This window comes from Lolium rigidum, chromosome 5 (genome assembly GCF_022539505.1).
Source record: "Lolium rigidum isolate FL_2022 chromosome 5, APGP_CSIRO_Lrig_0.1, whole genome shotgun sequence".
Classification (NCBI taxonomy): Eukaryota; Viridiplantae; Streptophyta; class Magnoliopsida; order Poales; family Poaceae; genus Lolium; species Lolium rigidum.
In genome coordinates this window covers 177,100,100-177,172,188 of record NC_061512.1, presented here as the reverse complement: position 1 = coordinate 177,172,188, position 72,089 = coordinate 177,100,100, and the positions used below count along the sequence as shown (strand labels likewise).

The window sequence follows — 72,089 nt, the reverse complement described above, 5'->3', positions numbered from 1 at the left end:
TCGGCTAAGTCCACGATAGCGTCGCCGAGATGAAGAAACACCACCCCAACCTCCGAGCAATGACGCAGTGCATGTGAATCCTTCGCCAACTCCAAGAGGTGAAGAAGCTCGACTCGGCCATGTCTGCCTACTTCAACAAATCGAAAAGCAAGGATGATACACTTACCTCGATCGGTCAACCATTACACTCGGAGGAATTCATCCTCTTACATCCTGGCGGACCATGATGATGACTACAAAGCTCTTCTGTTGAGGTAATCTCCAATCAACCTACACCAATACCTACTCGTGATATGTTTGCACAACTTTTGAGCAAGGAGCAGAGGGTGGGGGGCCTCAAGAGGGTGGGGGGCCTCAAAAGGTTCTTCTTCGTGATCTATTTTTATGTTTGGAAGGTTAGACAAACATATCTAGCCTTATACCAGGGGATGTACCGATCTATACCCTACCATTACTTGCAGCTTGTCGTAAGATGGAATGTAGCGATATGTGTTTACTTCTAAATTTCTCGATAACTACCCTAGAAGTACGCGTAAATATTAATTGTATCTTGTCTCCAACTTTTTTTGTGAAAGAAAAAGGATTAACGATCTATTAATCATCATCCTCCTAGCCGTGGAGGTGAGGGGGTATACTAGGGTCGCTGGTAGATCTAGTGGCTAGAAGGGGGTTTCTTCCGCCCCCACGAGTTGGCGTGTCGTTGGGTGGTTGTCTTCAAGGATCTCTGACACGCTTGCATGGTGGAAAACGGTGAAGCTCGCTTTCAAGGTAGATACCCTCAATTAGCGCTACCATTGCCTCTCCGGTGGTCTTCATGTTGTCTCCTTTCTCATGGTCGGCCGTGGCGGTGATGGAGAGGAAGGCGATAGCCTCGCGGATCCTGCATCTTGGCGATGGAGCATGCGCTCCCTACAGTGGAGAGGAAGGCGACAACAACATGTGCCCCTGCTATCCTCGGCCAAAAGACCGGTCCCACCGTCCTCGACAGAAGCTGATGTTCTAATGTGTGCTTCTTCCTTCGAAGGATCTTCCCCAACCTCAATGTGGCCTTCCAAGCTTCGGCTCTACCAAGTAGTCTAGACCCCGGTGAAAGTTGCATTGGCGGCGTCTAGAGGTTGTTCATCGTCGGCGAGTTGCAAGGACTCGTATCACTTTTCTGTGATCTTTTTTAGGGTGTCCCATGCTTATCTACTAGACCATGTTATAATTTCTTTAGTTTGCGAGGTCCTTTCTGTAAATGTACACCAACCGTCGAAGAATGCAGATTCCAGATCCTTCGAGACCTTTCTACTTCAAAAAAAATAATACAAAGAACAATAAAGGTAATAAAAATTACAAATATGTCTTTGGACCACCTATTGAAGACTACGAGCAGTGGAGCGAGCCGAAGGCACATCGCCAACCCTTCCATCGCCGGAGCCAGGCAAAACTTGTCGAAGTAGGGCTTGTTGTAGTAGACTGTCGGGTTGTTGTCATGCTAAGACTCCAAAGAACCAACGCAGCAGAACAACAACTATCGTCAATGATAAGAACCTTAAATCAGAAGAGCCAAAGTTGTAACCACACTTACGAACACAAAAACGGACCAGGTCCCAGGAGATCCGTTGGACACAAACCTCCACGCGCCCTCCACCAGCGCTAACCGCACTATCAAAGTGAGGATAGGGCAGCGGCGGCGGCGGGGGGGGGGGGGCTTATTCTGACATCAGGATGCAGCCGCCTCCTCAGTGTGCCGATGAAGACACTGAAAAGAAAGGAACGAGAACACTCCCACCATCGAGAGGCTGTGGTCCGCCACACCTCCAAAACCCTATAAGGTCATGGGTTTCATGGTCGCCTTTCTCCTAGACTCTAGTAGGTACCGGTTTGTGTGTAACTAGCAAATGCAGGCACGGCGCGCCCTCAAAGTAACCTAGAGTTGAAGAAAAGAAGACATCCATGTTTACTATTATGCCGATGTTCAAGTTGATACAAAGAAGGAATAACGCGAAAAAACATTCAAAAATGAATCTACTATTGTTTTGCACGGCACGAAAGTATCACCCCTGGTACATTACATGGATCACCGAGAGGTAGACACTAATGGGATAGTGACCACAGACTACATAACACACATATATAAAGAATCCATAGATTAAGGCACACATGCAACAAACTAAACATTAACAACATAGCAGATCACTATGCCCAGGCAGTGCTCTGATTATTCCTCCCTCTTGCACAATTTTTTTTCGAGAAAACGCAAAGGAATATTTATATTTCATTTCATTGAAAAGATGGAGTTGTTACACGCCTCCTAAGAGGTTTACACCGAAGGAATGTTACATAAAATAAAATCAATGAACATCACAGGTTGTAGGCAAAACATCTATGAGCCCCTTCGCTCCTGCCGTGGCCCATGATCTTGCTTCTTCTTTGATCTTGGCACACAGGTCACGGATGGACGGCACCTCTCCTTCGAAGACACAGGCATTGCACTGTTTCCAGATCATCCAGGGCACCAACATCTTCGCGGATGCCAGTCCCTCCTGCACAATGGCAGACATTGACTTCATGGCTGATGTATGTTCTGCATCTTCTACCCAGGGTCAGCGGTTTCTTCTCCCAAAGGCTCTGGTTCTTCGTCAGTGGTGTCATCCAGGTCTGAGCAGTCGAGCTCCTTGAGCATTCAACCTCCTCCGTTTTGTTCCTCTGACTCGATTTAATCTTTGATTGCACGTTGATGTGCATCTCTTAATCTTCCTTGGCCTTAGGTTGCAATGCCTCTAGTTCAGTGGGAGCTACATGCTTGGTGCTTCCCTCTTCTTGCCCATAGGCACCATAATTTATGAACGGAAAATGTAAATCACAAATACAGTAGCAGGCTATGTAGATCCAATATATTTTTGAAGATGCAATTCGAGTTTTTTCTGTATTCTAGTATGAACAATATAAGACAGCGGATGAACAAATCCTATGAACCAAGGAGGAAACTTATATCAGCGGAGATGAATTAGCTCCAATCTTGTGGCATGCATATATAACTTCCTGAAGTTTGGAGAGCATAGTGTGCCCTCATGATTCAAATATAGAAAATTTGTAAGTGTGCCCTCATGATTCAAATATAGAAAATTTGTAAGTGTGCCCTCATGATTCAAATATAGAAAATTTGTAAGTGTGAAGGAATAATGAACAGACATGAGACATCTACAGAGGACCCTTCATAATTTACTTGCATTATGCTATAGGAAAATCTCATCATCGTCGGTTAATATTGAATTGAATTTGCACAAATTAGCAAGCTTTCCATCTTAAAAGCAAACCTAGAATTTTGAATGAGAATTAAAGCACATAAAACTATTTATTTAGCTTAGGCTGACCATTAGGCTATGCAAAACCGATGCATATTGACCAAAACAGGTACTCCCTCAAAGCAACATCCTACTAAATTATTTCTTTCAAACTTATGATAACACGCAGTTACAATAGAACTAAATTGTCACATTCCTGAAACTCCATCTATGTCACAGTGGCAGAGATATTAAACATATAATCTGAAAATATTTTTTTTAAGATTTGATAACACAAAGTTAGAGCGGAACTAAATAATTGTCATAATCCTGAAACTACATCTAGTCATACTGGCAGGGATATTAAATTGTTATGAACATATGCCTCAGTTAAACTGTCATAAACATATGGCTCAATTGAAACGTCAAAGCCCAGACAATTGCCCCATCAAACAACTTAAACCACTCGTTGTCATTACCTACTTAAACTCCAAGCCTGCCATGCATCCTTAAGAGTTAAGAGTAGTACTGTAAGATCTTTAAAACAAGTGGCACATGTAACCACCATAAGTAGCATTGGAAAAAACAGCTCACCACTCCGAGGATGAACATGATAAATCCTACTAATCTTATTACCAAGCTTCCTTGGACGCTTTCTCCTCCTCCACACCTTGACTATCTGGAGATGAAATTCAGATAACACTCACTCAACACTCTGTTATGTTAGACAAAAGAAGAGGAATTCAACGATTACAGAGGAGTGTCTCAGCCAAACCACGAATAGTGGCAACAAGGGATAAGCCCTAGTACATGAACGATAAGCAAACCCTAGGTAATCCTGGCCTATATAGCAAGAAGATAGACTACGGGACAAAGTACAGAATTGTTGAGGTGATAAGAACACTGTTGCAAAATAAAAAGTACGGAGAATACAAATAGCACTAATGGTTGCAGATCAATTGAAAAAAGAGAACAAAATTAAGCAATTGACAAAAAAAGAATAGGAGTTCCTTCAGTGAAAAGATATTACGCCTGCCTTTATTTCCCCAGACTCCTAAAAAATGTGAGATAAAGAAGTAGTGATGAATCGCAGAAACTTCGAGTAGCTACCGGCATGTGAACATAAGCTGCAGCATCTAATCTTACAAACCCTGCACTATCCATGCATGGCAACAAAAGTAACTTAGCTGCTACTTTGATCTAATTATCCTTTACCTCTCTTGTTATGTAGTCAGATCAAAGAATCTTTGCCATATAAATAACGTCAGTCACTTTTCTTTGCCATAAAAAAGGCATGCCTTCCTTAACTTAATGTACAACAAGAATCCAGAAACATCAACCTTCTTCGCATCAAGTAGTATCTTGCTTTCTTTGTGCTAGCAGTTTCGAAAGCATGACAGAACAAACCATGAGCCTCCTGCATATAACAATTTATTAATACTCTGAATGATTTTGAATGGATACAAAATGTGTTAACATGAAAGTTAAAATGTCAAAACATATGTGACTCGAATTACATACAATATAAACAATGATGAATCACTATTATTTTGCCTTTAGAAATGTCATAGACCGGGGATATTTCGTCAATTGTGGAACATCACCTGACAAATCTGTATATAGAAAAAAATATTTCAGTGTTTAGCTTAATTGATCAGACAGACCACACCAAAATGCCATGATACATGGAACACAAATGAAAATGGTAAAACAACATATACATTAGGGAAGTGATAACTTTTGTAAAAAGAGGACCTTAACTGAAACAAAGACTAAGATAGTTGAATGTACATGAAAATACATGAAAGATTAAAGAAACGGAGTGTGAAATCAATCTATGGCACAAACCATTAAAACTCAGTAAGGAATGCAGGGCGAGTAGAGCAGAGAGGCACTCAGGTGGGATGCGGCAAGCTGGATATGTGGTACAGTTTTCCTGTTGTACATATTGTGATAACTATGATTCAATATTATACCAAGAAATCCAAAATTACAGAAAACAACCATATGTAAGTAGAAAGAAATTCTATAAAGGGTGATGTTTCCTAATGCAGTCAAACACCTATTGCAATATAATTTGGTTAACCTATGTCTACACAACTTTGTTTGCTTGTACTTACCTATGATTGTTTTCTGTAGTCATAGAGATCACACAACATATATTCATGATCTCCAGAAAGTAAGATGAGACAGTCAACTTGATAAATATATAAAAATGGCAAAGTGCCTGTATCTTTTTCTAATACAGTAATACTCCGTATATAGTATTCTTGGAGGTACCAAACCTAGATGCAGTAAAATCAAACTTTGCTCGGGGGAACTGTTACCATAGAGCAATGCTAATTAATCTTAGGTTCAAACCATCAATGGAGCCATTGTGCCACTTTATAATTGACGCTGATGTGAATTATGCTCTAACCAACACTCGGAACATGAAAGGGTCAGGGTACCGTAAAAGTCCTCCTAAGTAAACCATGGACATTTATACTTATATGCTGGACCTGGTAACTACATAGGGCAGGTCCTAGTTCTAACTTCTAACCAGGCAATCCACGGCCCCTGAACCTGCACTTTTGGAGTCTCAGATCCTGACCAGTCATTCAATTGGTAAGAGTTGCGGGACACATCCTTCAGCTCCAGAAGTCTTCCTTTCATCGCCCCAATAGGAGCCTGCATGAAGTAATGAAAGATTGTCAACATACAAAGATGATATTTTATATCGATGCTTGATTCACAAAAAGAAAGTCTACCAAGTGCAAGACCATCAACATGGAAAGGAAAATCTGCTCTGCCTATGCTTGAGACGACCATCTCACTACGCCCTGTAGTTGGACAGCGGCAGCATCATAGATTGCCAGGAGGAGAGATGCAAGGAGTCGAACCGATGCATTCGGATTTCGGAGGTTGAAAAAATACCCCACCTCGCTGAGATTTTTTTGTTGGCATCTTTTACAGTACCTTTTACCACACCTGGTAAAGGGAGAGGTATGATTAGTCAACGGTCAGGATTAAACGGCCCGACAGCCCATCAACACGTACACCATGGGAAAAAATAGCTCTATTGAAACGGGCCCAACAATTGGCCCAGCACGAGAGAAGTCGCCAGCCTCACTCACGAGAGAAGTCGCCAGCCTCCGTCAACATCGCGTTCTCCCTGGAGCGTGACCGCCGCCGCCATCGCGGCATCCCGTCGGCGTCGTCCTGCGCGGAGCGCAACCGCCGCCTCCGTCGACACCCTCGCCAGCTTCCGTCAACACCCTCGCCAGCTTCCGTCAACACCCTCGCCAGCCTCCGTCACGTGACCGCCGCCGCCATCGCGGCATCCCGTCGGCATCGTCTTGCGCGGAGCGCAACCGCCGCCTCCGTCGACACCCTCGAGATCCCGTCGTCCCACGTGGAGACCGCTGCCGCCATCGACACCCCGTCCTCCTGCATCTAGGGCGACCGCCGCCATCGACTCCACGCCATCCTGCATCGTGGGCGGCCGCCGCCACCAGCGGATCGGCCCGGTCCTGCGTCGCCGGCACCAGGTAGCCTATTTCTAACGAACACCGTATTGTGGGTGATTGCCATGTCGCTATTTGAGCCATGAGTGTGCTGTTCATGTGCTGTGGGTATTGTCCAGATCATCAAGTAAATAGATGATATTCTGTTTTAGAGACATTATGTATGGTGATGTACCTCACATTGCTAGCTCCACATGTGCAGGTGTGCATGTTGTGGCTTGTGAAACTACAATTATCATGACATAGTAGTCTGATTATTGAGTCTAATGCCGTCCTTTGTACATGTTGGTTTTATTCAGTAATCAGTTTATCACATATAGAAAAAAAGGTGGAGGAAAAATGTTAAGAGATGTTCCAAAATGAAAGACATTGTTCTGTGATAAAGTTTGTTTTAGATTCAAATCCTTGTTGTACTGTAAAGGTTTTCTGAGTTTATCGAAATTTACTTAGATAGATACATGTATGATGTCTGGTTCTATTTAGTCAAACTTTAGGAGTTTGGAGGAAAGGTGTGGGATGAAGTTGTAATGGGCGCAAGTGATACTTGGTTTCATTTTTAATGAAATCGGGAGCGGGAAAGCCAAACTTTTACTGGGAAAGTTCTCGATGCAATTCCGATAAAGCCGAAAGGTGCTCCATCTAAGAAGAGGCCTAAGGCGTTCCATGAGAGATTCAGACCCGCGGGCTAGGGTAACTGTACCATAATAATAAATTGTGTGCTGCATGTAATGAACACCAAATGTTATCTTCATTGTATCTATATTTTCCCGCCAATATTATTTCTGGTATACTCTATGTATTATTTAGTGTTTCTTTTGTTTAAACATATACTAGGTGGTATGTGATTTGAAGCAAAAGGTGCTGCTGTGTCGTCTTCCGAAGGTGGTTGTCTTCCCAACGTGTGATGATTCTGGTACATGAATGTGGCGATGTTCTGATAAGGTTTTAGCCTTAGCTCTGAAACACGAAACACATTTGCTTATTTGCTTATTTGGAATGTCAGTTACATATGTGTTCAGTGTCAACTCTTCTCTGTAATATGATACCTAGAAACAAAAAAAGGTTTTTATCTGATGCAATGGTTGTCTGAAACTCTGAAGGTGGTGGTGCTTCTCTGATGCTATGCTACTTGCAGCAGACAGTTTTTATGACATACGCCAGTATAGATGAACTCTGCTCTGACTTTCCATTTTCTCATTTCCTGTGCAACTGGTTTAGTATTATAGCTTTACTTTGTGGGCTACTGGGTACAAAGTATCAGGGCTGAGAGTCTGAGAGTGTGTAGACAAAGGAGCAGCTTTAACCAGTGATAATGGCGTTCTAAGAGCATCTCCAGTCGCGTCCCCCAAAGCGATTTGGGGCGCGCCGGACAAAAAAAGCGTTCCAGCCGCGTCCCCCAAAGCCCTTTTTTGTCCGGCGCGGCCCGATACGGTGTCCGGCGCCCCGAGCCCGTCCCCGTCCCACAGGGGACGCTCCGGGGACGCCGGACACAACGACAGCGAGGCCAACCGACGCGGGCCCGACGCGTCGGCGGCACGGAAGGCTAAAACCCCGTCGCCTACCTTTGGTCAAGCGACGTTAATGGCGTCCCTGTTTTCCCGAGCGACGCGAGGGACGCGTCTCGTCGTGCATGGCCGCGTGGCCGTCCGCGCCGGAGTTATTGCGTGCAACCACCGCTGCCGCCGCTGTTTTAAGGCGCCCTGCGGTTAGCGCCGCTCATCCTTCTCGTCGCCGCCGCCTCCCTCCCGGATCCTCTCCTCGCCGCTCAAAAAAATGTCGTCCTCCCGCAAGATCGCCGCGGCGAACGGCTCGGACGCGGCGGCCTCACCGTGGCGGAGGCGTGGGCGCCGTACCGCGCCCGGTATCCGGTCCCGCCGGACATGCGGCGCCGCAGCGGCGGCGGCTAGAGGATGGCCGTGAACGGCATTGGCGATCCGCCGCCGCCGAAGCCGCGCACGGACCAATGGTGGGACGCCGTCATGGCCCGGCGGGCTCAACTCACCGCGGAGGAGCGGAGGGATCCGACGTGGGCGGTCGAGAACAACGACGCACAGTGGACGACGTACTTCAAGGCCAAGTACGACGTCGAGATGCACGGCACCGACGGGCTCGTCGGCGGCCCCAACAGACTGGAACAAGGACGGCCGCGCCCGTTCAGGGCGTTCGGGCGCACCCTCGAGAACGTCATCCGCGGCATCCGCAACGGCGCTCCGCGGGCTGGAGATGCCGTCGTCGCCGCCGCCGTCTCCTCAATGGCAGCCGAGGAGGACGACGTACTCGTCCTCCTCGCACTCTTCTTCCTCGGGACCGGCGCGATCGACGCCGTCCTCGTCGTACCGGTCGGCGCCCTACACCGTCCCCAAACGGGAGGTCAAGGAGGAGCCGGCGACGCCCGTCAACACAAGGCGTGGCGGCGGCGGCGGCGGGCGGCGGCAAGGGAGGCGCGGCGGCGCCCTCCTCATCCCGAAGCCGGAGGTGAAGGAGGAGCCGGAGGAAGCGTCGCGGCGGCGGCCGCCGGCGGAGTACGAGCGGCGCAGCGGCTCATCGCCGGCAGCCGACGACCCCGAGGACCGCCCGGGGCTGCGGGCGGCGTTCATGGCGTCCATGGACGACAAGGACGCTCGGAGGGGCGACCCGGACGCGGCGATCGCCATGTCCATCCTCGACTCCGGCAAGCCGGCTGGTGGACCTCACCGACGACGGCGAGGCAGGACCAAGCGGCTTGGTGAAGGACGAGCCCGTGGACGAGCCCGTCGACGAGCGCGGCAAGCAGGAGGTCGTCACCGACGAGATGTACAACTTCCAGCAGTACTACGACGCCTCCGGCCGCCTCCGGCCGCCGCAAGCGGTTCTAGATTAGGTTTAGTTTTAAAGTTAGTCAAATTTCGTTCGAATCTATGTAAATTTGGACGAATCTAATCGAATCTAGTTAAGTTTAAAATTTGCGAAATTTTGTTTGGGGGACGCGACTGGGAAGCGACGTCCCCCAAACGCGGCACGAACGAAACACGTCCCCCAAACGCTCAATCCGGCGCGGTTTGGGGGACGGTTTGGGGGACGCGACTGGAGATGCTCTAAGTTTGCTTGTTGTGGAGTATTCCTGTCAAGTTCTGTGAACATGGGAATCGGACATTTGTATCTAATACACATGCACAAATAGTACTGACATGAGAATTAAGCCTTGAACTGGCAGACAGATTTACATGTAACAATCAAAGGAACTTACTCCCACCGAAGGTGACCAACAAGCATCCAGTCGTCGTCCTTGTCTTCATAAGTAAGGACATACTCCTGGTCTTTGAGGCAATCAGCCTTGCCATTGATAAGCCTGTCCTTGGCTGATGGTTTACGCACTACGCTCCAATCCAAAAGAAAGATGTTGTGAACTTTGAATTATTTGGTAGTTCGCCTACTACTGGATACTCGTCTATAGTATTTGATGACCTAGTCTTCTTATTCAGGTCTGAAGAGGAATAGTACAAACAATCGAAGTCTTGCAACCACATGGAAATACAATATTTCTTATGTCATGTTTCTTCATGACTAATCAGACCCAAGCTGTGCAAATGATTCCACTCTTCCTCTATATTATAATAAGCATTGCTTTTCAGATGATTGAGAAAAATCTAACATGCGTTGAAAGCTAGAAGAAAACCTTCAACTAGAGCAACACTGTTCAACTGTATTTGCCTCAAAGGCTAAATCCATAAAATATGATAACTTCAGGAAGGGGTGTGTAACTTTATACGCATGATAGAGCAAAAATGCATACATCACATAAATAGGTGTAAAATGGATTTACAGATAAATTCAGAAACTGAAAGATCTCATAAGACATCAGAAATTCCGGTCGCAAAAATTGTAGATAACAGATGCACTAAGCATGATTTGTTGTCTTCTATAAAATGGATTTACCTCCCAGATTAGTGTAAACATAAACATATGAATAAATAGGTGAGCGCAAGCACACAACATGGCAGGAACAATCTTTGTTCTTTCATGCTTGACACAAAGGAAATGGCAGCAACAGTCTATTGCTGAATGTAGCCTAGGATCTCACTCCCTCCTCTCACCTCACGCGAGGTAGAAGAGGATATTCAGAGAAAGATTCAGTACCGGCATAGTGTTTGCCGTGGCGGGAGACGTGCAGGAGATAGCCCAGGTGCTGCGCCGGACGCCATATTCGTGGCTCCCGTCGCCGCCGGCCGGTAGCACCTCGCCGGGGTGCTAGGGCGTTGAACATGGCCGGCCGCGGTGGCCGTCGCCGGGAGACACCGTCGAGCAGCCTTGCTCCTCCCCAGAGGACAATAGGAGCACCCGTCGAGCTCTGGCCTTCCCTTACCTCGGAACGCTCACTCCGGTCTGTCGGCTCGGTCGCCACGGGTCGCTCTCCGTAGCAGGAAGAGGAGAAGGGCACCGGCAGTGGCCCGCGCCTTCCTCGTTGTCGAGGTGCTCCTGGACCCCGCCGCCCCCCCTCCGGTCAACGGCAGGGTGCAGCAGCAGTCGGCCACGTCCACGTCCATGTCGAGGATGACCCGGACGCCGACCGCGGCGCAGACGGCGGAGTCGGGATGGGAATGAGGATGGAGAGGCCGAGATCCTCCGCGGCGATGGTGAGGATGGAGGCCGAGGAGCCGTTGTCCACCATCGTGGCGCCGGAGTTGGGATGGACATAGCGGCGGCGGCGGCGGAACCTCTCTCGTCGTGGAAGAACGAACAGGAATGAGGAATCCCACCCACAGCTGCTCTGGTCGACAGCTAATGGGGCTGGACCAATCTACTAGGCTGGGCCCGTCAATTGGGCCGGCCCATCGATGTTTTTTTTTACTGAGGTGCGAAAATTGTGAGAGGTATGTAACATACCTCTCTAGTTTTTAACTGTGGTATGAATTTTTTTGGACCATTGGATGGACGAAAATTAATGGCTATTATTCATTTAGGGGTACCACAAAATAACCCTTTTTGTTCAGCCAAGGTGTACTACGAAGTGGCCGGTGGGACGCCCGTCATGAACGGCACCGACCCGGCGGCTGATTTGGTAGAATTTGAGCAGATCGCTGGGCTTAACACCGTGCACCACGGCGACACTTCTGTTCAGACTTTGAATCCCGCTTCCGCAAGCTCGAGTCCTTAGGCACGGCCACCACAGCAACCCGATGGCCCCGACTGCGGCCACCCCTGCTAGTTAGAACACGGAAGAACGTGTCTCCGTGCCGAGTGGTCCGTGTCGATCCAGGCAGCAGCACCATCACGCGCTCGCAGCTGCTCAGCACCCGCACGTTAGGAATATGCAGCAGCTTCGCCCCGCCTGCCGTGTCGCCCACCATCTTCTTGCCATAGCAAAAAAAAAGGAGCAAATCCACGAGGCCAGCCCCTCCAACTGCTCCAATAGCGCGTTGGCAACGGAGGAGGCGAAAGCAGGGGGAAGGGAACAGTGGCGGACCCAGAACAACAAAAACCCGGTGTCACTCTTTGAGACACACATATTTCTTACCTAGATTTAGGGGTGTCACACACTAGAAATAGACAAAATTTAACAAGAAAAACCAATTCAACCCGGTGTCATGTGACACCTGCTAGCATAACCTAGGTCCGCCCCTGGAAGGGAAGGTCCACACAGGACTTGTAGCGGCCGCGGCGGTGCACTGGCCGGTGGTGGAGTGGAGCACGTGGGAGGGCTACCATACTCCTTGGGAAGAAAAAGACGCCGAGCTCCTCGGTGCCTCTAGCGACCTCGGGAGGAACAGGAGGCCTTGTCACGCCGGTGAGGGAGAGGATGGGAGAGGTGGGAGTAGGGGAGATCAGACGGTTGGTTCCGAACCTGATGTAGTCCTGCGAGGGGGACACAGCGCCCTCGCGCACGGAGAAGGAAGCCATGGCACGTCGGCAGTACATGAGCTGCTCGTGCGGCAGCACCCATCCGCCATGGCCAGGCTCCAGGTTCGCAATTGAGGGGAGGGGAGAGGGCCTGGGCACCACCAGCAGGAGGAAGCACAGAACACGGAAGAAGAAGGGGGTAAAATAGAAGAGGAGTGCGATTGGGTCTTGTGCCACCGCTTTGACTGAGATGACCAAAATAAAGGAAAGGACAGGACGCTGCAAACCAGTATCCAGCTATAGGTACACCACCAAATGACCAAGACAATGAATGAAACAACGAAGTAAAAGAGAAGAGCATCCAAACTACACATGTGGCCCCATTGCATCAACCCCCACCTCCTCCAAAAATTACAGAGCGCACCCAAACTACACACAGAGAAAATTTAGCAAGAGTTTAACCACTCAAACTGTAGACGTGTAACCACCAGGTTAATCCAAAAAAAAGTTCAAAATTCTGAGAAAAATGATGTTTGTTAAGGTTTAATATAGTAGTTATATGCATCTCGTCTCCAGCTCACGAAGTGCAAAACCTAGACATATTGCAATGCCTCTTAGCTAAATTCGAACATGTGTAGAGTACATTTTTAGGTTCAGTATAGTTCAGAAATGTTAAATTTTGACCTCAAACAACCTTCGTATAATGGAGGGACTAATAAAAACATATTTGATCGGGATTTTAAAAGTCTGATCCTAAAGCATCCTAGGACAAAGGTTGTTAAGTATGCTGATAGAACTTGTTTATGCCATCCGTGCAAAAAAAATGTTTGACGGCTTCTCTAGGACTCTAGGTTCTCTGCCACAGACCCTGTAATTCCACACACTATTCACCTCCATGTGGAACCCACAAGAGCGGACCAATGGGAAACACGCGACTACCTCGGCTCAGATTCCCCAGGTTCACGGTGGATCCCACTGTCATCCAAATGAGCTTTCCCTCCCAACTGGCCCCGCACTGCAGTGGGACACACATGTCAGTGGCAGCAAACAGAAAGCCTCGATAAATATCCCGCATAACGAGGCGACAAGTCGTAATATAAAATTTCCCGCGAAGAGGAGAGGAGACCCCGGATCGCCGGCGCAGTAGCAGCACTATAGTAATGCCGGAGAGGGGAGACCGGAGAAGGCTGGTGAGCTGACCTTAGCAAGAGATAGGGGGCGAAGGGCGTGGCGGCATGATGGGGCCGCAGCGGGATCTCGAGCGGGACCGGCGGCGGACGCTGCTGCTGGTGAGCCTGGCGTCCATCATGGAGCGCGCCGACGAGGCGCTGCTGCCGGCGGTGTACCGCGAGATCGGCGCCGCCCTGCACGCCGACCCCACGTGGCTCGGCGCCCTCACGCTGTGCCGCTCCATCGTGCAGGCCGCGTGCTACCCGCTCGCCGCCTACGCCGCCGCGCGCCACAACCGCGCGCACGTCATCGCCGTGGGGGCCTTCCTCTGGGCCGCCGCCACCTTCCTCGTCGGCATCTCCGATACCTTCGCCCAGGTCTGATCCTTGCTTCGTGCACCCACCCACCATCCCTTCCCGCAGTTTGCTCTTTGATGCTGCTTCTGCAGTTCGATGCATGTGGAGTCAGTTGGGGATTTAATTTGCAGATCTGCTGTGCTTTTGAGAGGTTTAAATTACTGTCCAGATTCAGATTGCACTCCTTTAAACTGAATTTTGACAGAGAGATAATAATATATTTGAGTAGTTTGATCCTGCAAGCTTCAATATGTACTGTACTTGATTTTGTAATCCTCCAAGCTTATAATGTTTCTGATTTTCTGAGTATGACAACAACCACAAGTTCTGAAATAGCGACAGCAACCACAAGTTCGTCAGTTATGATCTTCACTGTTCGTCTTGCTAATTGTCTGATCTATTACCTCAAATATAAACTTTTTACAAAGAGTGTTCACACCTACACTTTGCATCCCAGGTAGCAATCTCGAGGGGACTGAATGGCATCGGCCTCGCGCTCGTAGTGCCATCGATCCAGTCACTGGTCGCCGACTCCAGCGACGACGGCACGCGCGGCTCGGCTTTCGGCTGGCTGCAGCTCGCCAGCTGCATTGGGCTCATCTCCGGCGGCTTCGTCGGCCTGCTGCTGGCGCAAACCACAGTCCTCGGGATCGCTGGCTGGCGCATCGCCTTCCACCTCGTGGCGGTCATCAGCGTCGCAGTGGGCGCCCTCAACTGGTTCTTCTCCGTGGACCCCCATTTCCACACGGACGACGCCGCGGCTGCCGGACCAGGCGGCGACGAGCAGCCCAGCGCACGGCGGGTGGTGGAGGAGATGATCGCGGAGGCCAAGTTCGTGGTGCGGATCCCGACGTTCCAGATCTTCGTGGCGCAGGGCGTCAGCGGCTCGTTCCCGTGGTCGGCGCTCTCCTTCGCGTCCATGTGGCTGGAGCTCATCGGGTTCAGCCACCGGGGCACCGCCGTGCTCATGACCATCTTCTGGGTCTCGAACTCCCTGGGCGGCCTCATCGGTGGCAATATGGGCGACGCCCTCGCCCGGCGGTACCCGGACGCCGGTAGGATTGTCCTGTCGCAGATCAGCGCAGGCTCGGCAGTGCCCCTGGCCGCCGTGCTGCTCCTGGGGCTCCCATACGATCCGTCTAGCGGCGTCATCCACGGCGTCGTCCTATTCGTCATGGGCGTTTGCATCTCCTGGAACGGCCCCGCTACAAACTTGTAAGCCTCGCCGGCCGCCGTACATCCATAAGCATTTCTTTCAACATAGGTATATCATGGAGAGTGAAAAAAACTGGAGCAATTTGCAGCCCAATCTTCGCGGAGATCGTGCCGGAGAAATCAAGGACGAGCATCTACGCGCTGGACAGGTCGTTCGAGACGGTGCTGTCGTCGTTCGCGCCTCCGATCGTCGGCATCCTGGCGCAGCGCGTGTACGGGTACAGGCCGGGCGACAAGGGGCTGGACCCCCGGCTGGACCGGGAGAACGCCGCGTCGCTGGCCAAGGCGCTATACACGGCCATCGCGATACCCTTCACGGTCTGCACCGCCATATACTCCTTCCTCTACTGCAGCTATCCCCGGGACAGAGACCGAGCCCGGATGCAGTCGCTGGCGGAGTCGGAGCTGCAGATGGAGCACGATGGTTTTCGCCTGGAGGACGGCCATGTAGACGGGGGATCCGTGGCTGACGACAGTTTCAAGGAGTCTGCGGAGGCTGAGAAGGATACCGCAAAACTGTTATCAGATGTTGAGAAAAGCTAGCAGATGATTTTGATTTTGATCAAATCCAAAATGTACTAGGGTAATTTAACTATTTGAGAAAGATGGAGTATGTCCTACTCTATGTATCTCGTTACAAAAACTGTACACCATATAGATGTATCAGTTAACAAATATGTCTTGATAAATTTTTCTGATTCCTGAATATAGATGTATCTAGTTAACAAACACATCTAGATATACATTAAACTAATTTGAATCTATGATTGTGTTGATAGTGTGTGCATCATGATGTAATATTGACAGTGTGTGCATCATGTAGTACTTGGTATAAGCTATGATTGTGATCTCTTGTAGATTATGAAGTTAACTATTACTATGATAGTACTGATGCGATCTATTCCCCCTTTCATAGCCTGACGGTGATAGTGTGCATGCTATGTTAGTACTCGGTATAATTGCAATGGTCTATTATGCACTCTAAGGTTACTTAAATATGAACACCGAATGTTGTGGAGCTTGTTAACTCCGGCTTGAGGGAGCTCTTGTAGCTCTACACAATGAATGGTGTTTGTCATCCAACAAGAGAGTGTAGAGAAAGTAGTATTTGTTTATTCAATTATGTGATCAATGTTGAGAGTGTCCACTAGTGAAAGTATGATCCCTAGGCCTTGTTTCTAAGCATTAAAACACCGTTTCCAACAAGTTCTGTTACATGTTTACTTGCTGCCATCTTTATTTCAGATTGCTATTACCACTCATATTCATCCATATCACTTGCATCTTACTATCTCTTCGCCGAACTAGTGCACCTATACATCTGACAAGTGTATTAGGTGTGTTGGGGACACAAGACACTTCTTGTATCGTAATTGCAGGGTTGCTTGAGAGGGATATCTTTGACCTCTACCTCCCTGAGTTCGATAAACCTTGGGTGATTCACTTAAGAAAAACTTGTTGTTGTTCTACAAACCTCTGCTCTTGGAGGCCCAACACTGTCTACAGGAATAGAAGCGTGCGTAGACATCAAGCTATTTTTTGGCGCCGTTGCCGGGGAGGTAAGGTAAAAGGTATTCACATCCTCCGACTACTAAGCTATTTCCTAGCATTGTTGCCGTTGTGTGAGTGCTCGAAGCTATTTCCTTTAGATCCTGCAATTGCATCTTTTTGTTTCTTGTTCACTTGTTAGGCATAATGGAAAATAACAGTGAGCTTTTTATTCTATTTCCTGAGTTAAGATATAAATTGTGTGATGCGAAAATTAAAATCCTATGGAACCTTATTTTCATGCTAGTAGTAATGTTATTAGTATGAACACCATTGTTGATAATGCTATGGAAGAATTTAAGCTTGGGGAAGCTGGTTTTGATGAGCATGATATTTTTAGTCCCCCAAGCATGGAGGAGAAAATTTACTTTGATGATACTTTACCTCCTATATATGATGATTACAATGATGACTATCACCCACCTACTATTGAGGAGAAAATTAATTATGATTATACTATGCCTCCTATATTTGATGATTATGGTGATAATGATAGCTACCTTGTTGAATTTGCTCCCACTACAATTAATAAAAATGACTATGCTTATGTGGAGAGTAATGATACTTTTATGCATGTGAATAAGAATGCTTTATGTGATAGTTATATTGTTGAGTTTGTTCATGATGCCATTGAAAGTTATTATGAGAGAGGGAAACATGGCTATATGCATCTTAATAATATTAAGTTTCCCCTCTTTATGTTAAGAATCTTGAAGTTACTCGTGTTTTATCTTCCTATGCTTGTCACTTTGCTCCTCATGAATTTATTTGTGTACAAGATTCCTATGCATAGGAAGTGGGTTAGGCTTAAATTTGTTTCACACTTGCTTTTCGATGCTCTCTTTGCTTCAACTCTTATTTTTGCGAGTGCATCATTAAAATTGTTGGGCCCATCTTAATGGCTATAAAGAAAGCACTTCTTGGGAGATAACCCATGTTTTTATTTTGCTACTGTTTTATTGTGTCTTGGAAGTTGTTACTACTGTAGCAACCTCTCCTTATCTTTATTTTATTGCATTATTGTGCCAAGTAAAGTCTTTGATAGTAATGTTGATACTAGATTTGGATTGCTGCGCAAAAACAGATTTCTTACTGTCACGAATTTGAGTAGGATTCTCTGTAGGTAACTCGGAAAAATCTGCCAATTTACGTGTGTGATCCTCAGATATGTACGCAATTTTCATTCAATTTGAGCATTTTCATCTGAGCAAGTTAAGTGCCCTAGAAAAAGTCATCTTTACGGACTGTTCGGTTTTGACAGATTCTGCCTTTTATCTCGCATTGTCTGTTTTGCTATGTTTGATGGACTTCTTTGTTCCATTAACTTTCAGTAGCTTTGTGCAATGTCCAGAAGTGTTAAGAATGATTATGTCACCTCTGAACATGTGAATTTTTGATTATGCACTAACCCTCTAATGAGTTTGTTTTGAGTTTGGTGTGGAGGAAGTTTTCAAGGATCAAGAGAGGAGGATGATACAATATGATCAAGAAGAGTGAAAAGTATAAGCTTGGGGATGCCCCCGTGGTTCATCCATGAATATTTCAAGAATACTCAAGCATCTAAGCTTGGGGATGCCCAAGGCATCCCCTTCTTCATCGACAACTTATCAGGTCACCTCTAGTGAAACTATATTTTTATTCCGTCACATCTATTGTACTTTATTTGGAGCGTCTATGTGCTTTTATTTTCGTTGTTATTTTCATTCTCTGAATAAATTCATGCTTGTGTGGGAGAGAGACACGCTCCGCTCGTTCATATGAACACTGGTGTTCTTAGCTTTACTTTTAATGTTCATGGCGAAGGTTGAAATCTGCTTCGTTCATTGTTATATGGTTGGAAACAGAAAATGCTTCATGTGGTAATTGGTATAATGTCTTGAATAATTTGATACTTGGCAATTGTTGTGCTCATATAGATCATGTTTAAGCTCTTGCATCATGTACTTTGCACCCATTAATGAAGAACTACATAGAGCTTGTTAAAATTTGGTTTGCATGATTGGTCTCTACAGTCTAGATATTTTCTGGTTAAGGTGTTTGAACAACAAGGAGACGATGTAAAGTCTTATAATGCTTGCAATATGTTCATATGTAAGCTTTGCTGCACCGTTTTATACTTGAGTTTGCTTCAAACAACCTTGGTAGCCTAACCTTGTATTGAGAGGAATTCTTCTCGTGCATCCAAATCCTTGAGCCAAAACCATTTATGTCCACCATACCTACCTACTACATGGTATTTCTCTGCCATTCCAAAGTACATTACTTGAGTGCTACCTTTAAAATTCTATTCTTTTCCTTTACAATATATAGCTCATGGGAAAATAGCCTTAAAAACTATTGTGGTGAATAATATGTAGCTATGTATCTTATTTCTTATAAGTTGCTTGTTAAGCGGTAACCATGTTTCTGGGGACGCCACCAACTATTACACCTTTGTTGAATATCATGTGAGTTGCTATGCATGTTCGTCTTGTCTGAAGTAAGGGTGATTTATCATGATCAAATGGTTTGAGTATGCATATTGTTAGAGAAGAACATTGGGCCGCTAACTAAAGCCATGAATCATGGTGGAAGTTTCGGTTTGGACAATCAATCCTCAATCTCTTATGAGAATATTATTCGTTGTTGAATGCTTATGCATTAAAGAGGAGTCCATTATCTCGTTGTCTATGTTGTCCCGGTATGGATGTCTAAGTTGAGAATAATCAAAAAGCGAGAAATCCAATGCGAACTTTCTCCTTAGACCTTTGTACGAGGCGGCATAGAGGTACCCCTTTGTGACACTTGGTTGAAACATATGTTATGCAATGATAATCCATGTTAATCCAAGCTAATTAGGACAAGGTGCGAGCACTATTGGTAATCTATGCATGAGGCTTGCAACTTATAAGATGTCTTATACATAACACATATGATTTATTACTACCGTTGACAAAATTGTTTCTATGTTTTAAAAATGAAAAGCTCTAGCACAAAAATAGTAATCCATGCTTCCCTCTGCGAAGGGCCTATCTTCTACTTTATTGTTGAGTCGGTTTACCTACTTCTTTCTATCTTAGAAGCAAACACTTGTGTGAACTGCGTGCATTGATTCTTACATGTTCACCTATTGCACTTGTTATAATACTTTGTGTTGACAATTATCCATGAGATAAACATGTTGAAGTTGAAAGCAACTGCTGAAACTTATATCTTCCTTTGTGTTGCTTCAATGCCTTTACTTTGAATTTATTGCTTTATGAGTTAACTCTTATGCAAGACTTATTGATGCTTGTCTTGAAAGTACTATTCATGAAAAGTCTTTGCTATATGATTCAGTTGTTTAAGTCATTGTCTTTACCATTGCTTTGAATCACTTCATTCATCTCATATGCTTTACAATAGTATTGATCAAGATTATGATAGCATGTCACTTAAGAAATTATCTTTGTTATCGTTTACCTACTCGAGGGCGAGTAGGAACTAAGCTTAGGGATGCTGATACGTCTCCAACGTATCTATAATTTCTTATGTTCCATGCTACTTTTATGATGATACACATATGTTTTATACACACTTTACATCATTTATATGCATTTTCCGGAACTAACCTATTGACGAGATGCCGAAGAGCCAGTTGCTGTTTTCTGCTGTTTTTGATTTCAGAAATCCTACACAGGAAATATTCTCGGAATCAGATGAAATCAACGCCCAATATCTTATTTTTCCCGGAAGCTTCCAGAGCCCCGAAGAGGAGCTAGAGAGGAGCCAGGGGGGCCCACCCCACAAGGCGGCGCGGCCAAGGGGGGCCCCCCCTATGGTGTGGCTGCACCAGGACTCCCCCGAGGCTGCCCTTCCACCTACTTAAAGCCTCCGTCGCGAAAACCCTAAAAGAATAAGCCACGATACGAGAAAAGTTCCAGAGCCGCCGCCATCGCGAAGCCAAGATTCGGGGGACAGAAGTCTCTTTTCCGGCGCGCCGCCGGGACGGGGAAGTGCCCCCGGAAGGCATCTCCATCGACACCACCGCCATCTTCATCACCGCTGATGTCTCCTATGATGAGGAGGGAGTAGTTCTCCCCCGAGGCTAAGGGCTGTACCATAGCTATGTGGTTCATCTCTCTCTCCCATGTGATCTTTATGTGATCATGAGCTTTGTGATCTAGTTGAATATCATCTATGTGCTAAAAGTAGTCTATTCCTCCTCCATGATGTAATGTTGACAGTGTGTGCATCATGTAGTACTTGGTATAAGCTATGATTGTGATCCCTTGTAGATTATGAAGTTAACTATTACTATGATAGTACTGATGCGATCTATTCCCCCTTTCATAGCCTGACGGTGACAGTGTGCATGCTATGTTAGTACTCGGTATAATTGCAATGGTCTATTATGCACTCTAATGTTACTTAAATATGAACACCGAATGTTGTGGAGCTTGATAACTCCGGCTTGAGGGAGCTCTTGTAGCCCTACACAATGAATGGTGTTTGTCATCCAACAAGAGAGTGTAGAGAGAGTAGTATTTGTTTATTCAGTTATGTGATCAATTGTAATATCCCAGGTAATGGGGTTACAAAAATAGAGGAATCAGATGTGTGCATTGCATTCATGCATAGAAAATCTGGGGAATTTTCGCGCTTTAAAGTAAAACAGATCACAAGATATCGAAGTTTCACTTGACCTTGGTGGAATTGAAGTAGCTCATCAAGTCAAGCGCTACAAACCTCAAGGTGACTTTGCTAAAACCTTGTTTTGGGTAGAGATAAGTTGATCTAAGGGGTTAGATCAAATGGAATTAAACTCAACACAAGAACTTGTTAATCAAGGATCAACTACTTGATCTTATTAAAGATCACAACATGATATTCCTTGCCATAACATATGAACATATATTCAATTGTAAATCAAGCAACAATAAAATGAAGAAACCATTCTTCACTTATCTTTTCCATGTCCTAAGACTAATCTATGATCCTACCATGAACCCATGGTAATCATTCCACTTCAACATTGGAATTATAACAAGGAGATCCACTCAAGAGGTATATATTCTTCTCTATTCCAAATAGCTTTACTTCAAACATAAAGGGGTGAGAGTCCTATTTTATTTAGGGAAGCAAGGATAAACATTGAGGCAAACTTTGGATATAAATATCCATTTGATCACAACATCATCTTCAAGAGGAACCCTAAGTAATATCTCAGGCTTTCTCCTGGGATATAAACTAATGAGGCAACCATAGTAGTCCCATGCAAGAAGGTAAATCAGAAGTATTGTACCTTAGTTGATCAAGACAATGCTTGATCATAGAAGTGAGAAACCCATTTAATGAGAGATACCTTAGGGAGCCAAACCTTAATCATTATAAATTGAGTAATGATCATAAACCTTAAGAACTTGAGGTAAAGATATTAAGAACAAGTTGATCATGCCTAAACCATGATCATGCTCTTGAGGTATGTGAGGATAAGTTAAACCCTAATAGGATCAGTAGATACCATTCACCACATGAAATCATAAGGAGGTAACCTGTAAGCAACCCTAGGCTTATATCCCAACCTTAACTTATGAATCACTTGGTGATTATAAGTAGAACTCTATCACATCTATATTCCATTCATTCCTCAACTAAGGACATAAGAAAACCTTGGAGTTAAACTCTATACTTTTTATGATGAGAAACTATTCATCATTAGAACCAAAGTTAACTATAAAAAGAACCATATCTACTTTAGTTACTTAATAATGGATTAAGGATAACAATAGTGGAATCAAATAGAACCAATTCTCAGATCTTTAGTAACTAGAGGAGAACATAAAATGTTAGGTAATCAACCACCTTATCAAGGTTAGGGGAGATTAAACCCTAGCACATGCAATATGGTGTCATCTCATCTCTACAGCCTAGAATTAAACCTCAACCCTAGTTTATGTATCACTATGGTGATCATAATATAAACCAGGCTATAATTGAGATTCCAAACCATATGCCATTAGGTAAATAACATTAGAACCCTAGTATTGCACATTAATCAAGTCTTATGCTTCAATTCTTGAACATAAAAAAAAACCTTGTGCTACATTCCATCATTAGAACCATATGTGTAGTAATCAATCATTTATAATTGTAACCAAGATAAACCATGATGGAAACAATACCTACCTAGATACCTTCAAATGTAGTGATAGTATTCACCTTAATAAGGGGGTTATACTAGAAATGATAAAACCCTAATAAATAGGTGCTCACATAAAAACCTATGTAAGTCATCCCCTCTCAAATAGAACCCAAGTCTTAATAGCAACCCTGAAATAAAATGAGTTGATATTATCAACTCAATTAATACCAAATAGATTTGATTCATAAGAAAAAGGAAATTAAATTAGTGCATCAAATCATGCTTCATGAAAGAATGCAACAAGGCTCACATATATTATATATGTACTCAAGAATAATTCAGAAATACCATGATATTTTATCCAATCCTAATAATATTCAAATTATAAAATACCTGCAAAATAGAAAATAGTTAAAATTTGAATTTAAAATAGAATGCAAAATAGAAAAGGAAAACAGGAAATAAAAAAAATAAAAAAAAGAGAAAGGACTTACCTGGACCTTACCAGACCTTACCTGATTGTGCAGGCCGCGGAGCAGCCCAGCAGCGGCCTACCAACGAAGCCCAACCCAACACCAAAGCCAACCCAACTCTCTGTACCGATTCAATAAGAAACAGAAAAAAACGGAAGACCATCGTCTTCGTTCTCCTCTGTGAGGCCGACACCGCGGTGAGCTCCATCATCGCCGCCGTTGCTGACTGCCAGGGAGGAGTTGACCATCATGCAGACGCCCTTATCCTCCACGCCACCATCCATATCTTGTTTTTGCCAAGATCCGCGCCAGCAGCCGGCCGACATCACGGTTTGCATCACGACCACTACCGCCGGTGAGGTGGTGAACCAAGCCTCCTCGTGCCGTATAAAGGCCGGGATAAGCTCCGCCGTAAACCCTAATGCCCCTCCTCTAAATCCATTGCTCGCTAGCCCTCCATATTTTTCGCCACCATCACACAGACGCCGCCGGGGTCGAGCTTGAGCTCGTCGGAGGAGGACACCCCAGGGACCCTGAGGTAGTCCACAAGAAGCGCATGAACATGAGGATTGTTCTGGTAGAAGGAATCAAGAAATGGCGTTCTCAATCAGATGAATTCGATCGATCCCTTTCGCTCGGGTTCGCCGGAAATCGCGACGCCATGCTCAACTCCGTCCATCCCCGTCTTCATCGTGCATCCTAACAACTTTGCGGTGAGTCTTCGCATCTTTTGCATCCCCTATTGCCCTAAATAGACGTCCCTAGCGTCCGATTGGAGTCCGCCGGACTCGCGCCGCCGCAGTAATGCTCGCTGGAGCTTTTTCCGGTGACCTTCTCGCGGGGGAGTCACCACCTTTAGGTTCTGAATCGTGTGGCGGTTCGTTTAGTACCATCTGTGCATCTGCGGGAGGGCCGGAACGTCGCCGCCGTAGCTCGCCGGCGTGTCCTCCGGCGAGATAACGTAGCTGGTCAACCACAGAGACAATTTGACCAGTCTTTGTCCGCGTGGCGTTCCACGTGGACCTTAGCCCCACCAGTTAGCGAGTAGATCTAGAAACGAATCGGTACAAATAGTATTTCCATTTAATTTAAATTACAGAAAATTACTACAACTTTAAATAATTATAGAAAATTCATTTTAACTCGGAAAAATATAAATAAGATATCAAAATTCTTAGAAAACTAAACTCTATCCAATAAAAATATAATATGAAATTTTTATTTTTAATAAAAAATCAATTATTAATACTTGTTAATTAAGTCTTGAATTTTAATTCCAAATTTAATTAAAATTCAATAATTAATAAAAACTTCTAAAATTAATAAAAACCAGTAAGCAAATGAGGAAAATATTAAAACTAATTTTCCTTTGCTTATAATTTATTAAATCCTTAATAGGAGGATTTAAACCCTAATTAATAATTGTCTTAATTATTAAATTCTTTAAAAATAGGAAAATGTCAAATCCAAGATTATTTTCATTTCAAAGTTATTAATAACTTCAACTTTACTAATGAAGTTATTAATTCCAGAATTATAGGGTAACTAGTAAACCCTAGTTCCATATGGTTGAAAAACAGGAATTCATCATTCATGTGACTCCTAAAACCCTAAATTAATTAGGAACCCTAGTTCCATTCTTATATGTGAACTCTAATTTACTTCTAACCTAAACCCAAGGTTAGAACAGGTGATCATGGTACTTTATTTCAAATCATAGAGCCATCATTAGCAACTAAAATACATACCTATGTCCACATAAAATGTAGAACCCTGTCACTAGCAGTTTTGTATTCCATGTATGCATACCACTAAACCTAGTTGATCAAGTAGGATCAACCAAGTTTAAACCCTAGCTTCTACTGTCAAAACCATCATCCTTATTTATCCATGCTTAGCATCACACCATTGTGATGAACCCCAATAGCATCTAGGCCCAATATTTATCATTACATAACCATAGTCCACTAAACCCTACAAATACTTCATAATTATGAACCATCCTATTTAGGAGTCAATCATTCCTTACTTAGTGGATCCAGTAGCAAAACCTAGACAACCTCAACCCTAACTGGCATACTTCTTATTAGGAAGTATGTTCTTCAAAAGTTATTCTTTTGAAGTAAATAAAGAATCATCATCAACCCTGCTTATAAGGACCTATAAACCCCAGTCAGCTATCACCAACAAGGTATACCACCTTGATAGCAACTATTGGTAATTAATATGTTTAGGCTTAATTAAACAATACAAGCCTAATAGCTAATGAATCCAACTAGGTTGTGATCCATTTACCACTTACTCCAGAAAACAATTAGAACCATAGAAAACCATAGAACCCCACAAATCTAATAATCATACTTGTTCTTTATTAAATAATATGTTCTTCAAAAGTTATTCTTTTAAAGAATATAACAAGTAATCATCAACCATGCCTTATAGGACTTAAAATTGACAACCGCTCTTTACTTATTATACAACTACTATTCCTGGGTATGTATGATTGTTACTATTCAGTTTACCACCTGCTTATGATCCTAAAACAACATCACCCTGAATAAGAACCTTGTTTGTGATTCACTCTAAAAGTGCAACAAACCCCGAACTAATCATTACCACTCACTAATCCTAAATCATCGGGGTTAGGTCACGCTTAGAGCGACTCGCATCTCATACTTATGCATTATTGCATCCTTGCCAATCTTTTAAACATCGTCCTTACCGGACGATGATGCAATTTCAGAATTTGGAGTTATTGCGTATCGAAGACCTTGCCTGCATAATCTTGCAGTCAAGAAAGGCAAGTTCATCACTTGCTCATGTCATTTGAGTATTTCTATCAAATTACTTGCAAAGTACTATGGTTATCACTATTGCATAAAAAACCAAAACCACTACTTTCGTAACTATGAATATGACTATGTGGTGGGCAATGGAACCATGGATTGTGTTGATATGGTGGAGGTTCCATTGCAAGGGTTTATATCCATCTTGGATTAAACAACAAATGTCGCCAGTGATTCTTGTGCCGTAATACCCGTGTTAACCATAAGATCCAGAGTGGGACGAAGTAGTCAAAAGTGTTTCCACCTCTCGTTCATCAACGGATGCGCTTTACCGTAGTACACTTGTAATCCAAGGGGGCAAGCGGTGAGGCCGGGGAGTCCTAAGTCCCCACGGCATAGTCCGTAGTACACTTGTCGCCCGAAGGAGCAAGCGGTGAGGCTGGGGAGTCCTAAGTCCCCACGGTATTGCGGTCTATGATGGGTTGCAGCTACCGGCGTAGGAGTGTATGGTAGAGCCCAGCACTGTCATCGTGGTCGGGGTCCACCTTGAAATCTACAGGAATAATGGGACCGGCGTGGACCCAGGGTTGGGGCATGCAACAAAGGGTGGGTGTTCGAGGTAGCGAAGGAACATGATTGGCTAGACCTTATACCGGGCCTCACACCATAGGAAGTGTGGACAGGAATGTACACCTGGTTGGCACCGAGGTTAAGATCTCTTATGGGTAAAGCAACACACCTCTGCAGAGTGTAATGAATCGTGACCTGTCACTCCTCGTTCCGGGATATGGAACTGCGAACGCTGCCGGAAAGGAGCTCCATGAAGTTCTAGTAAACCGGTGAAGGCCGACGGACATAGTTCTTCCGAATAAAAGCAACCTTTTGAAGAAATGGTTATGAAAACCTGCATTGGTATTAGACTTTCTGGTCTAATGCCATAGCTAGTGCATTAAACACCTCTTTCCTATAATGAACTTGTTGAGTACGCTCGTACTCATCCCACTCTTAAATCCCCTGCTTAGATATGGAAGCATCGAAGGAGGATTTACAGTGCAACTCGAAGGCCGAGGAGTCAACAACTACTTCAAGAGACAGGAACATGTCAGAAGAGTCAGATACCACATCCAACAAGGAGAAAACCTAGTTAGCCATAGAAGGGAACTAGCTTCCTAAACCTAGCTCCTATTTAGCTAGAATCGATTCATAGACTCTGTAGCTAGTTAAATATTCTTCAAATAGAGTTCGTGATAAGACTAGACTACGAGTCGTTCTTCTGGAGTTTATTGCAGTTTTACCTCATTGTAAAGTAGGAGGCTATGATGATCTTATGTAACAGAGTCAGTGTTGTAATTCTATAGACAAGCCTTGGACCCTCATATGTTTCTGTTGTACCACTCTGAGCGATATAATACTAGTGGAACGGTGTTTCATTGGTGTTATATCAGACTTGCATACTACACCATGCAGTGGTATGCCGGGTCACCACATCAATGTTGAGAGTGTCCACTAGTGAAAGTATGATCCCTAGGCCTTGTTTCTAAGCATTGAAACACCGTTTCCGACAAGTTCTGTTACATGTTTACTTGCTGCCATCTTTATTCAGATTGCTATTACCACTCATATTCATCCATATCACTTGCATCTTACTATCTCTTCGCCGAACTAGTGCACCTATACATCTGACAAGTGTATTAGGTGTGTTGGGGACACAAGAGACTTCTTGTATCGTAATTGCAGTGGTTGCTTGAGAGGGATATCTTTGACCTCTACCTCCCCGAGTTCGATAAACCTTGGGTGATTCACTTAAGGGAAACTTGCTGCTGTTCTACAAACCTCTGCTCTTGGAGGCCCAACACTGTCTACAGGAATAGAAGCGTGCGTAGACATCAACTGTTTAATAATCCAGATATAGAGACCAATACATGTCAGTATACACGCATGGTGTTCCAACTGGCGCAAACTCGTTGGTCCAGGAACCGGGAGCAAATAGACCCAGGAGCCAAATAGCATTTCCGCTTCAGCTTCTAAGTTCATGCACCATTAAGAGAACATAGTTGTCATTCTTAGTTTTATGTGCATGGTCCCAAAATTATTATTGATTGAATCATGAATCTGTTATTAATTACTTCTCCTTAAATTATTTGTATCTAGTCATCCTTTGAACTTTGAAGGTGCATGTCACTTCAAAAATTATTTGTTTGTTATCACATACCTACTCGAGGACGAGCAGGAGTTAAGCTTGGGGATGTTGATACATTGCAAACGTATTGATACGTCTCCGACGTATCGATAATTTCTTATGTTCCATGCCACATTATTGATGATATCTACATGTTTTATACACACTTTATGTCATATTTATGCGTTTTCTGGAACTAACCTATTAACAAGATGCCGAAGTGCCAGTCCCTGTTTTCTGCTGTTTTTGGTTTCAGAAATCCTAGTAAGGAAATATTCTCGGAATCGGACGAAATCAAGACCCAGGTTCCTATTTTTCCCGGAACCATCCAGAACACCCGAGAGCCGCCAGAGGGAAGCCCTGGGGGCCCCACACCACACCCTGGCGCGGCCGAGGGGGGCCGCGCCGCCCTATGGTGTGGTGGCCCCAGGCCCCCTCCGAGGCTGCCCTTCCGCCTATTTAAAGCCTCCGTCGCGAAAACCCTATTACGGAGGACGAAACCCACAGAAACCTTCCAGAGCCGCCGCCATCGCGAAGCCAAGATCTGGGGGACAGGAGTCTCTGTTCCGGCACCCTGCCGGAGCGGGGAAGTGCCCCCGGAAGGCTTCTCCATCGACACCGCTGCCATCTCCACCGCCATCTTCATCACCGCTCGCTGCTCCCATGAGGAGGGAGTAGTTCTCCATCGAGGCTCGGGGCTGTACCGGTAGCTATGTGGTTCATCTCTCTCCTATGTACTTCAATACAATAATCTCATGAGCTACCTTACATGATTGAGATTCATATGATGATGCTTGTAATCTAGATGTCATTGTGCTAGTCAAGTGAGTTTTACTTATGTGATCTCCGGAGACTCCTTGTCCCACGTGTGTAAAGGTGACAGTTTGTGCACCGTGTGGGTCTCTTAGGCTATATTTCACAGAATACTTACTCACTGTTATGAATGGCATAGTGAAGTGCTTATTTATATCTCTTTATGATTGCAATGTGTTTTGTATCACAATTTATCTATGTGCTACTCTAGCAATGTTATTAAAGTAGTTTTATTCCTCCCGCACGGTGTAATGGTGACGAGTGTGTGCATCCGTGTTAGTACTTGGCGTATGCTATGATCATGATCTCTTGTAGATTGTGAAGTTAACTATTGCTATGATAGTATTGATGTGATCTATTCCTCCTACATAGCGTGAAGGTGACAAGTGTGCATGCTTGTGTTAGTACTTGGTTTAGTCGTGTTGATCTTTCTTGCACTCTAAGGTTATTTAAATATGAACATTGAATTGTGGAGCTTGTTAACTCCGGCATTATGGGTTCGTGTAATCCTACGCAATGTGTTCATCATCCAACAAGAGTGTAGAGTATGCATTTATCTATTCTGTTATGTGATCAATGTTGAGAGTGTCCACTAGTGAAAGTCTAATCCCTAGGCCTTGTTCCTAAATATCGCTATCGCCGCTTGTTTACTCGTTTTTATCGCGTTACTATCTGCTGCGTTACTACTCGCTACCATATTACCACCATCAACTACACGCCGTTACTACTGCTCATATTCATTCATACCACCTGTATTTCACTATCTCTTCGCCGAACTAGTGCACCTATTAGGTGTGTTGGGGACACAAGAGACTTCTTGCTTTGTGGTTGCGGGGTTGCATGAGAGGGATATCTTTGACCTCTTCCTCCCCGAGTTCGATAAACCTTGGGTGATCCACTTAAGGGAAACTTGCTGCTGTTCTACAAACCTCTCGCTCTTGGAGGCCCAACACCTGTCTACAAGAATAGAAGCTCCCGTAGACATCAAGCACTTTTTCTCGGCGCCGTTGCCGGGGAGGAAAGGTAAAAAGGCACTCATACTCCGGTTCCAGGTAACGATACTTTTCTGGCGCCATTGTGTTTGTGCTCGAAGCTATTTCCTTTAGATCCTGCAATTGCATCTTTTTGTTTCTTGTTTACACTAGTTTGGCATAATGGACAACAATGAGCTTCTTATTCTATTTCCTGATTTAAAACATGGATTGTTTGATGCAAAAATTAAAAAACCTATGAAATCTTATTTGCATGTTGGTAGTAATATTAGTATGAATGCTTTGAACACCATTGTTGATAATTATATTGAAAGTTCTAAACTTGGGGAAGCTGGTTTTCATGATCTTTTTAGTCCCCCAAGCATTGAGGAGAAAATTTTCTTTGATAATACTTTGCCTCCCATATATGATGATTATAATGATAGTGGTCTTTTGGTGCCACCTACTATGGAGAGTAAAATTTGTTGTGATTATACTATGCCTCCTATATTTGATGATGATAATAATAATGATAGCTACTTTGTTGAATTTGCTCCCACTACAACTAATAAAATTGATTATGCTTATGTGGAGAGTAATAATTTTATGCATGAGACTCATGATAAGAATGCTTTATGTGATAGTTATATTGTTGAGTTTGCTCATGATGCTACTGAAAGTTATTATGAGAGAGGAAAATATGGTTGTATAAATTTTCATGTTACTAAAATGCCTCTCTATGTGCTGAAATTTTTGAAGCTACACTTGTTTTATCTTCCTATGCATGTTACTTTGCTCTTCATGAACTTGTTTATTTACAAGATTCCTATGCATAGGAAGCATGTTAGACTTAAATTTGTTTTGAATTTGCTTCTTGATGCTCTCTTTTGCTTCATACTCTATTTTTCATGTGAGCATCATTAAAACTGCTGAGCCCATCTTAACGGCTATAAAGAAAGAACTTCTTGGGAGATAAGCCATGTGTTATTTTGCTACAGTAATTTGTTTTATATTTGTGTCTTGGAAGTTGTTTACTACTGTAGCAACCTCTCCTTATATTAGTTTTATGTTTTGTTGTGCCAAGTAAAGTCTTTGATAGTAAAGTAAGTACTAGATTTGGATTACTGCGCAGTTCCAGATTTCTTTGCTGTCACTTTGCTGTCACGAATCTGGGTCTACCTCCCTGTAGGTAGCTCAGAAAATTAAGCCAATTTACGTGCATGATCCTAAGATATGTACGCAACTTTCATTCAATTTGGGAATTTTCATTTGAGCAAGTCTGGTGGCCTAATAAAATCCATCTTTACGGACTGTTCTGTTTTGACAGATTCTGCCTTTTATTTCGCATTGCCTCTTTCGCTATGTTGGATGAATTTCTTTGATCCATTAACGTCCAAGTAGCTTTATGCAATGTCCAGAAGTGTTAAGAATGATTGTGTCACCTCTGAACATGTGAATTTTTATTGTGCACTAACCCTCTAATGAGTTGTTTCGAGTTTGGTGTGGAGGAAGTTTTCAAGGATCAAGAGAGGAGTATGATGCAATATGATCAAGGAGAGTGAAAGCTCTAAGCTTGGGGATGCCCCGGTGGTTCACCCCTGCATATTATAAGAAGACTCAAGCGTCTAATCTTGGGGATTCCCAAGGCATCCCCTTCTTCATCGATAACATTATCAGGTTCCTCCCCTGAAACTATATTTTTATTCCGTCACATCTTATGCACTTTGCTTGGAGCGTCGGTTTGTTTTTGTTTTTGTTTTTGTTTGAATAAATGGATCCTAGCATTCACTTTGTGGGAGAGAAACACGCTCCGCTGTAGCATATGGACAAGTATGTCCTTAGGCTCTACTCATAGTATTCATGGCGAAGTTTCTTCTTCGTTAAATTGTTATATGGTTGGAATTGGAAAATGATACATGTAGTAACTCTAAAATGTCTTGAATAATTTGATACTTGGCAATTGTTGTGCTCATGTTTAAGCTCTTGCATCATATACTTTGCACCCATTAATGAAGAAACACTTAGAGCTTGCTAATTTGGTTTGCATATTTGGTTTCTCTAGAGTCTAGATAATATCTAGTATTGAGTTTTGAACAACAAGGAAGACGGTGTAGAGTCTTATAATGTTTACAATATGTCTTTTATGTGAGTTTTGCTGTACCGTTCATCCTTGTGTTTGTTTCAAATAACCTTGCTAGCCTAAACCTTGTATCGAGAGGGAATACTTCTCATGCATCCAAAATCCTTGAGCCAACCACTATGCCATTTGTGTCCACCATACCTACCTACTACATGGTATTTATCCGCCATTCCAAAGTAAATTGTTTGAGTGCTACCTTTAAAATTCCATCATTCACCTTTGCAATATATAGCTCATGGGACAAATAGCTTAAAAACTATTGTGGTATTGAATATGTACTTATGCACTTTATCTCTTATTAAGTTGCTTGTTGTGCGATAACCATGCTTCTGGGGACGCCATCAATTATTCTTTGATTCAATATCATGTGAGTTGCTATGCATGTCCTTCTTGTCTGAAGTAAGAGAGATCTACCACCTTAATGGTTGGAGCATGCATATTGTTAGAGAAGAACATTGGGCCGCTAACTAAAGCCATGATTCATGGTGGAAGTTTCAGTTTTGGACATATATCCTCAATCTCATATGAGAATAATAATTGTTGCCACATGCTTATGCATTAAAGAGGAGTCCATTATCCGTTGTCCATGTTGTCCCGGTATGGATGTCTAAGTTGAGAATAATCAAAAGCGAGAAATCCAAAATGCGAGCTTTCTCCTTAGACCTTTGTACAGGCGGCATGGAGGTACCCCATTGTGACACTTGGTTAAAACATGTGCATTGTGATGATCCGGTAGTCCAAGCTAATTAGGACAAGGTGCGGACACTATTAGTATACTATGCATGAGGCTTGCAACTTGTAAGATATAATTTACATAACTCATATGCTTTATTACTACCGTTGACAAAATTGTTTCATGTTTTCAAAATAAAAGCTCTAGCACAAATATAGCAATCGATGCTTTCCTCTTTGAAGGACCATTCCTTTTACTTTTATTGTTGAGTCAGTTCACCTATTTCTCTCCATCTCAAGAAGCAAACACTTGTGTTAACTGTGCATTGATTCTTACATACTTGCTTATTGCACTTGTTATATTGCTTTGCATTGACAACTATCCATGAGATATGCATGTTATAAGTTGAAAGCAACCGCTGAAACTTCATCTTCCTTTGTGTTGCTTCAATACCTCTACTTTGAATTATTGCTTTATGAGTTAACTCTTATGCAAGACTTATTGATGCTTGTCTTTAAGTACTATTCATGAAAAGTCTTTGCTTTATGATTCAGTTGTTTACTCATGTCATTACCATTGTTTTGATCGCTGCATTCATTACATATGTTTACAATATGATCAAGTTTATGATGGCATGTCACTTCGGAAATTATCTTTGTTATCGTTTTACCTGCTCGGGACGAGCAGAACTAAGCTTGGGGATGCTGATACATCTCCGACGTATCGATAATTTCTTATGTTCCATGCCACATTATTGATGATATCTACATGTTTTATACACACTTTATGTCATATTTATGCGTTTTCTGGAACTAACCTATTAACAAGATGCCGAAGTGCCGGTCCCCGTTTTCACGCTATTTTTGGTTTCGTAAATCCTAGTAAGGAAATATTCTCGGAATCGGACGAAATCAAGACCTAGGTTCCTATTTTTCCCGGAACCATCCAGAACACCCGAGAGCCGCCGAGGGAAGCCCCGGGGGCCCCACACCACACCCGGCGCGGCCAGAGGGGGTCGCGCCGCCCTATGGTGTGGTGGCCCCGAGCCCCCTCCGAGGCTGCCCTTCCGCCTATTTAAAGCCTCCGTCGTGAAAACCCTATTACGGAGGACGAAACCCACGTAAACCTTCCGAGCCGCCGCCATCGCGAAGCCAAGATCCGGGGGACAGAGTCTCTCGTTCCGGCACCCCGCCGGAGCGGGGAAGTGCCCCCGAAGGCTTCTCCATCGACACCGCTGCCATCTCCACCGCCATCTTCATCACCGCTGCTGCTCCCATGAGGAGGGAGTAGTTCTCCATCGAGGCTCGGGGCTGTACCGGTAGCTATGTGGTTCATCTCTCTCCTATGTACTTCAATACAATAATCTCATGAGCTGCCTTACATGATTGAGATTCATATGATGATGCTTGTAATCTAGATGTCATTGTGCTAGTCAACTGAGTTTTACTTATGTGATCTCCGGAGACTCCTTGTCCCACGTGTGTAAAGGTGACAGTGTGTGCACCGTGTGGGTCTCTTAGGCTATATTTCACGTAATACTTACTCACTCGTTATGAATGGCGTAGTGAAGTGCTTATTTATATCTCTTTATGATTGCAATGTGTTTTGTATCACAATTTATCTATGTGCTACTCTAACAATGTTATTAAAGTAGTTTTATTCCTCCCGCACGGTGTAATGGTGACAAGTGTGTGCATCCGTGTTAGTACTTGGCGTATGCTATGATCATGATCTCTTGTAGATTGTGAAGTTAACTATTGCTATGATAGTATTGATGTGATCTATTCCTCCTACATAGCGTGAAGGTGACAGAGTGTGCATGCCGTGTTAGTACTTGGTTTAGTCGTGTTGATCTTTCTTGCACTCTAAGGTTATTTAAATATGAACATTGAATTGTGGAGCTTGTTAACTCCGGCATTGAGGGTTCGTGTAATCCTACGCAATGTGTTCATCATCCAACAAGAGTGTAGAGTATGCATTTATCTATTCCGTTATGTGATCAATGTTGAGAGTGTCCACTAGTGAAAGTCCGATCCCTAGGCCTTGTTCCTAAATATCGCTATCGCTGCTTGTTTACTCGTTTTATTGCGTTACTACTGCTGCGTTACTACTCGCTACCATATTACCACCATCAACTACACGCCGTTACTACTGCTCATATTCATTCATACCACCCGTATTTCACTATCTCTTCGCCGAACTAGTGCACCTATTAGGTGTGTTGGGGACACAAGAGACTTCTTGCTTTGTGGTTGCAGGGGTTGCATGAGAGGGATATCTTTGACCTCTTCCTCCCTGAGTTCGATAAACCTTGGGTGATCCACTTAAGGGAAACTTGCTGCTGTTCTACAAACATCTGCTCTTGGAGGCCCAACACTGTCTACAAGAATAGAAGCTCCCGTAGACATCACGTATCTATAATTTTTGATTCTCCATGCTTGTTCTACACCAATTCCTCTGTGTTTTATGTGCACTTTGCATTATTTTATGACATTTATTGGACTAACCTATTAACAAGTGCCGCAGTGCCAGTTCCTGTTTATTATGTCTGTTTATTGCAGAAAATGTCCAAAAATAAAAGTGCTCGGAAAATTCTGGAAAAATCACAGAAATTCTAATATACCAGAAGACCCCGGGAGCCAGAAGGAGAGCCGGAGGGGGCCTACAGGCCACCCATACCAGGCCCAGGCGCGGCCAGCCCTGGCCCGTGCCTAGGGGTGGTATGGTGGCCTCGTGCATCCCCTCGTGTCGCCTCTTCGCCTATGAGACCCCTCTGACCTAAAAACTCCGCTACGAACCACCCTCCGTCCACGAAAAGTTCTGTAGCCGCCGTCATCGCCGAAACCAAGTTTCGGGGGACAGAAGTCTCTGTTCCGGCACCCTGCCGGGACGGGGAAGTGCCCCCGTAGCCAGCGCCATCGACTCCACCGCCTCCACTTCGACTCCATGATGGTTTGTGAGTAGTTCCCGCATGGACTATGGGTTCTTGGCTGTAGCTAGATGGTACTCTCTCCCATGTGCTTCAGTACAATGATCTCATGAGCTGTCTTACATGATTGAGATCCATATGATGTAATCGTTGTTGTGTTTGTTGGGATCCGATGGATTGATCATTATGTTCAGTATATCTTATAAGTTTGTGAAGTATTTGTTGCTGCAATATTGTTATGTTTAATGCTTGTCACTAGTGCACGAGTGGCATGATCTTAGATCTAGGCTCTATAATTGTTGCTTAGATTGTATCTACACATTGTATGCACATGTCATTGTCCGGAACCCGAGGCCCCAAAGTGATCTCGAATTGGGATAACCGGATGGGATGGCTTTGATATGAGGATCACATGTTTTCACCAAGTGTTAATGCTTTGCTTCGGTGCTCTATTAAAAGGAGTACCTTAATTACCAGTAGTTTCCCTTAAGACCCCGCTGCAAACGGGCTGGTAGGACAAAAGATATTATGCAAGTTTCTCATTGCGAGCACGTATGACTAGTTACCACGTATGTTATGCAATTGCCCAGCTGTAATTTGTTCACCCAACACTTGTTATCTGGAGAGTTACCACAAGTGCAGATAGTCGGGAACCCCGGTCCTTTATTTCATTGTCATTGCTTTTCAATCAACTGCGCGCTGGGATATTTTCCAGTGTCATTGCCTTTGTGTTACTGCTACTGCTGTGTTACTATTGTTCTCATATTACTGCTGCATCATGATACGTCTCCGACGTATCGATAATTTCTTGTGTTCCATGCCACATTATTGATGATACCTACATGTTTTATGCACACTTTATGTCATATTCGTGCATTTTATGGAACTAACCTATTAACAAGATGCCGAAGTGTCAGTTGCTGTTTTATGCTGTTTTTGGTTTCAGAAATCCTAGTAACGAAATATTCTCGGAATCGGACGAAATCAAGACCCAGGTCCCTATTTTCACCGGAAGCATCCAGAACACCCGAGAAGGACCAGAGGGGGCCACAGGCCACCCGGACCATAGGCCGGCGCGGCCCAGTGCCCCGGCCGCGCCGCCCTATGGTGTGGCCACCCCTTCGACCCTCCCTGCGCCGCCTCTTCGCCTATATAAAGCCCCTGGATCAAAAACCCTGATGCGAAAAACCACGATACGGAAAACCTTCCAGAGACGCCGCCGCCGCCGATCCCATCTCGGGGGATTCTGGAGATCTCCTCCGGCACCCTGCCGGAGAGGGGATTCATCTCCCGGAGGACTCTACACCGCCATGGTCGCCTCCGGAGTGATGAGTGAGTAGTTCACCCCTCGGACTATGGGTCCATATCGTAGCTAGATGGTTGTCTTCTCCTCATTGTGCTTCATTGTTGGATCTTGTGAGCTGCCTAACATGATCAAGATCATCTATCCGTAATTCTATATGTTGTGTTTGTCGGGATCCGATGGATAGAGAATACCATGTCATGTTAATTATCAAGTTATTACATATGTGTTGTTTATGATCTTGCATGCTCTCCGTTACTAGTAGAGGCTCTGGCCAAGTTTTTACTTTTAACTCCAAGAGGGAGTATTTATGCTCGATAGTGGGTTCATGCCCGCATTGACACCGGGACAAGTGATGAAAAGTTCTAAGGTTGTGTTGTGCTCGTTGCCACTAGGGATAAAACATTGGCGCTATGTCCGAGGATGTAGTTGTTGATTACATTACGCACCATACTTAATGCAATTGTCCGTTGTTAGCAACTTAATACCGGAGGGGTTCGGATGATAACCTCGAAGGTGGACTTTTTAGGCATAGATGCGGTTGGATGGCGGTCTATGTACTTTGTCGTAATGCCCAATTAAATCTCACTATACTTATCATGTCATGTATGTGCATTGTTATGCCCTCTCTATTTGTCAATTGCTCGATTGTAATTTGTTCACCCAACATGCTTTTATCTTATGGGAGAGACACCTCTAGTGAACTGTGGACCCCGGTCCATTCTTTTAATACTCGAAATACAAATCTGTTGCAATACTTGTTTTACTATTTTCTCTGCAAACAATCATCTTCCACACAATACGGTTAATCCTTTGTTACAGCAAGCCGGTGAGATTGACAACCTCACTCGTTTCGTTGGGGCAAAGTACTTTGGTTGTGTTGTGCAGGTTCCACGTTGGCGCCGGAATCCCCGGTGTTGCGCCGCACTACATCCCGCCGCCATCAACCTTCAACGTGCTTCTTGGCTCCTCCCGGTTCGATAAACCTTGGTTTCTTTTCGAGGGAAAACTTGCTGCTGTGCGCATCATACCTTCCTCTTGGGGTTGCCCAACGAACGTGTGAAATACACGCCATCAAGCTCTTTTTCCGGCGCCGTTGCCGGGGAGGAAAGGTAAAAAGGCACTCATACTCCGGTTCCGGTGTAACGATACTTTTCCGGCGCCATTGTGTTTGTGCTCGAAGCTATTTCCTTTAGATCCCGCAATTGCATCTTTTTGTTTCTTGTTTACACTAGTTTGGCATAATGGACAACAATGAGCTTCTTATTCTGTTTCCTGATTTAAAACATGGATTGTTTGATGCGAAAATAAAAAACCTATGAAATCTTATTTGCATGTCGGTAGTAATATTAGTATGAACGCTTTGAACACCATTGTTGATAATGATATAGAAAGTTCTAAGCTTGGGGAAGCTGGTTTTCATGATCTTTTTAGTCCCCCAAGCATTGAGGAGAAAATTTTCTTTGATGATACTTTGCCTCCTATTTATGATGATTATAATGATAGTGGTCTTTTGGTACAACCTACTATGGAGAGTAAATTTTGTTGTGATTATACTATGCCTCCTACACTTGATGAGAATAATAATTATAGCTACTTTGTTGAATTTGCTCCCACTACAACTAATAAAATTGATTATGCTTATGTGGAGAATAATAATTTTATGCATGAGACTCATGATAAGAATACTTTATGTGATAGTTATATTGTTGAGTTTGCTCATGATGCTACTGAAAGTTATTATGAGAGAGGAAAATATGGTTGTAGAAATTTTCATGTTACTAAAACACCTCTCTATGTGCTGAAATTTTTGAAGCTACACTTGTTTTATCTTCCTATGCTTGTTACTTTGCTCTTCATGAACTTGTTTATTTACAAGATTCCTATGCATAGGAAGCATGTTAGACTTAAATTTGTTTTGATTTTGCCTCTTGATGCTCTCTTTTGCTTCAAATACTATTTCTTGCGAGTGCATCATTAAAACTGCTGAGCCCATCTTAACGGCTATAAAGAAAGAACTTCTTGGGAGATAACCCATGTGTTATTTTGCTACAGTACTTTGTTCTATATTTGTGTCTTGGAAGTTGTTTACTACTGTAGCAACCTCTCCTTATCATGTTTTTGTGCCAAGTAAAGTCTCTATGGTAAAGTTGATGCTAGATTTGGATTGCTGCGCAGAAACAGCATTGCTGTCCGTCACGAATCTGGGTCTAATTCTCTGTAGGTAACTCAGAAAATTATGCCAATTTACGTGAGTGATCCTCAGATATGTACGCAACTTTCATTAGATTTGAGTTTTTCCATTTGAGAAATTCTGGTGCCATTTTAAAATTCGTCTTTACGGACTGTTCTGTTTTTGACAGATTCTGCCTTTTATTTCGCATTGCTTCTTTCGCTGTGTTGGGTGGATTTCTTTGTTCCATTACCTTCCAGTAGCTTTGAGAAATGTCCATAAGTGTTAAGAATGATTGTGTCACCTCTGAACATGTGAGTTTTTGATTATGCACTAACCCTCTAATGAGTTTGCTTAAAGTTTGGTGTGGAAGAAGTTTTCAAGGGTCAAGGGAGGAGGATGATATACTATGATCAAGGAGAGTGAAAGCTCTAAGCTTGGGGATGCCCGGTGGTTCACTCCTGCATATTTCAAGAAGACTCAAGCGTCTAAGCTTGGGGATGCCCAAGGCATCTCCTTCTTCATCGACAACATTATCAGGTTCCTCCCCTGAAACTATATTTTTATTCCGTCACATCTTATGTACTTTACTTGGAGCGTCTGTTTGTTTGTTTCTATTTTTGTTTGTGTTTGAATAAATTGGATTACATCATGCTTGTGTGGGAGAGAGACACGCTCCGCTGGTTCATATGAACACATGTGTTCTTAGCTCATAATATTCATGGCGAAGTTTCCTCTTCGTTAAATTGTTATATGGTTGGAATTGGAAAATGATACATGTAGTAATTTGCTATAATGTCTTGGGTAATGTGATACTTGGCAATTGTTGTGCTCATGTTTAAGCTCTTGCATCATATACTTTGCACCCATTAATGAAGAAACACTTAGAGCTTGCTAATTTGGTTTGCATATTTGGTTTCTCTAGAGTCTAGATAACATCTAGTATTGAGTTTTGAACAACAAGGAAGACGGTATGGAGTCTTATAATGTTTACCATATGTCTTTTATGTGAGTTTTGCTGTACCGTTCATCCTTGTGTTTGTTTCAAATAACCTTGCTAGCCTAAACCTTGTATCGAGAGGGAATACTTCTCATGCATCCAAAATACTTGAGCCAACCACTATGCCATTTGTGTCCACCATACCTACCTACTACATGGTATTTATCCGCCATTCCAAAGTAAATTGCTTGAGTGCTACCTTTAAAATTCCATCATTCACCTTTGCAATATATAGCTCATGGGACAAATAGCTTAAAAACTATTGTGGTATTGAATATGTACTTATGCACTTTATCTCTTATTAAGTTGCTTGTTGTGCGATAACCATGCTTACGGGGACGCCATCAACTATTCTTTGTTGAATATCATGTGAGTTGCTATGCATGTCCGTCTTGTCCGAAGTAAGAGAGATCTACCACCTTTATGGTTGGAGCATGCATGTTGTTAGAGAAGAACTTTGGGCCGCTAACTAAAGCCATGATTCATGGTGGAAGTTTCAGTTTGGACATATATCCTCAATCTCATATGAGAATAATAATTGTTGCCACATGCTTATGCATTAAAGAGGAGTCCATTATCTGTTGTCCATGTTGTCCCGGTATGGATGTCTAAGTTGAGAATAATCAAAAGCGAGAAATCCAAAATGCGAGCTTTCTCCTTAGACCTTTGTACAGAGCGGCATGGAGGTACCCCATTGTGACACTTGGTCAAAACATGTGCATTGCAAAGATCCGGTAGTCCAAGTTAATTAGGACAAGGTGCGGACACTATTAGTATACTATGCATGAGACTTGCAACTTGTAAGATATAATGTACATAACTCATATGCTTTATTACTACCGTTGACAAAATTGTTTCATGTTTTCAAAATAAAAGCTCTAGCACAAATATAGCAATCGATGCTTTCCTCTTTGAAGGACCATTCTCTTTACTTTTATGTTGAGTCAGTTCACCTATCTCTCTCCACCTCAAGAAGCAAACACTTGTGTGAACTGTGCATTGATTCCTACATACTTGCATATTGTACTTGTTATATTACTCTATATTGACAATTATCCATGAGATATATATGTTATAAGTTGAAAGCAACCGCTGAAACTTCATCTTCCTTTGTGTTGCTTCAATGCCTCTACTTTGAATTATTGCTTTATGAGTTAACTCTTATGCAAGACTTATTGATGCTTGTCTTGAAAGTACTATTCATGAAAAGTCTTTGCTTTATGATTCACTTGTTTACTCATGTCATTACCATTGTTTTGATCGCTGCATTCATTACATATGTTTACAATATGATCAAGTTTATGATGGCATGTCACTCCGGAAATTATCTTTGTTATCGTTTTACCCGCTCGGGACGAGCGAACTAAGCTTAGGGATGCTGATACGTCTCCGACGTATCGATAATTTCTTGTGTTCCATGCCACATTATTGATGATACCTACATGTTTTATGCACACTTTATGTCATATTCGTGCATTTTCTCGGAACTAACCTATTAACAAGATGCCGAAGTGCCGCTTGTCGTTTTCTGCTGTTTTTGGTTTCGAAATCCTAGTAACGAAATATTCTCGGAATCGGACGAAATCAAGACCCGGGTCCCTATTTTCACCGGAAGCATCCGGAACACCCGAGAAGGACCGAGAGGGGGCCACAGGCCACCTGCACCATAGGCCGGCGCGGCCCAGGCCCTGGCCGCGCCGCCCTATGGTGTGGCCACCCCTTCGACCCTCCTACGCCGCCTCTTCGCCTATATAAAGCCCCTGGATCAAAAACCCTGATGCGAAAAACCACGATACGGAAAACCTTCCAGAGACGCCGCCGCCGCCGATCCCATCTCGGGGGATTCTCGGAGATCTCCTCCGGCACCCTGCCGGAGAGGGGATTCATCTCCCGGAGGACTCTACACCGCCATGGTCGCCTCCGGAGTGATGAGTGAGTAGTTCACCCCTGGACTATGGGTCCATAGCAGTAGCTAGATGGTTGTCTTCTCCTCATTGTGCTTCATTGTTGGATCTTGTGAGCTGCCTAACATGATCAAGATCATCTATCCGTAATTCTATATGTTGTGTTTGTCGGGATCCGATGGATAGAGAATACCATGTCATGTTAATTATCAAGTTATTACATATGTGTTGTTTATGATCTTGCATGCTCTCCGTTACTAGTAGAGGCTCGGCCAAGTTTTTACTTTTAACTCCAAGAGGGAGTATTTATGCTCGATAGTGGGTTCATGCTCGCATTGACACCGGGACGATGTGATGAAAGTTCTAAGGTTGTGTTGTGATGTTGCCACTAGGGATAAAACATTGGCGCTATGTCCGAGGATGTAGTTGTTGATTACATTACGCACCATACTTAATGCAATTGTCTCGTTGTTAGCAACTTAATACCGGAGGGGGTTCGGATGATAACCTCGAAGGTGGACTTTTTAGGCATAGATGCGATTGGATGGCGGTCTATGTACTTTGTCGTAATGCCCAATTAAATCTCACTATACTTATCATGTCATGTATGTGCATTGTTATGCCCTCTCTATTTGTCAATTGCCCGACTGTAATTTGTTCACCCAACATGCTTTTATCTTATGGGAGAGACACCTCTAGTGAACTCGTGGACCCCGGTCCATTCTTTTAATACTTGAAATACAAATCTGCTGCAATACTTGTTTTACTATTTTCTCCGCAAACAATCATCTTCCACACAATACGGTTAATCCTTTGTTACAGCAAGCCGGTGAGATTGACAACCTCACTGTTTTGTTGGGGCAAAGTACTTTGGTTGTGTTGTGCAGGTTCCACGTTGGCGCCGGAATCCCCGGTGTTGCGCCGCACTACATCCCGCCGCCATCAACCTTCAACGTGCTTCTTGGCTCCTCCTGGTTCGATAAACCTTGGTTTCTTTCTGAGGGAAAACTTGCTGCTGTGCGCATCATACCTTCCTCTTGGGGTTGCCCAACGAACGTGTGAAATACACGCCATCACATCACATTTCCCTGTCAACACGCCATCAAAGTAGTACCATCGACCCACCCCAGCAGCCGCCCAAAGCCAGCCCCGCCACGGTGCCACTCCCAGCAGCAGGTGACAGCATCGCATCCGCAGGGCCACATGTAGGGGTGAGCAAGGTCGACTTAGACCAACCCCCGCTGCCGCCCAGGGCCTGCCCCGCCACAGCGCCCCCACAGTAGCAGGTGTCGACACCACAGCACCCGGCGAGGGGATGCCACCCGGCGCCAGCTGCACCACCGGGCTCCCCTCGGCAGCAGCCCCGGACAGCTGCACTCCCACCGCCTCCACCATGTCGGCCCTGCCAGCAGCATCGGACAGGTGGTGCACCGGCGTCGAGGTGCACCTACCATCTCGAGAAGACGAACCAACGGCTCTAGGGGAGGACGGTGCCGGAGAAGACCCTCCCCAAGGACCCGACTGCGCAACTGGAGTAGTCGAAGAAGAACTCTCCCTATCTCCACCACCCGGTACCCCTCGCGAGGACAGGGGCGGTGTAGAGTCCCCACAGCAAGGTGACGGTGAAGGTAAAATAGCTGGAGACGATGCAACAGACGCCCGCCTAGAAACCGCTGGAGTAACACGACCAAGGGTGAACACTCTGCCCCTCGCCGGTCTATTCGAGCGTCGGAGGTCCGCAGGCGGCGTAGTAGAACTCGCTCTCTCCAAAGCCAAGCGCAACTCCTCCGCAGAGACTCTCGGACTAGCACCTGGCTGAGCTGTCGCCTCCAAGGATGGACTTGTAACTCGGAGCTTTGCCACAATATCCATGGCACGAGGCGTATGTGGGTTCGGATTAAAAGGATTCACCGTGAAGTGAGAAATCCCCTTATACATCGACCCAGCAACGGCTGACCCATTCCCGCTAGACTGAGCAATAGGAGCAACATCACCAGGAGGGGCATCAGCAGGAGGAGCAGCAGCCGTGTGCTCAGAAGTATCCATAGCATCATCCTCACCATCTCCAGATCCATCGCCCGCGTCATCAGAATCATCCTTCTTAACCCAAATCTCCGGAACAAAATCTGGCTCTGGCACAAAGTCAGCGGGCTCCCTGCGGAAACGAAACGCATACGACTTGAACTTTACAACCGCATCGGAAACATCACTCGGCAAAGCATCATCCGTAGGTTTTCCCAACACAATCGAATTGACCATTGCCACCTGGATACGAACAAGACCACGGCGCCTCAGACTAGTGAGATCAACATCAACTGTCTTGCCTAGTAGAGAACCAACAACCCACAGACCAAAAGTGACGAAGAGAATGAGGAACCCCCTCAACGTGCAGCAAGACCCTCTCCAACTCGTGTGTGTGAGGCACCTCCGCCGACTGCCATGCTGACACTGACATAGATGCGGCAAAGGAAGGCACCCGACCTGGATCCCATCCAACCTGTCCAAGTCCTCAAAAGAAGGCACATAAACCAAAAACTGCATATCCGCAAGAGGCACCGCTTCCCACTTCCAGTTAGGACTAGGCGAGCAACGCCGAGCCACCTGCTTGGCTATCACCTCCGCTGGCACCTCATCCCCCGAAACCACCACGAGAGCAATAGGAGTCTGACTCGGTGTGAGATCCTCATGAATCATCATACCCAGAATCATTTATTGCGTTTGCAAGATTGAGGCAATCCGTCTCAACATGGACATGTCCCATTCCCCGCTCAGAAGCAGCTTGGACAGCTTCCAAACACGCAGTGGCTTCCGTCTGCAATGTTGACCCTGCATACATGATTCTCCCGACACCAGCCCCTCTTGCTACTCCCTGGTGGTCTCGTGCAACAAAACACCATCCTCCTTGTCTTGTATGCTCATTAAAAGCGCCATCGATGTTAAGTTTTATGCAATCCACAACTAGCGACACCAGCTACGATCGAGGTATATCCACTATCCCCCAACTCCTCTCTCGTCTCGCTACAGTAACCAGGGCCTCCTCCGCGAGATCTGGGCCGATCCCAAGCCCCTCCGGCGGCGTTGCCGGCCGGAGGTGGTGGAGGTGAGGTGCCAGTAGTAGTTCTCTAGTTTAGATGTAGTTTCCCGGCGGTTCGCCGGTTAGTTTAGGAGTAGAAGCTCTGGTTTTGGCCATATCCAGGGCGGGCCGAGTCCTGGCGGCGTTGCTCCATTCCCCGGTGGTCGGAGCTCAGAGACCCCCTCCTCGACCGATCTCATCAATAAGGCCTCAGTCATCTCCTTCAAGCTTCTCTTGTCGCCTCTCCTTCTGCTCCTAGCCGGCCATGGTGGTGAGGGGGTGTGGTCGGAGTTGGCGTCAGCGGCTTGATCTGGAGGTGTCTAGGGCGGAGTGCCTCTCTGGTGCTCTGGCGCAGCATCAGATGGCCCGTCATCGGCGACCTCTCTCCAGATCCGTGGTGGATCTTGTCTGGAGTTCGTCTGCAACCAAGCTCTTCGATAAGGCGCCTAGGAGCCGCCAGCTCGCGAGAAGATGGCCTCCTTGTCTCCTTGGCCGGCCATGGTGGCGGGGGAGGTGGACTCGGAGGTAAGCCGCTTGACTTCTTTTGGCCCGACCAGCCGTGGAGGCGAGGGGGTGGAAGGTGTCATGCAGCTGGGCTTCTCTCTGGTGCTGACGGCGCAGTTCTGGTCGTCGCTGCTCTCTCTCTCGCCTGCTAGCCCTCATGGTGGTGGCTGCCTTGCGGGGGTGTCTTGTTGGTGGAGGCGACTTCATCTTGGAGCTCTTCTCCGATGCTTTTGGCGTCGGACTGAATGTCAGTAGGGCTGCCCCTCCGCCGCTGCTTTGCTCTGCCCTTCGGTGTTCTCCTGCGCTTCATCGCCAAGTGGTGTGTCCCCGGAGATGATTTCGCAGTCCGCTGGTCGAGACGATCTGGAGGAGGAAGACGGAGGACTGGATCGCTTTTCCTTTTTTCCTTCAAGGTCCTCTTTGCATTTTCTAGACCCCTATGTAATTTGTAAATCTCTCGGGGTCACTTTGTTCTCCAGTATTAATGCAGCTTGTCGGGTTTCAACCCGATTGAATTTCAAAAAAAAACTAGCGACACCCATGCATGCAAGACTGGAACAACAATAGTTTGGCTTAACATATTCTTACAGTACAAATTGCACTCACCTGCCTAGTACCTTGCATGGCGCCACACCTCGTCCACCGACAAACTTTTCTTTTCTGCATTTAATTTATTTCTACCTATCCACCATCGCCACACAACATATACTACCTTCATTTTAAGGAATAAGGCGTCATCTTTTTACGTGCTTTTTTTTGACCAAAAAATACTTTAAATATATAAAGATTGTTTGTATGAAATTAGCATCATTAGAAAGTGCTTTTCGCCAATGGTGCTAATTACATATAATAAAATTAATATTTTATTGCTTAATTTTTATGGTCAAAATTCATCTTAAAATACGCGTGCACCTTATTCCTTGAAATGGAGGTAGTATGTATCAGTATTTCAGGTTCTACCTCCAGAATCTTCTGTACCACTACTACTGCGCATTCGGGAGTGTGCACAAATGTTCACGCAGATCCTCTTGTCCCAGCTTCATCTAATCTGCCGCAACATACACACAGAATATCACACTCCATACCCCTTCGCTCAATATTTCGTTTTACTGGGAGGTTATTATGTGCAAACCTCCACATGAATTGTTGAATATTTGGAACGCATGGAATTTTCCAGATTTTTTACCATTGGAATCCTTCTGTTGCACTGCTCGAAGACGTAGCTTGCGGTCCATCTCTGATACCTACATAGACATTATAAGCAGACTTAACACAGAACATCCCCTTTTTATCCAATTTCCATGCCATGAAGTCATCAAAATCATAACGAACGGGTAGCCAGGATTATTTTTACATCCATTTCCCAAAAAATTTGCCTAACCAAATCTTCATCCCATCCTCCCATGACGGGATTAATCAATTCATGAACCTTAGTCAGAATACATTGGCCTCTCGGTGTAGTGGGAAATCTTGCATCATCCCGCGCCAACCATGGATCCGTCCAGATATTAATATTCATTCCGTCACCCACACGCCACACTATGCCCTCCTTTAACAAGCTGACTCCCTTTAAAATGCTCCTCCATGTCGGAGTCGCCACAGGGTGATGACGATGATGTTGGTGGGCAACCTCGTCTGCGACTCTTTCTTAGGTGGTGTGTGTAGCTTTTGTGGGTTGCTAGGGTGGCTGTGTGCTGATTTTCGGCCGGTTTCCCGCTAATAAACTGGTCAACATTTATACTTCTGCTCTATTAATGAAAATGGCAAGTCTTTTGCCTCGTTTCAAAAAAAAAAAATCCCAGAACCTAGTGGAGCTTCCAATATAGAACAATTTGGGAAATATTTCGCTTTTAGAACTCTAGCACACAAGGACTCTGGGTTTGTTAGCATCCTCCATGCTTGCTTAGCTAACATTGCGAGATTGAATCCATATAAATCTTTAAACCCCAGACCCCCTTCCTTCTTTGATTTTGTCAAATTCTCCCAACTCAACCAATGTGTTTTATTTTTGTTGTCCTGATGTGCCCACCAGAACCTACAAATCATCAAACTCATTTGTTCACATAGTGTCTTCGTGAGATCAAAGCAGAACATTGGCTGAAAATTATAACTTCAGCCGTCTTTGTTTTTATAATAAGTTCGGTAGTCTCGGTGAGCATGACCGAATTATATAATTTTAAAGAGGCATGAGAGAAGCACTTTAACTAAGATATACTCCCTTCATCTTAAAAAAAAGCCGCTCAACTTTATCACACTTATCTAGCAAATGTTGAGCATTTTTTTTTTAAGATAGAGGGAGTATTACCTATTCCTTGACATAGCCCAAAAGTATGTATCCCTTGACAAAAAGTGTTCAGCTAACTGTTCGGACCCAAGGATGAGACCCCTTCATCCCTTGGGGCTTCGGCATTAGCTTAACGTAATCAGGAGTATGGCAGCTGGTGCGCGCAGTCGAGATTGGGGCCGACGTGGATGCCGAAGACCTGGCAGTACCTCCGGTAGAAGCCGATCCGGCCGTTGACTCGCTCGTTATTGGCTATGTTGCACTCGAGTCCGCCGTTGATGATGTTGGTGACCAGCCCAAAGCCGGCGGTGCGGTTGGCGGCAGCGTCGGCCGTGCTGAGGCAGTACTCGCCAACCATCACCTGGTGGCACGACGGCCTGGGCTGCCTGGGCGTCATCCAGAACCACAGCGCCGTCTGGAACGCCGTGTCCCGGCAGGTGGACACCAGCTCTGGGTTCCGCAGCCCGTCGAAGCCCAGGGCCTCCCCGGCAAGCCCGTAGTTGTAGTTCCTGCTGACCGATATCCATTCAGATGGAGATGAACAAGTATATATGCAGCCTGATCGGCCGGCAAGTGGTTTTACCATGAGAGTTGGATGGGTCCTCTGCCGTTGTAGGACTTGCCGGGGTAGCACGGCCACTTCTTGTTCGTGGCGTCGCAGTAGCTGCTCTGCGGGCTGATCTCATCCTTGAAACACAGACCCCACATGTATGGGCCGTCCGGCGCCGCCGCCCAGCCTCCCGTCGTCTCCTGGGAAATCTGCGCGAGGAAGGCGGCGATCTCGCGCTTGCGGGTGACGAGGTCGCCGGTGCCACCGAACTTGGGGAACTTCCTGGTAGCCCGGATGAAAGACGCGTAGGTGTAGAACCCCTTGGAGCAGTTCACGTCGTCCCTATGCGGGAACAGCGACGAATAGAGCTCCTCGCTCACGATCGCCGCCACCGGGGTGCTCCGACCAGCGCCGTACCGTCCCTCCGCGACGCCGGCGCAAGCAGCGGCGGTCAGGAACACGGCAACGGCGAGGAAGAAATGGTGGTCGCGCGCGGAGGGCCGTGGGTGATGATATGGCGCCGCCATTGCTCGAAGCTTGCTTGGCTGTTGGTTTGACAGGGTGCATTTTATGGATTGTGCTTCAGTGACTTTGTCAGCCCACAAAGTCACTGACTTTGTGTCACTTACAAGTGGAGCCATGTGGGGTCTACATGATGAAGGGTTCCACTTAACCCCACTTGTAAGTGACACAAAATCAGTGACTTTGTGGGCTGACAAAGTCACTGAAGCACAATCCGCATTTTATATGGCTCTCACACTCTCACCGGTAGAGCACGGGAGAGTGTAGTGACGATCTATGAGCGAGACAGCGGCGGCTGGCGGTGTTGGTTGCGGATACGCATGCAGCTAACTCGTTATCGGCTTGCAGAAGGACCTGTCTGTTATTTCTTATTTTCTGCTGTCCTTTTCTGTAATGTTGCTCTGATTATCAATACTACCTTTTTCGCAAAAAAAAAAAAAAAAAAAAACTAGCTACTGTGGTGGCTCAAGTCAAAGTTTTCCGACCACGCCACTACTGGTTGACTTGATCTTGTCCGCGCCAGGAAAGGATCGTGCGAGCCGGCTTCGGTTTGAGCAGGGAACGGCCAGGGACGTCCAATCACAAATCAAGTTACTTTTTTTTTAGAACTAGTACAAATGTCTGTGCGTTGCCACGGGTCTTCAAATTTCATTTCTCAATGCACATATATAATTCACAACTCATTATAAAATTTAAAACAAATCAGAGATATCATAATGTACTACATCATGATAATACTGATTGCAATCATACAAAGAGGTGGAAAGGGGACTAACATACGGAAATATGTATGAAAATAAATCATACAATCAATTCCTTCCTCTTGGCCACTCTCCAACTTCATTTGGAGCGCCTCCAATAAAATATTCAATATGTGTATCTCGACAATTCTGCAAGATCATGAAAAGCAACATCATCACAACAATACTCACTCACATCTCTCCACTCTCAAGTCTCTCCACTCTCAATCTCTCACACAACCACAACATACCAAGCTTAAAAAGCCGCACCCACCCTAGACTTGATCAAGATGAGATCAAGAATTCAAGATAATAGTATTCAAGATGATCTTACTACGAATGGTAAAGTTGGTTGCATTCATTTTTCAGTCAGGTGTTAATATTTCAGCAACTTAGCCCTCTTAACTATCCATTGTTTCTAATCTTTTTTCGCAAGCATCTGCACTACATTTCACAACAATAACTTCTCGAGATATGAGGGCAACCTACATTATTTCACGACAAACATCAGATCTTCAGCTACATGAAAATTTTAAGATATTGTGTAGATACCGGGTTACCTGGACTCCTTGATCAGGCTAGGCGAGTGTAGCAAGCATTTGCCGTGCAGTTGATGTAGCTGACTTCCGATGTGCTCTTGTCTGCATTCCCATACTTTTGGACCTGCTTTCCTTTCATGACCAAACACATTAGTAACCCGGTGAACTGGGTAAAGAACTAAAGAAGTCACGATGAGCCAGAGTGTTTTTCGGAACTGTGCGTGTCCTGCCTAATTTCCATCTTTTTCGGGTGTATGCCAACCTGGATTTCTGTTGCCATATAGACATATACAGCTCAATAAGATAGGGTGGAACCTTATTTTGTATCACAGGATGCAACGGTATTAAGTGGCAGGTACTATAGTTGAACTACTTCCTCTTTGGAAACAATTGTACACAATATGACATGCCAAAAAGTATGTTGAGTAAGTGACTTTATGACCAAGAGAAACCACTAAGATAGTAAAATTACCTTTGCCATCAACTCATCATGTTCTAGGTAATCAAGGTCAGGTAGCAGTAAAGGGGGTACCCACGTGGAAAAATAACAATGTGATTAGAATGTAGGCAATAGGACAAAGAAAGTAGATCCGACGGTAGAAATACTGTATTACTTCCTAACAATAATCAGCAGAAAGAAATAGCTAACAAAGTAGGCTATATGTCCATAATTTCATCCTGAGCAGATCACATTTTCAGTTGAAGAACTGGTATAGAAAAGTGAAAGGTAAAAACTTCTAAAGCCAAAAAATTACCCTAATTCTAAATCTAGTGTTGATGTACGATTTCTCAAAATAGATAATGATGGAGCGCAAAAACATATCACTTATGTTCTGACTAATGGAAGTATATCATGATAATATGACAGATCATTGTGCCATGAATAAGTTAATTCATCTCAAAGCAACTTCTGAACATGATATGGGGCGTTGGAGGCCCATCTTAGCTACTTATATTTTGTGTGTTTTAAGGGGAAATTTAAATGCTAAGTGCAGCACCTTCACTTTTCTCTTTTCTCTTGAATCATGTACTTGCGAGTGGCATTTCCATTGTCATCATAAGAGCCGGTTGTCCTAGTTGTACGATACTTGCCGCCGCATCCGGCACTTGCTGAAGCAGCAACACCAGCTCCTGGGTTCCTAAACCATGATCCCACCTTGGCACCTTATCCTGAATTAGTGCAAAGAAATGGTAAAATCATCAAACATAAATAAATGCAAAGCAATAACTGAACCTAACTCAAACCAGATGCCAAGCATCATTACATGATCTGCATCCTTGTTCTTCTCCTCTATTTTGCCTTTTTTTCTTATTCGTGTTAAAGTTGTAGAAACAAGTCGAAATTCAATATTGTACCTACAGGGGGCTCATGTTGGCTTATTGGTTTCAAGTAGGGCATAATATACAGAAAACGGCATATCAGTCTGATAATCGATTCAAACTACCCCATATTTCCTAATACAAGTAATCTGACTATAGCAATGACAATCACAGTCGACAATTTGCTCCTTCAAGTCTTTCCAATTACCTAGATTACCTAGATAGTTCACGGCACCAGCGGAACACGTCGATGGAGCATGGAGATGTCCACCAATAGCACTCAGCGAGGATTCCACGGCGCCCGCGGTGAAGACCAGGCGGCAGCCATCAACCACACCCTGCGTGGAGGCGGCGGCGCCCACGGTGAAGGCCCAGCGGTTGCAGATCCTTGTGAACCGGAGCCAGGAGGGCATGTGGAGGTGGGTGGATATGCTAAAGTCGAGCTCCCATATCAACTTGCAATGCTCCTACTTAAGCTCCTTCTCATTCTTGTTCTGGTTCCTACCCGGTAACCCACCTCATCTCCCTAGCTGCGAATAATTGGCACAACAAATCATCACCCATCATGTAGGCAAAGAAAATTCCTACAAAATGTATAGTTGCAGGAGCCATAGAAGACTTGCTTTCAGGCAATCAGCATTATTCAAAGAAAAAACTGAAAGTGAAGAACCTCGTATCATGGTTAAACAATAATACGACCATCTGTAGCCTTTCCTCAAATGTAGCATGGAGATGATTATGTACAGATATACGGAAACAATCTACACATGATTCACATGATTGAGAATTCAGAGAAAAAATTGAAAGTGAAGAACCTTGTATCATGGGTGAACAAAATAATACGACAATCTGTAGGCTCTCCTCAAATGTAGCATGGAGGTGAGTATGTAAAATTATACAGAAACAATCTACACATGATTCACATGATTAAGAAATAATTGAGGAAAATGCAGACATAAACAAAGATAAGATTATGGACAGGAAATTGACCTCTATGGCTCAGCATGGAAAGTCTCCCATATTGACTCCCAATTCAATAACATTTCCGCCGGCTATACGTAGAGGGTTGTGCTGGAATATTCTGGGGGCACCGGGCAGAGGTTCCGCGAATCAAGCCTTGGGGTTGGGGCCGGCGTTGAATCTTGCGTGGCCTCTCGCTGCGGCATGCAAGCCGTTTCTCCTGCGGCAGATTGACCGTGCAGGTGGTACGCAGGGCCATGGTCCATGGACCTCTCCACGACCAATGAGCTCCGGCTATGGCCGCCGCTGCGACGGGAGCGAGGCCCGATGTGACCAGGCATGGATCGCCCGATATTGGGGATGATGATGCGCCTTGTAGCCCAGGGCTGATGATGGTGATGGTGCAGTGGCGGAGCCAGGATTGGAGCAAGCCCTGGGCCAAAAATTAAGCGCTAATAAAACTCTTGTAATAGTACATAAAATTTGGTAATATGAACATATGTTTTAAATTCAGGTATAAATATGTTCGTCTTTCCGTTCCTAAAACATGAATCGACTACAACCTACAAACACTGTTTAACCATACCACAATCAGCATCTATATTGCTAAAAGGCTAAAACCAGCCCCTGGCTAAAACAACTACGGAGTACAAGAAATTACCAAGTTGAGGCGCAAACAGCAGGAGTCTGACGGTGCAAACGTGAGAAGAGGAAGCAGTGCCGCAGCAATCGGGCTCAGGGGCTACGTCGGCCAAGGGTCACCCGGCCGCTGCGCGGAGGAGCTGAGCACAGCGCCGCATGCAGCACAGGAGGGCGGAAGCGGCGGCCTGGTAGGGCAGGAGAGGGGTCCGGCAAGTCAGCGCTGGCGTGGTCGCATGGGCGTGGAAGTGGTCCTGCGTGGCTGCGAGCGAGGGTTTCGTTGCTCTCTCCGTTGATCCCTTTCAGTCGATCGAGGCAGCAACGGGGAGTTGGGCAGGATATCCAAACGCCCCGGGTCGAAATTTTCGCTGCGCCCCGGCCATGGCCCTTGTTGCCCTGGGCCTAGCTCCGCCCGCGCCATGGTGATCCGGATGTAGTGCGGCTGAGATCGGAGGCTATCCAGGCGGCACGGGTTAGCTCCGGAATAGCGAGGCGACGATGGCGAGGGAGGAGACATGGGAGTAGGAGTAAGAGCATCTCCACTCGTCCCCCCGAACAGGCCCCCGGCGAGCGTTTTTTCCATCCGGACGGCGTAATTCGGCCCAGTCGCGCCCCCGGTTCCTCGTTTTCGTCCGGATTTGGGCCTAAATTCATCCGGCGATCCCACGCCCCCCCGGTCCCCCGGGGAGCTCTCGGGGACTCCGGACGAAACGAAAGCGCGCGTGGCCCCAACTTGTCGGCGACAATGGCCTCCGATCTACGGCAAAACCCTCGTCTTCCCGATATACGGCAAAACCCTCGTCTTCCCGATCTACGGCAAAACCCTCGTCTTCCCGATCTACGGCAAAAACCCTCGTCGAACGAAAGCTTTGAACTCTCTAGTAACATAGATAGATTATATATATATTTCGAATATAAAATTCGAATAAACATAAAAATTACATATAAAACTAAACTAAACTACTACTTCTTCTTCTTAGAAGGCCCCGCCTCATCGTCGTCGCGGCGACGCTTCCGGCTCGTCGCCTCCTCGTCGGAGGAAGTTGAGTCCTCCGAGTCGGAGGAAGTTGAGTCCTCCTCGTCGTCGGCCTCTTCGCCCTCCTCCTCCTGCTCCTCCTCCTGCTCCTCCTCCTGCTCCTGCTCCTCCTCCTCTTCCTCGGCCTCTTCCTCGGCCTGCTCCACGGCCTCTTCGTCCTCCTCCTCGTCGTCCCACTCGTCCTCGCTGGCCGGCGGGGGGAATCGTCGCTGCTGGACGATGCAGCTGGATCCCACCAATGGCGCCATCCAGGCGGCTTCCCCTCGGCTGTCGGTGTCCGATGGCCAAGAGATATCGCTCATGGTTGACGGAGGATGGTGACGAGAGAACAGATGAATGGCTCAGCCCGTCGAAAACCGTTTATGTAGGTCTCTCGACGAAAGAGAGCGGCGGTTGCTCTTCCGCGGAGTTCGTGCTCCATTACGGCGGTTCTCGCATCGAGGCCACTTCGACCGTTCCCGACGAGTCGTTTCGGCTCTCCAGTCCACTTCGCGACGGTTCAATGCATCGAGGGAACTCCGACGATTTCCCTTCCCGGTGACTGCGCCGTCGCTATGCACGCGGTGGGTGCGCGTCCATGGGCTCGCGGCTGGAAAAATGGGCCTCCCCAGGCCAAAAACTACATCCATCCGGCGCTAAATTTCGCCGGATTTGGGCGTGGGGAGCCCAAACGAGTGGGGATGCTCTAATCTAGCAGCATCGTGGAGGCGCCAATCGGCGGCGGAGGCGACCGGTGTTGGGTAGCAGCGGCAGCGATGGCGAGAGAGATGAGACAGGGAGGGAGAGATAGGCGAGGGAAGAGATCCGTGTTTCTAGGGAGAATGAAAAAACCATGTAAAACCGGTGGTGCGGAGGTGGACGAAATAAAACCGGCAGAGTGGAGATTGACGAAAAAAAATCGACGGAGTGCGTTGGGCTGGCGACGAGGACGACGAAAAGTTTGACGTATTGGGATGTTGGCAGAATAAGGAACATGTTCCTCCTTTTTATTTTTATTTTTATTTTTCTTTGGAAAGGCCTGATACCATATATTATAAATCAGCCTTTACAAGAACATCTTTATAAAAACAAACAAAACACGAGTTATTGAAAAGTTCAACACCATCTTTCTCATACGCATCCCTCAACTGTGCGTCGTGAGCAAAGCTCGATGTCTCTAGACCTTTGGCGTAGTGGAGCCCGTGTCGAAGCAAACTTGAAAAAACTACTAAAGCTGAACTGAAATAGGAAGATAGGCTTTCAGGCGTCATAGTTTATGGAAAGGGAAATGAACAAAAAAAGTTCCGTCCTTTAGTTGTTACTCCTTACCTTACGATTAGTGTCGCACATGTTATATTGTAAACGTACACATGCAAATATTAAAGTACTAGTTGAATGACGTGCATTGCTACGATTTCTATTTTGTCTCGCAATATATCAATATACAATACATCTAAAAATTCACGTGTATAAAAAAGAAAGCCAGAAAATATTGTAAAAACCCACAAGATTCTACCTCGTTTGAAGTATATTTTACAAATAATATAATTGGCTATGAAATAAGTACTCGACTAATTATTTTTATTAGAAACGATCTACTCCTCGATGCTCTTTATATATTATCGTACAATGTTACGGATAAAAAAAATTATTATGCTTCATTTTTATTGTACTTGAGATTTGAGAAAGATTCTACCTCAGCTTGGTAATATTTGTCATTAGCATGTATAGGCAGCCAGGGACGCTCGGGACAGTGCTCATCTCGTTTCTTCCTTGTCTCAAAAAAAAATCTTGTTTCTTACCTTCCGCACAGAGAAAGCTAAGGCGAGCCACAACCGCCGCCCAACCGGATGTTGCCCCCCCCCCCCCCCAGCTAGATGTCACCGTACAGTCGCTAATTTCCTTAACCCAAAGCCCCTAGCACCCGCGCGCCGTCCACCCTCCGTCGTCTCCTCACCGTCGTCCCCTCTCTGGCGGCCAGCAACGTGCTCCTAGACTGCCCTTCTCGCCGACTTCGGATGACCGGTGTGCCCTCTCTGCTGGTCATTCTCAGCATTGCAAGGTTTGCTCCATTATTCTATGTTTTTTTAGGCAACATAAGGATGGATTGTGTAGATATTTGTGAAACTACAGTGTGTACGTGCTCTCCATTTGTCCGGGAGCACGCTATGGAGCCCAAGCAGACACATAAAGAGAAGCATCTCTCCTCTCTTTATGGTGGATTCCCGGCGCCGGCTAAGGGTCAGAAGGCTCGCGTGAAGCCCTGCTCGAGAGCGAACCCAAGAATCGTGCTAGTCGACCCCAATGAAAAAGTAGCACAGTCGACGCTTGTGACACGACACCCTCCTCCGCCTCATCATCTCCCCGCCAAACATTTCAAAAGACCCACGATCGTTTGCAAGCCCACTTATGCATCACCATCGGTATGAGTGGTGAGTGAATTGTTAATTTATGTATGTTTTAGTGAATGCAAATGTGAATAATTGATGCGAATGATGTATATTTGAGTGCAAATGTAGCGATATGTTTTTTAGTTCAAATGTAGCTATATTTTTAGAGAATGCAAAATGTAGCTATGTTTTTACATAATGCAAATTTCTGTTTTCTTATTTATGGTCATGCTTATAGGAAGAGGAGATGGATGATGATGAAGAAGTGTACCAACAACAGCTTTATGAAGATGAAGACAACCAACAACTTGATAAAGATGGAATGTATTCACCCAATGATGAAGTTGATGACAACTCCTATGACCATAATGACACCATGTCCGAGGATGATGTTCCAAGTCTTCATCAAAATAATGAAGTAGAGCAAGCAACATTGGATATTAGTTCAGGAGAAGATAGTGGAAGTGAAAAATAAAATAAGAAACAAAGGAAGGAGATGTCTCCAAAAGAATGCATAGAGAATTCACCAACTTGGGACCATTTTTGAGAAGGTGATGGTGCACACATGAGATGATCCAAATGGGGTTGAAGTGTTGAAGGCAAAGTGCAACGCCAAGGTTCAAGCACCTCAACCCTTAATAGGCATTGGAGAAAATGCAAGCACCGCCTAAGCAAACTTGAGAGGGTAAAGATCCAGAGATGCCTTGGGTTCAAGCCAATCAATGCTAGCGCAAATGCAAATATTCCTGTGGGATGAGATGTTGGGTTTGACCAGGCGATTATTAAGGAGCTCATTGCTAAGATGATATTGGTCCATGAGTACTCATTTAGGATGGTTGAACATGAGTGGTTCAACATTGTGATGAAGTATTTGAACCCACTCTATAAATAAATTGTTAGAAAGGCAATCAGAGCGGAGTGCATGAGGGTTTACAACAAAGAAAAGAATGTGCTTAAATTAGAAATTAAGGATGTGCAGTACATTGATCTCACTATAGATTTGTGGACTAGCAATCGGACTTCATAGATGCCGATTGGAAGATGCAAACCCATGTGCTTGCATTCATGGAGTTGGAACCACTGATACGTCTCCAACGTATCGATAATTTCTTGTGTTCCATGCCACATTATTGATGTTATCTACATGTTTTATGCACACTTTATGTCATATTCGTGCATTTTCTGGAACTAACCTATTAACAAGATGCCGAAGTGCCGATTGCTGTTTTCTCGCTGTTTTTGGTTTCAGAAATCCTAGTAAAGAAATATTCTCGGAATTGGACGAAATAAAAGCCCGGAGGCCTATTTTCTCACGAAGCTTCCGGAAGACCGAAGACGAGACGAAGAGGGGCCACGAGGGGCCACACCCTAGGCGGCGCGGCCCCCCCCTTGGCCGCGCGGCCTCGTGGTGTGGGGCCCTCGTGCCGCCTCTTGACCTACCCTTCCGCCTACTTAAAGCCTCCGTGACGAAACCCCCAGCACCGAGAGCCACGATACGGAAAACCTTACCGAGACGCCGTCACCGCCGATCCCATCTCGGGGGATCCCGGAGATCGCCTCCGGCACCCTGCCGGAGAGGGGAATCATCTCCCGGAGGACTCTACACCGCCATGGTCGCCTCCGGAGTGATGAGTGAGTAGTCTACCCCTGGACTATGGGTCCATAGCAGTAGCTAGATGGTTGTCTTCTCCCCATTGTGCTATCATTGTCGGATCTTGTGAGCTGCCTATCATGATCAAGATCATCTATATGTAATTCTATATGTTGCGTTTGTTGGGATCCGATGAATAGAGAATACTTGTTATGTTGATTATCAAAGTTATGCTTATGTGTTGTTTAAGATCTTGCATGCTCTCCGTTATTAGTAGATGCTCTGGCCAAGTAGATGCTTTTAACTCCAAGAGGGAGTACTTATGCTCGATAGTGGGTTCATGCCCGCATTGACACATGGGACGAGTGACGAAAGTTTTAAGGTTGTGTTGTGTTGTTGCCACTAGGGATAAAACATTGATGCTATGTCTAAGGATGTAGTTGTTGATTACATTACGCACCATACTTAATGCAATTGTCTGTTGCTTTGCAACTTAATACCGGAGGGGGTTCGGATGATAACTCGAAGGTGGACTTTTAGGCATAGATGCAGTTGGATGGCGGTCTATGTACTTTGTCGTAATGCCCAATTAAATCTCACTATATTCATCATGATATGTATGTGCATTGTCATGCTCTCTTTATTTGTCAATTGCCCAACTGTAATTTGTTCACCCAACATGCTGTTCGTCTTATGGGACAGACACCTCTAGTGAACCGTGGACCCCGGTCCAATTCTCTTTACTGAAATACAATCTACTGCAATACTTGTTTTTACTGTTTTCTCTGCAAACAATCATCTTCCACACAATACGGTTAATCCTTTGTTACAGCAAGCCGGTGAGATTGACAACCTCACTCGTTTCGTTGGGGCAAAGTACTTTGGTTGTGTTGTGCAGGTTCCACGTTGGCGCCGGAATCCCTGGTGTTGCGCCGCACTACATCTCGCCGCCATCAACCTTCAACGTGCTTCTTGGCTCCTCCTCGGTTCGATAAACCTTGGTTTCTTTCCGAGGGAAAACTTGCTGCTGTGCGCATCATACCTTCCTCTTGGGGTTGCCCAACGAACGTGTGAAATACACGCCATCAAGCTCTTTTTCCGGCGCCGTTGCCGGGAGATCAAGACACGCTGCAAGGGGAGTCTCCACTTCTCAATCTCTTTACTTTGTTTTTGTCTTGCTTAGTTTTATTTACTACTTTGTTTGCTGCACTAAATCAAAATATAAAAAAATTAGTTGCTAGTTTTACTTTATTTGCTATCTTGTTTGCTATACCAAAAACACAAAAAAATTAGTTACTAGCATTTACTTTACTTATTTCATCATGTTTCCTTTTAATTTTACCACAAAGAACATACCGGTAGGACGTGGGTCTATAGTTGGGAGAAATAATATAGAAGAATTCTTCAACCATGTTAGTACCATTGATAATTTTGAAGATAGACACTTGATAGACCTTGCACCTACTTATGAAATTGCTGCTGCGCATTTAGTTCGCTTGTTGGAAACCAAATTTGTTAATCTTAATCCTATAATCCAACACATGTTTTTCACACTTGGTGATATGGAAGAAGGGGAAAAGAAAGATTTTGTTTTAGAAACCCTTCTTAGAGAATTTGGTGGTCTAGCAAGAGAAGCTAGAAAGGTCTTTGCTAAATTTAATATGCTTGGTTCTCCTACTAATTTTGTTAGTCTCCTTGAAAAGATGGATATGGATAGAATAAGATATACTAATAATATTGATGATGGTGGGGAGATCAAAGCACCAATACCATGCAAGCTCCTAGCTATGAATGATGCACTAGAAAATAATTATGCTTGGCTTGTTCCTGAAAATTTGTTTGATGAGAGTAGCACGCCTAAGACTAATGAAAAGGGAGATGCTAAAACTTATGTATCTAATATAATATGCCTGGTTGAGAAGAGCCCACACCCCGCCGTAGAAGTACCACCCTTTGATAATACTTGATACACACTTTCTGCGCCTAGCTGAAAGGCGTTAAAGAAAAGCGCTTATGGGAGACAACCCATGTTTTTACCTACAGTACTTTGTTTTTATTTTGTGTCTTGGAAGTTGTTTACTACTGTAGCAACCTCTCCTTATCTTAGTTTTATGTTTTGTTGTGCCAAGTTAAGCCGTTGATAGAAAAGTAAGTACTAGATTTGGATTACTGCGCAGTTCCAGATTTCTTTGCTGTCACGAATCTGGGTCCACCTCCCTGTAGGTAGCTCAGAAAATTACGCCAATTTACGAGCATGATCCTCAGATATGTACGCAACTTTCATTCAATTTGAGCATTTTCGTTTGAGCAAGTCTGGTGCCATTTTAAAATTCGTCAATACGAACTGTTCTGTTTTGACAGATTCTGCCTTTTATTTCGCATTGCCTCTTTCGCTATGTTGGATGAATTTCTTTGATCCACTAATGTCCAGTAGCATTATGCAATGTCCAGAAGTGTTAAGAATGATTGTGTCACCTCTGAATATGTCAATTTATATTGTGCACTAACCCTCTAATGAGTTGTTTCGAGTTTGGTGTGGAGGAAGTTTTCAAGGGTCAAGAGAGGAGTATGATGCAACATGATCAAGGAGAGTGAAAGCTCTAAGCTTGGGGATGCACCCCGTGGTTCACCCCCGCATATATCAAGAAGACTCAAGCGTCTAAGCTTGGGGATGCCCAAGGCATCCCCTTCTTCATCAACAAATTATCAGGTTCCTCCCCCGAAACTACATTTTTATTCGGCCACATCTTATGTGCTTTTTCTTGGAGCGTCGGTTTGTTTTTGTTTTTGTTTTGTTTGAATAAAATGGATCCTAGCATTCACTTTATGGGAGAGATACACACTCCGCTGTAGCATATGGACAAATATGTCCTTGGTTTCTACTCATAGTATTCATGGCGAAGTTTCTCCTTCGTTAAATTGTTATATGGTTGGAATTGGAAAATGACACATGTAGTAATTGCTAAAAATGTCTTGGGTAATGTGATACTTGGAAATTGTTGTGCTCATGTTTAAGCTCTTGCATCATATGCTTTGCACCCATTAATGAAGAAATACATAGAGCATGCTAAAATTTGGTTTGCATATTTGGTTTCTCTAAGGTCTAGATAATTTCTAGTATTGAGTTTGAACAACAAGGAAGACGGTGTAGAGTCTTATAATGTTTTCAATATGTCTTTTATGTGAGTTTTGCTGCACCGGTTCATCCTTGTGTTTGTTTCAAATAAGCCTTGCTAGCCTAAACCTTGTATCGAGAGGGAATACTTCTCATGCATCCAAAATACTTGAGCCAACCACTATGCCATTTGTGTCCACCATACCTACCTATACTACATGGTATTTTCCCGCCATTCCAAAGTAAATTGCTTGAGTGCTACCTTTAAAACTCCATCATTCACCTTTGCAATATATAGCTCATGGGACAAATAGCTTAAAAACTATTGTGGTATTGAATATGTAATTATGCACTTTATCTCTTATTAAGTTGCTTGTTGTGCGATAACCATGTTTATCGGGGGACGCCATCAACTCATTGTTGAATTTCATGTGAGTTGCTATGCATGTTCGTCTTGTCTGAAGTAAGGGCGATCTACACTGAGTTGAATGGTTTGAGCATGCATATTGTGAGAGAAGAACATTGGGCCGCTAACTAAAGCCATGATTCATGGTGGAAGTTTCAGTTTTGGACAAACATCCTCAAATCTATAATGAGAAAAGAATTAATTGTTGTCAAATGCTTAAAGCATTAAAAGAGGAGTCCATTATCTGTTGTCTATGTGGTCCCGGTATGGATGTCTAAGTTGAGAATAATCAAAAGCGAGAAATCCAAATGCGAGCTTTCTCCTTAGACCTTTGTACAAAGCGGCATAGAGGTACCCCTTTGTGAAACTTGGTTAAAGCATATGTATTGCGGTGATAATCCAGGTAGTCCAAGCTAATTAGGACAAGGTGCGAGCACTATTAGTACACTATGCATGAGGCTTGCAACTTATAAGATATAATTTACATGATGCATATGCTTTATTACTACCGTTGACAAAATTGTTTCATGTTTTCAAAATCAAAGCTCTAGCACAAATATAGCAATCGATGCTTTTCCTCTATGAGGACCATTCTTTTACTTTCAATGTTGAGTCAGTTCACCTATTTCTATCCACCTCAAGAAGCAAACACTTGTGTGAACTGTGCATTGATTCCTACATACTTGCTTATTGCACTTATTATATTACTCTATGTTGACAATATCCATGAGATATACATGTTACAAGTTGAAAGCAACCGCTGAAACTTAATCTTCTTTTGTGTTGCTTCAATACCTTTACTTTGAATTATTGCTTTATGAGTTAACTCTTATGCAAGACTTATTGATGCTTGTCTTGAAGTGCTATTCATGAAAAGTCTTTGCTTTATGATTCACTTGTTTACTCATGTCATACACATTGTTTTGATCGCTGCATTCTTTACATATGCTTTACAAATAGTATGATCAAGATTATGATGGCATGTCACTCCGTAAATTATCTTTGTTATCGTTTTACTCTGCTCGGGACGAGCAGAACTAAGCTTGGGGATGCTGATACGTCTCCAATGTATCGATAATTTCTTGTGTTCCATGCCACATTATTGATGTTATCTACATGTTTTATGCACACTTTATGTCATATTCGTGCATTTTCTGGAACTAACCTATTAACAAGATGCCGAAGTGCCGCTTGTCGTTTTCTCGCTGTTTTTGGTTTCAGAAATCCTAGTAAAGAAATATTCTCGGAATTGGACGAAATAAAAGCCCGGAGGCATATTTTCTCACGAAGCTTCCGGAAGACCGAAGACGAGACGAAGAGGGGCCACGAGGGGCCACACCCTAGGCGGCGCGGCCCCCCCTTGGCCGCGCGGCCCCGTGGTGTGGGGCCCTCGTGCCGCCTCTTGACCTACCCTTCCGCCTACTTCAAGCCTCCGTGACGAAACCCCCAGTACCGAGAGCCACGATACGGAAAACCTTACCGAGACGCCGTCACCGCCGATCCCATCTCGGGGGATCCTGGAGATCGCCTCCGGCACCCTACCGGAGAGGGGAATCATCTCCCGGAGGACTCTACACCGCCATGGTCGCCTCCGGAGTGATGAGTGAGTAGTCTACCCCTGGACTATGGGTCCATAGCAGTAGCTAGATGGTTGTCTTCTCCCCATTGTGCTATCATTGTCGGATCTTGTGAGCTGCCTATCATGATCAAGATCATCTATATGTAATTCTATATGTTGCGTTTGTTGGGATCCGATGAATAGAGAATACTTGTTATGTTGATTATCAAAGTTATGCTTATGTGTTGTTTAAGATCTTGCATGCTCTCCGTTATTAGTAGATGCTCCGGCCAAGTAGATGCTTTTAACTCCAAGAGGGAGTACTTATGCTCGATAGTGGGTTCATGCCCGCATTGACACCCGGGACAGTGACGAGAAAGTTCTAAGGTTGTGTTGTGTTGTTGCCACTAGGGATAAAACATTGATGCTATGTCTAAGGATGTAGTTGTTGATTACATTACGCACCATACTTAATGCAATTGTCTCGTTGCTTTGCAACTTAATACCGGAGGGGTTCGGATGATAACCTCGAAGGTGGACTTTTTAGGCATAGATGCGAGTTGGATGGCGGTCTATGTACTTTGTCGTAATGCCCAATTAAATCTCACTATATTCATCATGATATGTATGTGCATTGTCATGCTCTCTTTATTTGTCAATTGCCCAACCGTAATTTGTTCACCCAACATGTTGTTCGTCTTATGGGAGAGACACCTCTAGTGAACTGTGGACCCCGGTCCAATTCTCTTTACTGAAATACAATCTACTGCAATACTTGTTTTTACTGTTTTCTCTGCAAACAATCATCTTCCACACAATACGGTTAATCCTTTGTTACAGAAAGCCGGTGAGATTGACAACCTCACTGTTTCGTTGGGGCAAAGTACTTTGGTTGTGTTGTGCAGGTTCCACGTTGGCGCCGGAATCCCCGGTGTTGCGCCGCACTACATCTCGCCGCCATCAACCTTCAACGTGCTTCTTGGCTCCTCCTGGTTCGATAAACCTTGGTTTCTTTCTGAGGGAAAACTTGCTGCTGTGCGCATCATACCTTCCTCTTGGGGTTGCCCAACGAACGTGTGAAATACACGCCATCAACCACCTCATAGCGGACTGATACGTCTCCGACGTATCGATAATTTCTTATGTTTCATGCCACATTATTGATGATATCTACATGTTTTGTACACATTATATGTCATATTTATGCGTTTTCCGGAACTAACCTATTGACGAGATGCCGAAGGGCCAGTTCCTATTTTCTCGTTGTTTTTGGTTCCGGAAATCCTAGTAAGGAAATATTCTCGGAATCGGACGAAATCAAGACTCGGCATCCTATTTTTCCACGAAGCTTCCAGAACACCCGGGAAGGACCGGAGGGGGCCACGAGCCCACCAGACCATAGGCCGGCGCGGCCTGGGTGTGGCCCGCGCCACCCTATGGTGCCGACGCCTCTTCGACCCTCTGACGCCGCCTCTTCGCCTATAAGAAGCCCCTGGACCTAAAACCTCGAGACGAAAAAGCCACGGTACGAGAAACCTTCCAGAGCCGCCGCCATCGCGAAGCCAAGATCTGGGGGACAGGAGTCTCCGTTCCGGCACGCCGCCGGGACGGGGAAGTGCCCCGGAAGGCTTCTCCATCGACACCACCGCCATCTCCATCAACGCTGCTTGTCTCCCATGAGGAGGGAGTAGTTCTCCATCGAGGCTCGGGGCTGTACCGGTAGCTATGTGGTTAATCTCTCTCCTATGTGCTTCAATACAATAATCTCATGAGCTGCTTTACATGATTGAGATTCATATGATGATGCTTGTAATCTAGATGTCATTATGCTAGTCAAGTGGGTTTTACTTATGTGATCTCCGGAGACTCCTTGTCCCACGTGTGTAAAGGTGACTAGTGTGTGCACCGTGTGGGTCTCTTAGGCTATATTTCACAGAATACTTATTCACCGTATGAATGGCGTAGTGAAGTGCTTATTTATATCTCTTTATGATTGCAATGTGTTTTGTATCACAATTCATCTATGTGCTACTCTAGTGATGTTATTAAAGTAGTCTATTCCTCCTGCATGGTGTAAAGGTGACTAGTGTGTGCACCGTGTGGTTCTTGTCGTAGGCTATGATCATGATCTCTTGTAGATTGTGGAGTTAATTATCATTATGATGGTATTGATGTGATCTATTTGGTTATGTTGATCTTTCATGCACTCTAAGGTTATTTAAATATGAACATTGAATTGTGGAGCTTGTTAACTCCGGTATTGAGGGTTCGTGTAATCCTACGCAATGGTGTTCATCATCCAACAAGAGTGTAGAGTATGCATTTATCTATTCTATTATGTGATCAAAGTTGAGAGTGTCCACTAGTAAAAGTATGATCCCTAGGCCTTGTTCCTAAATACTGCTATCGCTGCTTGTTTACTGTTTTATCGCGTTACTATCTGCTACCATATTACCACCATCAACTACACGCCAGCAAGCTATTTTCCGGCACCGTTGCTACCGCTCATACTTATTCGTACCACCCGTATTTCACTATCTCTTCGCCGAACTAGTGCACCTATTAGGTGTGTTGGGGACACAAGAGACTTCTTGCTTTGTGGTTGCAGGGTTGCATGAGAGGGATATCTTTGACCTCTTCCTCCCTGAGATCGATAAACCTTGGGTGATCCACTTAAGGGAAAACTGCTGCTGTTCTACAAACCTCTACTCTTGGAGGCCCAACACTGTCTACAAGAATAGAAGCTCCCGTAGACATCACGGACATGTCATTGTCGATGCTCTTTGGGCGTATGTGATAGAATGGAAGATAGAGAACAAGGTAATGTCCATCACACTAGACAATGCATCTAACAATGATGTTGATGTTAGCGATTTGAAGGCAAAGTTTAAGTTTAATAGAGGTGCAAAATTTGAGGACATATACTTCCATGTTCTGTGTTGTGCACATATAATCAACTTGGCGGTGCAAGATGGGACATCATGTATGAACACTTTGGCATCAAACTTAAGGGAGACACTTAAGTACTTCAAGAAGTCTGTTGCTCGCACGCACAAGTTTGTTGAGATTTGTCGGGTTTTGGATCTTAGAATGGGTGCTCACTTGACACTAGATGTTTGTACAAGGTGGAGTTCAACTTACAAAATTGATAGCTACTGGCCTTCCATACAAAGAGGCACTAAAAGATTATGCCGTTTCCGATGCCAATTACAAGTGGGAGCCTACAAGTGAAGAATGGAAATTGTTTGATCTTATTAAGCTGATGCTCTTATCTTTGTCTGAAGTGACTACAACATTTTCATCACAAATCATATTCCATGGCAAACATATTCTACCCTCACATTGTTAGTACTCACTCCGATTCATATTAATTGACTCAATTTTTTGTAGATACAAATGTATCTAGTTAACAAACGTATCTAGATACATCCATATCTAGACAAATTTGAGTCGATTAATTTAAATCGGAGGGAGTAATAAGATTGCATTGGTGAAAGACATGAAACACAAGAATACAATCTACAAGCAAATGGGATAAGCGGTGATGGATAAGTACAAAAAGTATTGGGAAGAAACAAACAATGTGATGATGCTTGCTACTATCCTAGATCCATGGTACAAGTTGTTGTATATAGTGTGGGGCTTTAATGAGCTCTATGATGAGGACACGGCTAAAATGGAGACGGAGAACATGCGCATCCAGTTGTTCAACTTGTTTGACAAGTTTGAGAGCGAAAAGAAGCAATCTGATAAAGGTGCCCCATCATCCGCCAAGTCTTCTGTGGCAAGTAGTTTAATTCCCGCATCCGATAGCGACTTTCAATCTTGGCGATCCAACACCACAACAAAATCATCAAAGAGTGAATTGAGAAACTACATAGAAGACCTGGATGAGGAAAATGCTCCCCAATTTGACTTGCTTGATTAGTGGAAAGTGAATTCACTTAGATACCCGGTGTTGGCAAAGATGGTGAGACGGTTCTTCACTATTCCGGCTAGTTTCATGCACTGTTAAAAAATTAGGCCGATTCAACGATTACTAGGCCGATTAATCGCTACTAGGGGTCTGACCGTGTCGATTACCATTAATCGCTTGGGTTAATCCTTTAGCCCGATTAATCAGTCTGAAAGTCCGATTACTAGGTATGTTCCCGATTAACTATTGCACTTGGCTAATAAAGTTACAAAATTTTCAATGCATATCGCTAATACAGGCGCTACCCCTCCCCAATAAAGTAGATTTTGTGAAGCTCTCGCTTCATTGCAGCCTCCAGTAGCTTGATTTTCACTGTCGCCAAATAGTTTTTTGCCCTCCTAGACCAGTTACTCGTAGTTGCACAGGCCTCAGATACAGAAGCTCGACCACCTTGAGGAGCTCGTCCAGGAGCTCGAGGACGCCTTCAATAGGTTAGGTGGTTGTGGTGTAAGATGGGTCATACCCTAGGTAGGTGGTGGGAGAAGATAACCTTTCAGAGGTGAGAGAAGAAGAAGTGAAAGGAAGGAAGGCGGCTTCGGCTAGTGGATCCTGATTTGCTCGTGACCTTGAAGATTAGGTCATTTTTTCTAGGATTTTAGGCTCTAGAGATGTAGGGACATACATATAGAGGCTCATATACTATTATTTTTTCTTATGCAAACTATTTTAAGTGCTAATTTGTGTAGGTTGCACCGATTAATAGCCGACCGATTAAATCAGTTAATCGTACGAATTCCGATTAATCGCTACTCCCAAGCCAACCGAGCAGTTAACGATTACCGATTTTCTTAACATTGGTTTCATGTCTTCGGAATCAACTTTTAGCACTGGTGGAAGGGTTTTAGATGACTATAGAGGTTCTCTAAAACCCGGTTATGGTGGAAGCTTTGGTGTGTGGTGAGTTATATTAAGGACGCCCATAGAGAGTTAAATTTGATACTATGATTTTCATCTCCTTCTCACATTGTCACTTGGTTGTAGTGAAAGCAATGGCAACTAAATTTTCATTGGAGCAAACCAAATTGATCAAAGATGATGAGATATGGTATAGAGCTATAATCCTATAGTGATTGAGAACCTTCCAATGTATATAAAAATTGATTCTGTTTCTCAATTACAATTGCATGCTTATAAATTCTTAGTGACTTTTTGTGCAGGAAGCACACCACCTAGGTCTTGATTACATATAATGTTGGACAATGAATAACAATGAGAATTAAGTGAGTGGATTCGTCCTTAAACAGAGCAAGTGTTTCATACTTGGGATATACGTGAAATATGTGAAGATTTCCTTACTTTCTGTGAAAACCATGTGGTACTCATTTCCTGACGTAGTGGCATGTACACTAAAAATGTTAGAACATGGTTATCACACAATTTAATTGGCTCACTATTGTCTTAACCTTCTCAGGAAAACAAGGAAGGCTCATAATATTTGGCAGCAATAACCTAATAGGTGTAGTACAATTCCTTAGCCAAACACTTTTTTATCTGAAAGTAACTATTAGAGTATAGAACAATCTCAGGAACTAAAGTGTATATCTTCAGGAAGGGTATATTTTTTTACATATATGCTTGCACCACCATCTTTTGTAGGTAGAAAGGATTTAAGATAGAACAGAAGTTTGCACCCGCTAAAACTGCAACAAGTTACATATGCAACCTGGTGAATTGATGGTCAATAAAATTCCAGCCAAAGCTCTCAAAGGCATAACACACAAACTTATGAAGATAGATTGGGGTGTTAGTTATGAGATCATGCACGATGTGCTTAGGAGAGTCTTTAAATGGTATTGTTGTTTAAGCGGACCACCCTTCATATTGATGAACTTTCCTGTGTTCATTGTACTGATGTTTTATATTTAATACTGTATTAGGGAGCTTGTAATATATTCTTGATTTAATTTATGTCATGCGCAAAAAGCCAATATTTTCACTTGTAGGCCTTGCTTTCTCTTCCTTAATGAATCTATGCCGCTTTCATAAAACAAGGCGCACCCAATAATCCAATGATAATTATTTGCGGAATTCTATCAATATTTTTTAAGGGTTTACCTTATGTGTTTGAGGATTATGTTGACCTGGCAATTATTATTTTCAAGGGATAGACTTAAGATACATGTCAAACACTACAAGTCGAGATAGTGTCATTTTTTCTTTTATTTTTAGAAGGATCCAATGTGATGAAACTATTGTTGATTTATGAGACGTGCGTTACACGTGCACACTTACTAGTGGTGTCAATGACAAGCTACTGTTGTGTGAGTCATTATCGAGAGTATACAACGGGCAAATGCTGTTTGAGTCATCATGCACGATACAAACAATGGACGTCCGGTAGTCATTTCTCGTACCCAAATGCCGCTGTTTGGCTGATACCTCATGAAAATATGTAAAGAAGCATGCACTTCAGTAAGCATTGGCGCTAATGGAAACTCCAAATAGTGCTCAGCCAAAAGGGAAACAGTTATATGAAGGATGTTCGATATATATTTAAATTTAAACAAATCTCAGGCAAACTTTATGGGACGGTTAAAAACTTCAATATTTTACTTTAAATATTTTTGAAATTGTAAAAGGGTATAAATAGATGTCTTTACAGATTTCTATGAGGTATATGACATTACGAATGTGGAGTGTTATTAGAGAGCCACTATTTGCGTGAAATTTTAGAGAAATTCGTGAAAGCCATTTTAAATAAATTTTCTAGAGGAAGTATTATAAAAATTATGTTATTGGTGTTGTTCATCTATCATGTTTCACTCACTATTGGCGTGGACAAAAAAAGAGTAATAAAAAGTTATTTACCGAGAATAATCCAAAATCATGCTTAGCGTATAGTTTATAACTTTGATAATTATGAGAACCAAGCATTGATTGAATGGTTAGTATGATAGTGATATTTCTAGCCTGGCGGGGATTAAACCTTATATTCGACGCTTTATTATCAAGAAATATTTCTTAGGATGTTTTCATCCATAACGAAGCGTCAGCGGTGTCTTCGTCAATCTTTTTTTGCGCAGAAGGAAACAATAGTATTAACCAAGATTCTTACAAAAAAAACCTAGAACAAAGAAAAAAATACATAGCAATCCTTCCGGGTCCTAGAATCCTCTTCATCGAGTAGCACGCTCCACTGGCGAAACCCTCCGCCACTCCACCACGGAAAGCTTGGACTGGGAGGAGCCCCCATGGGGCCAGGAAATGGACGGTCCTCGGCACCAAGGTGCCTCCATCCTACATGACGACCGGCGCCAGCTTGGTCAACAACGCCGTCTCCATCTAGATCTTCAACAATCGGAACTGTCACCATGGCCTCCGGCAAGGGGAACCGCGCTTCGCAACTCCGCCGAGTCACAGACGCGAGGGGGACGACAGATCTGCCACAGAGCTCCACCGGAGCATTCAGAGCAGAGGAGGGGAACGCCGCCCGCAAAAGTCTCTCCGGCCACGCCACCGCCTCCTCATCGCCGCTGGCAGACGATCTACAACAACCTACGCTATATAGACGTCGTGATCCGTCAATTCCCCAACCTCCCGCCGCCGGAGGCGAAGAATCGAGCAGATCGACGACGACGAGGTGGTTAGTGCAGGAGGGCAAAGAAATTCGCATTTTAATGTAGATGGGGAAAGGGGAGAGGTCCAAGCTCTCTCTTCTATGTGTCTTCATCAATCTTGATTATACCTGGGCAAAAGTTAAGTTGGGCAAAAAAAAAAGCCTGAAGCTGAAATGTATGCCCGAGTTAGGCCCTAGCCCGACCGTTGAGCCTAGAAATTAGACCCGAGCCTGATCCAAAACACGTAGAAGCCCGCCCTAACTCTTCCCTAAATCGTGTAGTTTGTAGCCCAAATTCAGCCCAACCATTGAATCATACCCAAACCCAACCCAACATGCAAATTTGGCTTGATCCCATGTGAATAAGCCGTCCGAGCCGGGCTACCTATGCCCAGCTATAATCTGAAAACCCGTTGGATCAGTTCTTTTTAGTATTTTAAATTGCTCTTAGAGTGGATACTCATGAAAAAAAACTGATATTACCAGCACGTGAAGTGCGATTATCGCTCTTAAATTTCTGGGTTCATAGGTTGTAGAGGGAAAGGAGCTTGCAGTCAAAACTGCAAACAAATTGTATCGTATTGTTGTAGAGAGCGGCGATTCTACAGTGCACGAAACGTACATACACGAAAACATAGATTTCATCGCTCGTTGTAAAACATGATAATTTTAATACTCTCTCCGATTTATATTACTTGATACCAATATAAATATATCTAGACATGTATTAGTTGCAGATACATCTATTTAGCATCAAGTATTAAGTAATATAATGAATTGGAGGGAGTATTATTTTTAGCACGAATCTCAATGCAGGAAACCAAAAGAATGAAAGGCAACCACGTGAACGCGCGAGAAAGACATTTATGTATTGTCCTAATATAAAACCCCCACGAAGACGAGACAGAAACTCCCCAGATCGCCGGCGCTACCAATGGCGGCTATCGCCGGCTGGAGCTGAGTATTTCGCCAGAAGAGGAGGCGACAGAGAAGCGGATTCAAGTGTAGCCGGGAGATGGGGCC

At 44.4% G+C, this 72,089-nt stretch overlaps 3 protein-coding genes and 1 long non-coding RNA gene across 4 annotated transcripts in view; 2 read left to right on the top strand and 2 right to left on the bottom strand.

Annotated features, from left to right (window-relative positions):
* Positions 1-13,830: 13,830 nt before the first annotated feature.
* LOC124656754 lies at positions 13,831-15,876 on the top strand. Its single transcript, XM_047195443.1, has 3 exons — positions 13,831-14,139; positions 14,576-15,333; positions 15,423-15,876. Exons 1-3 carry the CDS (start codon positions 13,831-13,833, stop codon positions 15,874-15,876), a joined length of 1,521 nt encoding a protein of 506 aa, XP_047051399.1.
* A 32,452-nt stretch (positions 15,877-48,328) lies between these two features.
* On the bottom strand, positions 48,329-49,266 carry LOC124656753 (chitinase 10-like). The gene is made up of 2 exons (XM_047195442.1): positions 48,773-49,266; positions 48,329-48,698 (listed from the first exon to the last, which is right to left on the bottom strand). Exons 1-2 carry the CDS (start codon positions 49,264-49,266, stop codon positions 48,329-48,331), a joined length of 864 nt encoding a protein of 287 aa, XP_047051398.1.
* Positions 49,267-50,719: 1,453 nt separating this feature from the next.
* Positions 50,720-51,570, bottom strand: LOC124655038. The gene is made up of 3 exons (XR_006988548.1): positions 51,539-51,570; positions 51,013-51,035; positions 50,720-50,810 (listed from the first exon to the last, which is right to left on the bottom strand). It is a non-coding gene; the product is annotated as an uncharacterized LOC124655038 (long non-coding RNA).
* Positions 51,571-72,081: 20,511 nt separating this feature from the next.
* Positions 72,082-72,089, top strand: part of LOC124656752 — a 1,783-nt gene continuing 1,775 nt past the window's right edge. Inside the window, exon 1 of the mRNA XM_047195441.1 lies at positions 72,082-72,089. This exon is cut by the window's right edge and continues 295 nt beyond it. Within this exon, the coding sequence (XP_047051397.1) occupies positions 72,082-72,089 (8 nt within the window).

Coding starts and splice junctions, on each gene's coding strand:
- LOC124656754 (XM_047195443.1), top strand. CDS start 13,831: ATGGGGCCGCAGCGGGATCTCGAGCGGGACCGGCGGCGGACGCTGCTG. Junction 14,140..14,575: donor TCTCCGATACCTTCGCCCAG/GTCTGATCCTTG, acceptor TTTGCATCCCAG/GTAGCAATCTCGAGGGGACT. Junction 15,334..15,422: donor AACGGCCCCGCTACAAACTT/GTAAGCCTCGCC, acceptor AGCAATTTGCAG/CCCAATCTTCGCGGAGATCG.
- LOC124656753 (XM_047195442.1), bottom strand. CDS start 49,266: ATGGCGGCGCCATATCATCACCCACGGCCCTCCGCGCGCGACCACCAT. Junction 48,699..48,772: donor GGACCCATCCAACTCTCATG/GTAAAACCACTT, acceptor ATCGGTCAGCAG/GAACTACAACTACGGGCTTG.